The following is a 72,089-nucleotide window of genomic DNA, read 5'->3' as shown; positions in this document are numbered from 1 at the left end:
ATCAGATATGTAATGGCATCTCATTGTGGTATTAATTTGCTCTCATCTCATTGCAAATGATGTTGAATATTTTTCAGTTGTTCGTGAACCACTTGTATTTCCTTTTCTGTAGAATTACCAATTATTTCTTCAATCTATTTATCTATTGGTTTATATATTTTTCTTAATAATTCATACTAGTCTTTATATTTACAACCTTTGTTGGATTTGGGTATTGCAGATATATTTTGCGACATTTTCATTCCCCACCTTCACTCTCTTTATACATCTTTTAGTTAAGAAATTTTTTTTAATTTAATGGAGTTAACAGAGAGCTAAGTATAGAAATACAGTATGACTTGGCAATCCCACTGCTAGGTATATATCCAGAAAAATTGAAAGGAAAAACTGGAACAAATATTTGCACACCAATGTTCCTAGCAGCATTATTCACAATTGTCAAAACTGGAAGCAACCAAGTGTCCATCAACTGATGAATGGATAAATGAAATTTGGCATATGTGCAAATGGAATATTATTCAGCCATAAAAAAGAATGATGTCTGGATACCTGTGACAACATGGATGAATTGTAAAGACATCATGTTGCATGTAATAAGCCAGACACAAAAGGACAAATATTGTATGAACTCATTTATTTGAAGCAATTAGAATAAGCAAACACATGGAGTCCAAATCTAAAATAATGTCTACCAGAAGACAGGGTGGGGAAAGGGAAGTTATGGCTTAAAATGTGCAAGTTTCTTATTTTGAATGATGAAAATGTTTTGGTAATGGATGTTGGTGCTGGTAGCACAACATTGTGAATGCAATTAACAGTACTGAATTACATACTTGAATGTGATTAAAGGAGAAGTTAGATTGTATATACGGTAATAATAAAACATTTTAAAAATCCATGGAACTGTACCACACAGTGAACCCTAAGTTAAACCATGAACTTTAGTTATTAATACAACTATGAAAATATACCATCATCAATTAAAAAAAATGCTCCAACCAATGCAAGGTGTTGACGGTGGGATGATGTGCGGAAATCCTGAATTTTATGCATAATTGTTCTGTAAACCCACAACTTCTATAGTAAAGAAAAAATGAATGTATTAAGCTTTCCTTTTATGATTTATGACTTTTTGCATCTTGTCTAAAAGGTTCTTCTCTACTCCCAGGATCATAAAAGCATTTTGCCAGGTTGTTTCCTAAACGTTTTATAGCTTAACCTTTCACATTTAGAATTGCATTCACCTGGCATAGGTGATGCTGATGGTGTGATGTAGATGCAATTTGTTTTCTTTGGCTAGCAGATTATTCCAGCACAATAGAATATTTATTGATAATAATTCTTGATATGTGGTAAGGCGTCCCTCTCCCCCCCACCAACCTTATTCTTTGGGAATGTCTTAACTGTTCTCATTCCTTTGCATTTCTATAGAACTGAAAGAATCAGGTTGTTAAATTTTACAAACAAATATACAAAAATGATACAAACAAAAAAATCTTGTGATAATTATTAATAGAGTCTATAATTTAGAAATTAAATAATAACTACAATACTTAGAGTAAAAAACATGGGGTAGCTCCTCATTTAGCTATTGTTTAATAATTTTCATTGTTTTCATGATTTCCTTCAGAAGTCTCGTTTATGTTTATTTCATTTTTATAAAGTACTCTGTCCTTTATGGTGCTATTTTTAATGGTACCTTTTTTTTTTTTCTCATGGGCAGGTGCCGGGAATTGGACCTGGATCTCTGGCACGGCAGGCAAGAACTCTGCCTGCTGAGCCACCATGGCCTACCCTTAATAGTATCTTTTCAATGCATTTTCTAAATCTTTGTGTTTATGCATCAGAATAGCTCCTCTTATATTGTAATGTATACAACAGTTTTGCTATTGATATTCTTTGCGTTTTCAATATAGGCAATTATAGCATCTACAAATAATGAATTTTCTTTCTATCTGTCCAATTTTTATACCTTTAATTTTGTGTGTACTTTCATCAAATGGCTGAATTGCTGAATTGAAGAGATGATATCATATGTATTATCTTGTTACATATTAAGAGACATACATTCAATCTTCGCAACATTCTGCTTATTGCAGGTTTTTGGAGAAAGATTCTTTTCATAAGGATAAATACATTCCCATCTGGTGCTTATTTGCTAAGTTTATTTTTAATCATAAATGGATGTTGAATTTGTCTGCATTCAGAAAATATGCTTTTTACCACTTATAATCTGTTATTTTGGTACATTATACTGAAATTTTTCTATTGTTAAATCAAATTTGTATCCCTAAAGTAAATCCACCTTGATCATGATATATTATAAAATTCTGCTATTATTTTCCCTTCACCTATGAGATATTTTAAAGTCTATTTCTAAATTTCTAAAAATGACTTGTGTCTACTTGCTTTCATTTATGTATTTTTGTCTTTTATTTTTTGTTTAATTGCTTTATGATTAGAGAATATAATTGCCATGTTAAGTGTTGATTTAGCTTACTCTATTTTCAACATCTAATACAGTATGCAGCTGAAGATAACGCATTCTACAGTGATTGAATAAAGAGTTCTATGATTCTTTAGAGCTAACGTGTTAATTGTGTAGATTAAAACTTAGATATTTTTACTGATATTTTTGTCAGCTTGATCTGTCTATTCTTGAGGAAGGTAATTCAGAAAACTTCCACTATGATTGTGCACTTGTATATTTTTCTTTCTAGTGCTCTTATTTTTTTCTTTCTTTCTTTTATGACTAATTGTTGCAGAGGAGATTAAACTTTTTAGCTCTCCAGTAAATTGATTTTATCATTATTTTTGTCCCTCTTGATCATTAGAAATTTTTTTGCCTTAAAGTCTGCTTGTTATTAACATGGATACCACTAGGTTTCTAGAAATCATGCACTCCCTCGCTTTTATTTGAATAATTTGATCAGAAACTGAAAATGATAATTTAACTTATCAAGGTCTAAAGTAAATCAGTATATTTACTTTTCTATGAACAATTAGACATCTTAGAATATTTTTTACTGAAGCTATGCTCCTCATTACGTATATGTTGGATTCTTTTAGCTTAATTACTTTAACTTGCAAGTATTATTATTTTTTTAAAAAGACTAAATTTCATTAGGTTTACTCAAATTTTATGAGATTTTTCCTCTTTATTACCTATTACATCTCATAGTATCACCTGGAAAATTTTTCTTATATCTTAAATATATCTTTTAGAATTTCCTTTGGTAGGCTATTGCCCATTGTAAACTCTCTCTTCTTTATTCAAAAATACCTTCATGTAGTCTTCATCCTTGAAAAAAAAATTTTCTTTACCGTAAATTCAAAGTTCACAGTTATTTTGTCTCATCACATTAAAGATATCAATATTCTCTGACTTCCTTGTTACTACTGTAACCCTCAGCGTAATTTTATCTCTCCAAGTTAATGCAGATTTTATATTCACGATTTAAGAAACCGAGAGGCAAAGGAAGACAAAGCCCTCTGAAATTACTCTACCTAATTTAAAGAGCACAAACCCATTATAGGTATGGTATAGATAGTCCAGTTATTTCCATTTTTACTCTAATCCAATGTCTCTCAACCCTGGAACTATTGGTAATTTAGACTGGATAATCCTTTTTATGTTGTTGGGGTTATCGTGTAGATTGTAGGATGTTTAGCAAGAACTGTCTTTTATTCACTAGATGCCATTGGCACACCTACCCATATCTCACCCCAAGTTGTGACACCAAATAACATCTTTAGACATTTTCAAATGGGGGGGCCGGATTAAGCGAAGCAAAATTGACCTTGGTTGCGAATCATTGCTCTAATCCAAAGGACCTTATTGTCAGAAACAATTTCTTCTAAATGTTCACTAAGTTTGTTATCCATTCTAGTTTACAAACTGCAATTTTTCAATTTTTTTCTAGGTACTTTAGAGAAAAACATGGAGTGATTGTGCCAAGACAAATAACTGAGAGGCTATTTTAAATCAAAATACCAAAAAAATTTTATGTGCTTTTTAAATTAAAAAAGTGACTCATAACGTTGTCATTGAATTTTATATCTGCACAATAGAAGATATTTTAAGACTGAGCTAAACAGCAGAAAAATAAGATGTAGCAAAATGGATTAATATCTCTTATTTTTGTTTTGTTTTTCCTGTGAGCTGTTGGTCACTACAACAATATAGAAGTTCTCTTAGTATTCCAGACCGTTATGACAAATACCACACAACGGATTGGCTTAAACAATAAGAATTTATTGGCTTATGGTTTCAGAAGCTAGATGTCCCCAGATCAAGACTGGTTTTCCTCACAATCTGTAGCATTCTGGGAAATTTTGCCACAGTTTTGGGTTCCTTGGCTTGCATCCCTGCTTCCTGTAATATGGCAGGGTTCCTGACCTCCTCTTCCTGTTCACTCTCTCAGTTCTTGCTGACCTCATTTCTGGCTCCTTGGGTTGTAGATGAAGTTTTTTCTCTTGTAAAGGCCTCCAGTCATAGAGATTAAGGGCCACCTTCATTCAGATTGGCCACACTAAACAGGATCTTATAAGGTTCTATTCACAAATGAATCCATGCCTCACCTGAGAGTACATCTCCAAAAGAGTACTATTTACAAGTGAGTTGACACGCTCAGGAACCTGGATTAAGACCAAGAACATATCTAAGTGGAAGCACATAACTCATCTAACAGAGTAGTTATAAATTTCTTTGTATATAAGTAATATAAGTGCTCTACCTTCCTTTAGAATACTGTAATACTGAACAAATGGTGTCTCTAAGGACACTTATCCATTCATTCAGCAACCAAATAGAAAAACAAAGTTGAAAATAATCAACAAAATTTTCTGAAAGATATTTTGTTAATTGCAGAAATTGTTCAAGGAGAAATCTAATGCAAACTATAAAGGGACCTGCTAAGGAAATCACAGGGTTTTTTTTAAATATTTTAATTTTTTTAATTTCCACTTTCTCCCTATTCCCTTTCCTCTGGTAGCCTATAATCTACTCCCCCAATCTCTGCTAATTTGATGATCTTTTCTAACATATCATACAATATGTCCTTATGTGCCTTGCTTATTTCACAGAGCCTGGTATTTAAAGGGTTCTTTCCTGTTGCAGCATATCTCATAATACATTCTTTCTTATGACCAAATAATATTCCATTGTGTTTATATTGTACATTTTGTTTATATTTTTCATTTGTTGATTGACACTTGGGCTGTTTTCACTATTTGGCTATTGTGAATAATATTGCCATAATCATTCATGTTCATGTATCTATTTGAGACCCTGTTTTCATTTTCTTTGAGTATATACCTAGAAGGGTAAATGTCAGATCACATGGTAATTCTATATGTAACTTTTTGAGGAGCCACCATATTGATTTCCATGGGGCTGCACAACAATGCACTAGAGACCCATCTCTCTGCATCATCTCTTGCTATTTTCCATTTTTTAAATAGTAGTCATCCTTGTGGGTATGAAGTATTGCCTATTGTGGTTTTAATTTGCATTTCCCTAATAGCTAATGACATTAAGCACTTTTTCATGTGCTCATTATCCATTTGTATACCTTCTTTGGAGAAATGCCTATTCAAGTCTTTTGCCTATTTTTGCAATTTTACATGTTGTTTCTTTCTTTTATTGCTTGTGCATTTGGTGTCATGTCTAAGAATCCATACCTGAATCCCAGGCCATAAATATTTTCCCCTATGTTATCATCTAAGAATTTTATAGTTTAGCTCTTACACATGTCATTGATCCATTTTGACTTTGTATACGGTGTGAGGTAGAAATTTTATTTCATTCTTTTGCATGTGGATATCCATTTTTCCAAGAACTATTTGTTGAAGAGACTATTTTTCTCTATTGCATGTACTTAGCATGCTTGTTGAAAATCAAGTTTTTGGATATATTTCTGAACTTTCAGCTCTGTTCCATTAGCTTATTTGTCTGTCTTTATGCCATTATAACACTGTTATGATTTCTGTCACACTGTAATATAATATAGCAATGTAATGTAATTCAAACAATGTGATTTCTCCAACTTTGTCTTCTCTCCAAAATTACTTTGACTATTCAGGCTTCCTGGTAGTTCCATATGAATATGAGGATCAGTTCTTCCATTTCTGCAAAAAAAGCTTCTGTGATAGGGATCACACTGAATCTGTAGATCACTTTGAGAAATATTGACATTTTAACAATGGTGACTCTTCCAATCCAAAAACCTGAGATGTCTTGCCATTTGTTTAGGTCTTCTTTAAATTCATTCAGCAGTATTTTGTAATTTTTAGTGTAACAGTGATTTTATATCCTTGGTTAAGTTTATTCCTAAATATTTTAGTTTTCTGTTTGCTATTACAAATGGAATTCCTTTCACAATTTCTTCTTTTGATTTTTCATTGCTAGTGTATAGAAACATGATTGAGTTTTGTGTATTGATCTTGTATCCTGCCATTTTGCTAAACTCAAAGCTCTAATAATGTTATGTAGATGTCTTTCTATATAAGATCATGTCATCTGCCACTGTAGTTTGACTTCTTCCTTTTGTATTTTTTATTTGTCTTGCCTAATTTAAAATTTCTCGCCTACTTCTTGTACAATATTGAATAGCAGTACTGAAAACAAGCATTCATTCCTTGTTCCTAATCTTAGGAGAAATGTTGAGGATTTTACCATTGAATATGACGTTAGCTGTGGGTTTTCCATGAATGTCCTTTATCATGTTGACAAATTTCCATTCTATTCTTAGTGTTCTTGTGCTTTTATATAAAGAGTACTAGTACATAATGCTGAGTGAAATAAGCTATGAAATAAGTCAATCACAAAAGGACAGATGTTGTATGATTTCATTACTATGCCTCTGGTAAAGTTAATCTCAAAGGTTACACCATAGAGTATAGCAGACCTAGAGGTATACAAAAACTAGAGCTAAAGGAAGAGCTACGCAAAGAAGTTGATTCTAAATGCAAGGGAATGGACAGAAGTGGTGACAACCAATTAGTAGGTTTATATGTAACATTGCCATATTGAAGGTGAATATGATTGAAAGGCTATGTATAGTGCCATGTATTCCAATGATTGAAATCTATGATTATAAATAAATTCTAACATTAACTATTTCAATGGGTCAATAGTGGAAAAAAAGTCAATAGTAGAGAGATAAAGGGAGAAAACAAAAAATATCTGCTATGGCCAATAGTTAACAGGAAGACATCAGCTGCACCACAGCACTACCAGGGGCACTAACTCAGAACAGGAAGGACAAGTGATAAGGGGAGGGTTTGATTTAATACTTGGTGATGTTATATTTGACAATTCTTTGACAGTATGGACCAATGGCAATTGTCTAAAACTGAGAGTGCTGCTGATTGTACAACCTAACAAAAATATTGTAAGACATGGTTTATTTATTTTGAATATTATCCACAATGCCCCTTGCTAGAGGGAGACAAAAGATTCAATGACTGAGAAGCACGGTGATGAATGGTGATGCATTTATATGATGGAATTTAGTGCAGCTACATAAAGGAGGAACATTGAGGGCACACGATGAACTGAATAAACCTTGGGGATAGTGGGCTGTTCAGAATGGGCCAGAAACAAATGAACACATATGCTGAGGTGTTTGTCAGGAAATACTTATAAAAAAAATGAGAGACTGGATTGTGGGCCCTGATAGCAGCCACATTTGGTCTGAAATTGTGGATGTATTCTGGACTCTGAGACATTGAGCTATATGTGTATCAGCTGGTATTTCCCTGGAACTTTGAGTAGCTCTGTGGCACCTAGGTCCCAGAAATGGAGTGTTGCAGACCTGAAAGTTAGCATAGTTACATATAATAACAGTTGAAGTAAACAAGAAAGAGATCAGGCCTCAATTAGAGTTAAAACAAAGCCAATCTGGCTGGGTCTAAGGTAAATTAGAATGCAGGGGAAAAGATGGTGTTCTAGTTTGCTAACTGCCAGAATGCAACACACCTGAGACGGGTTGGCTTTTAATAAAAGTGGATTTATTTTGTTAGATCTTCAGAGGAAAGGCAGGTAACTTTCAACTGAGGTTCTTTCTTACGTGGGAAGGTGCAGGATGGTCTCTGGTGGACTTCTCTCCAGGCCTCTGGGTTCCAACAACTTTCCCTGGGGTGACTTCTTTCTGTATCTCCAAAGGCCTAGGCTGAGATGCGAGTGCTGAGATGAAGTATGCTGAGCTGCTTGGGCTGTGCTACATTGTACTCTCTCATTTAAGCACCAGCCAATTAAGTCAAATGTCATTCATTGCAGCAGGCACACTTCCTAGCCTACTGCAGATGTAATGAGCAACAGATGAGATTCACGTACCATTGGCTCATGTCCATAGCAACAGAGCTAGGTGCCTTCACCTGGCCAAGTTGACAGATGAATCTAACTACCACAGATGGCAATGTACGTACTTGAGACCTTCAAGCTTCTGTATGAGATCAAAGGTAGATAGGTTTATTATGTCCAGAGCCTATTTTTTTTGTAACTCATAGTCTGAATCAACTTTTCTGGATAACTCATTTAGACAGCCCAGAATCCTGGAGTCCAAGATAGGAATGAGGTCTTGTAATTCTCTATGGCTTGGTGTAATGCCAGGATACATCTTAGACTATGGTGGGAACTGATAATTTAAGAGTATTGGTAGAGTCACTTGAGGATCTGAAGGGGAAAAAATTATGTGTATGTATTAAACTCCCATATCTGGGAAACAATTGGAGACTCCCCCCAAAATAGGCGAAGCCCTGTATTTTGTGGCTTGCCTTTATGAAACTTATTTCTGCAGAGAAGCTAAAACTACCATATTGAGGCCTATGAGTTGCTTCCAGGAAACATCTTTGTTGGTCAGATGTGGCCTATCTCTCTCTCTCTAAGCCCAACTCTACAAGGAAAATCATTTCCCCACCCCCTACATGGTACAAGGCATTCAGGGGTGAATAGCTCCATGACAACGTGGGGCATGACTCCTGGGGATGGGTCTGGCCCTGGCACCATGGGATCAACAATGCCTTCCTTACCAAAAGGAGGGAAATAAGTGCAATAAAATAAAACATCAGTGGCCAAGAGAGATCAAATGGAGTCAAGAGGCTGTCCTGGAGGCTGCTTTTATGCAAGGTTCAGTTAGATAGTGCTAATTATCATGGTTTACCAAGCCCCAATGAACATCACTCCTGTTGACTCTTAAGAAAACCTAGGGCTTGCACTGAGAATGTATAAAGCTTTCATGCACTAGGTTTGCCTTTCTGGAACGTATAATTTCCAAAGGGTTTGTAGGTCAGATAAATCCTGAATCCCAGAGAGACCAGTCTCGCCAAGATTTTCAATCAATTTCATCCCCCATCCTTTAGTGTGGATACCCACTCTCAACATGAAAAAGTTAAAAGAGTCATTCCCCCAAAATTTCTATAGCTTGGGAGAGAAATTAAAGGAGAAGGAGGAGGTGCAACAGAGAAAATGGGATTTAACAGATGAGTATGGCTGCTGAATCACTGTAATAGTATTCCTTCTAGGCTCCACTGCTTTGGAGCAGCTAAAAAGGAGGAATCTGATATGATGGAATGAGGGCCCATGACAAAGCTCTAAGATTTGTTCTGTAACTATTTGTTGAAGAATGCTTTGAAAAGAATTATGTTTTTCTTCCTTTGCTTTGTCTATATGTTATATTATACAATTTAAAAACTTTTTAGGGCAGGCCGCAGTGGCTCAGCAGGCAGAGTTCTTGCCTGCCATGCCAGAGACCCAGGTTTGATTCCCAGTGCCTACCCATGCCAAAAAAAAAAAAAAAAACGAAGTTTAAAAAAAAATAAATGGTGAAAAAAAGGAATGAAACTTATAATGCACAGGATTCCTATTTGTAATGATGGAATGTTTTGTTGATGATTGTGATAATAGGACAATATTGTGAATGTAATTAACAAGACTGAAATAGTTATCTGAATATGATTAAAGGGGGAAATGTTATATCCTTTATGGTGAAAAAATAAAATGTTTTTTTAAAAAATCTATGGAACTATATATTACACAGTGAAACTTAAGTTAACTCATGGACTTTAGTTAATAATAGACTTATAAAACTGTGCTTTCATCAATTGTAGCACAATTATAACACACCAGTATAGTGTATCGGTCGTGGGGATGGGGATGGGAATGCTGTATTTTATGCATGACTATTCTGTAAAGCTACAGCTTCTCTAAAAAAATAAAGATCATTAAATCAAATAAATAATTTTTTTTAAAGCTTAGAATTCTGAAAAAAAATAGAAAACTAGGCTAGCACCTGGTCAGGAAGATCAAGAATCTTCCCTATCAGGAAAGCCCACAAACAAAGGGAAAACAAAACAGTCAAATGAGATATACAGGCTCTTTACCACCCAGTGGAGCCTGTTGTGGGGCTGGGAGCTGCCAGAGGTCAGTATCTGCACTGGTCCCTCCAGGATGCCCAAGACCAACCTTAACCCTCAACTCCAACTCGCAGTATTTGAGGGTTCCTCTGCCTTCCCTGGCCCCAGCCAGCTATCCTGGAGTCCACAGCCACTGTTGTTTCCATGGCCACTGCCATGGGGCTGACTGGTAGGGGCTGATCACCAGTACATGCTTTCACTTACAAAGCCTGAACTCTCAGCACTCTTTTGGCATTCCTATGGTTGTTCTAGATGTCCAATATGGTGCCAGGGTTACAGCTTAGTTAATTCTGATCTCTTTTTTCCCAGTTTATTCATTTTTCTAGTGGAGAGATCTATCTGTAATACTTCCAACTCTGACATTTACACATATGTTTCTTTTTTCCTTATTAACATTGAAAGAGAAACAGAATTTAATAGATTGCATCCTCTTCTTTGAATCACAGTTAGATAAATAAACTCCCCATATAGAATGTTAGGATAGAGATCATGGTTATCTTAATCCATTCTTTTTTCATATAAATGTAAGCCTAAAATCCTGTCTCTCTAACATCCACTGGGTGAATTTATGGTATGTGCTGGTTTATATCTGTTATGTACCCCAGAAAAGCCTATGCTCTTTTAATCCACTCTTGTGGGGCAGACTTATGGTTGCATGGGACCTTTTGATTAAGATATTTCCATGGAGCTCTGACCCTACCCCCTCAAGTTGGGTCTTAATCAGCTTGCTGGAATCCTTTAAGAGAGTTTAGCAGAGCTAGGAAAGAAATACCCCAGGAGAAGCCAGATGGACCAACAGGAACTGAGAGGGCCATTTTGAAACCAACCCAGGAGAAAAGAGCCAGCATGCACCTTCCCATGTGATAGAGGAACTCTGGATGCCATCAGCCTTTCTTCAATGAATGTAACCTATTGTTGATGCTTTAGTTTGGACTTTTATACCCTTAAACTCTAAATTTGTAACCTAATATATTCCCATTGAAAAAGTCAACACATTTCTGTTATATTGAATTCCAGCAGCTTTAGTAGCAAACAGAAACAGATTTTGGTACCAGAGATGTGGGGTGCTGCAATTTGCAAAATACACAAAATGCTGGAATGGCTTTTTAAATGGATGAGGAGAAGGTTCTAGGAGAATTGTGAACAGTTTGATAGATAGGTCCTGGATTGCCTTGAGGAGATAGTTGGTAGAAGTTTGGATGCTAAAGTTACTTCCAGTGAGAACATAGACAGAAATCATGTTATTGCAAACTGAAACAAAGGCAATCCATACTTTAAAGTGGTAAATAATTTGGAAAAAATGAGTACTGGTGTTGGATGAAAGGTGGAATTTGAAAGCAATGAGCTGAAATGTCTAGCAAAGAAAATTTCCAAACTAAATGTAGACAATGCAGCCTGGCTTTTTCTTACAGCTTATAGTAAAATGTGAGAGGAAAGGAATAAGTTAGGAACTGAACACTTGGGTACAAAGAAACCAGAAATTGATGGTCTGGAAAATTCTGAGCTTTTGAAACATGAGTCCCCAGAGAAGAATGTTCCACATGAGGACTTCACCAAACATGGAAACATTCAGTCATGTCAGGACAAGCCAAGCTTGATGGAGTTATCTAGGGAGGATTTTCAGAAAATCCTATTGTTCAATGGTTTTGCCAAGACAACAAATATTTTGTGAGATATGTATGAATGGAACCACAACCAGTCTGGACTTGAAAAATACAGAAAAAGGGTCAGATTGATGGAAAAATTACTTCAAAGGAAGAACCATGGAAGTTAATTTCTAGAGCCAAGAACCTAGGGCCAGGAGAGTGGATCCATCCATGCATGTGAAGAGGGTGATTTTTCCCCAGAGGCAGAGGGTAAGCCTTCCACCTCATTGTTCAAGAAGAGGTTTAGTACCCCAGGCCTAAGAAAGGGTGGAGCACCCTGTAGATTGAGGAGAGCCTGGCTACCAACCCACTGTTCTGAAGGGGTTGAATGTGTGCCTAAGAGATGGCAAAGAGTCCAGATGGCACCTAGATGCTTGAGAAGGGTGGAAATGCAAATTGGTCTCCCCAGTGTTCCCTTGGAGAAGGTGGGACTACCACTCTCTCAAGCCTTGAGGATAAAATTTCATTCCCTAAATTTCTGTAAGCTCTCAAAATCTAATGAAGTATGCCCTGCAGGTTTTCAGAACTGTTAGGTCTGGTGACTCATTTTCCTTTCAATTTCTCCCTATAAAAAATGGGAACATTTATTCTATGACTGTCCCTCCTTTGAATATTGGAAGCAAATAACTTGTTCTGAGTTTCTCAGTTCCATAGCCAGAAGAGAATTTTATCTTAGGACATACCATGCCTGTAGCTGATTTTAATGTGAGTTGGTATTGTTTTTTACTTCTGTATTTCTAATATTGCTGAAATGGTTTATGGATTTTGTGATATTATGATTGAATGTATGTGTATTGTATATGGAAAGAACATGTCTTTTGGGGGTCCAGAGGGTGGAATGTGATGGTTTGAATCTATGTACCCCAGAAAAGCCTATATTGTTTAATCCAATCTTTTGGGAGCCTACCTCTTGTTGGGTAGGTCCTTTTAATCAGGTTGTTTCCATGAATATGTGACCCCACTCATTCAAGATGGGTCTAAATCAGCTTACTGGAGTTCTTTAAGAGAGCACACAGAGAACCAAGAAAGTTTAGAGAGGCTAAGAAAGAAAAAGCCCCAGGAGAAGTCAGAAGGATCAACAGGAACTAAGAGAGCCATTTTGAAACCAACCCACAATAGAGGAGTCAGCAAACATCACTGTGCCTTCCCACATGACAGAGGAACGCCAGACACCATTGGCCTTTCTTCAGTGAAGATATCCTCTTATTGATTTTTTAGTTTAGACAGTTTTATTGCCTTAGAACTGTAAATTTGTAACCTCTTTGAAAAAGCCAATCCATTTCTGTTATATTGCAGCCCAGCAGGTTTAGCAAACCCAAAATATGTTTTTACTCAACTCTTTGGTGATTTTATGCATCAGTAAGTGCCACCTTTGCTTTAAGGGAAAACCATAAAATGGCACTAACATGAACTTGCTGAGGGAAGGTCCAGCCTGCAAAATGGCAATTGTGAATTACAATTAATTTCTTAAACAAATGCAGTGATTTTACTTTGAAGAACTATTAAAAGGATATGGATTAACAAGGTATTTCCTGGCTGATTCCCTTAGCTTTTGTCAGATGAAGAAGAGACAAAAACAACTTCTAAGTGTCATCCTTATACTATACTCAAACAAATTTGGATTGAGATAAGGTATGTGAGCACATGTATGTGTGTGTGCATTGTACATAATCATTTTACAAACAAGGGAAATATAGTTCTCTATTTGTTGGCAGAAATTATACTAGAACATATGTTCTTAATTCATCATTAATTTTCTACCTCACCATGCCTTTTGGTATGACTAATTCATTAGCAAAAGATTTTGCATAAATATAAGAAAAATACAAAGATCAGTGTCCATTTGTCCACTTTAATTTAAATTCCTATTGTTGTCCACATTTTTAAACATTAATTTTAATGTAGTATATATGTCAATAAAGCAAAAGGTCTATAAAAAATATGTGCAGTAACAAACAAAATCATATAATAATATTAATAACAATTATTGAATAGTCTATATTTTTCTAAAAAAATCATACCTTCTGAATCATGTCCCAGTTAGGTAAATCTTTCTATTTAAATTCTTTGATGACTTCTGTTTCAGTTGCTAAAGCTACTGGAATGCAATATGCCAGAAATCGGTTGGCTTTTTTAAAGGGAATTTATTAGGTTATAAATCCACAGTTCTAAAGCCATACAAATGTCCAAACTAAGGCATCAAAAAGAGAATACCTTCACTAAAGAAAGGTTGACGGTATTCAGGGTTCCTCTGTCACCTGGGAAGGCACACGGCAATCAATGTCTGCTGGCCCTTCTCTCTTGGTTTGAATTCAAAACGGCTCCCTTAGCTCCAGTGGGTCCTCTGGCTTCTTGAGCATTTTCCTTTTGAGCTCCCTCTCTCTGTGACCTCTCTTAAAGGACTCCAGTAAGATTAAGACCCACCTTGAACTGAAACAACTACTTGAAACAACCTAATCGAAAGGTCCCATCCACAACAGGTCTGCCTCCATACGACTGGATTAAAGGAGGATGGTTTTTTCTGGGGTACATGACATAGTCAAAACTGCATGACTTGTTATCATCTAAAATAAAACCTAAAAGTTTTTTTCAGCTAACTTTTAAGGTTCACCATGATATATCTCCAACCACCTCTGATCTTTTGTCCCAGTGCTCAGCTCAGACATTATAATAAAACAAAATAATTAGCTATCTCTTGAATGCATCCCTTGCCTTTACTTAGGTTGTTTTCCACAATTGAGATGTATTTTCCTGTCTGAATTTTTTTTTAATTTTTTTTATTAATCAAAAAAAGAAAAGAAATTAACACAACATTTAGAAATCATTCCATTCTACACATGCACTCAGTAATTCTTAGTATCATCACATAGATGTATGATCATCATTTCTTAGTACATTTGCATCGATTTAGGAAAAGAACTAGCAAAACAGCAGAAAAAGATATAGAGTGTTAATATAGAGAAGAGAATTAAAATAATAATACTAATAAAATATATATATATATAAAAAGGAAAAAGAAAAAAACAAAAACAAAAGATACAAACACACAAACAAACAAACAAAAAACCATATTTTAGGTGCAGCTTCATTCAGTGTTCCAACCTAGTTACATTACACTTAGGTATTATTGTGCTGTCCATTTTTGAGTTTTTGTATCTAGTCCTGTTGCACAGTCTGTATCCCTTCAGCTCCAATTACCCATTATCTTACCCTGTTTCTAACTCCTGCTGGTCTCTGTTACCAATGATATATTCCAAGCTGATTCTCGAATGTCGGTTCACATCAGTGGGACCATACAGTATTTGTCCTTTAGTTTTGGGCTAGACTCACTCAGCATAATGTTCTCTAGGTCCATCCATGTTATTACATGCTTCATAAGTTTAGTCTGTCTTAAAGCTGCATAATATTCCATTGCAGGTATACACCACAGTTTGTTTAGCCACTCGTCTGTTGATGGACATTTTGGCTGTTTCCATCTCTTTGCAATTGTAGATAATGCTGCTATAAACACTGGTGTGCAAATGTCCGTCTGTGTCTTTGCCCTTAAGTCCTTTGAGTAGATACCTAGCAGTGGTATTACTGGGTCGTAATCCATTATGCCATTCTATGTCTTTTGATTGGGAAATTCAGTCCATTAACTTTTAGTGTTATTACTGTTTGGATAATATTTTCCTCTACCATTTTGGCTTTTGTATTATATATATCATATCTGATTTTCCTTCTTTCTACACTTTACTCCATACCTCTCTCTTCTGTCTTTTCGTATCTGACTCTAGTGCTCCCTTTAGTATTTCTTGCAGAGCTGGTCTCTTGGTCACAAATTCTCTCAGTGACTTTTTGTCTATAAATGTTTTAATTTCTCCTTCATTTTTGAAGGACAATTTTGCTGGATATAGGAGTCTTGGTTGGCAGTTTTTCTCTTTTAGTAATTTAAATATATCATCCCACTGTCTTCTAGCTTCCATGGTTTCTGCTGAGAAATCTACACATAGTCTTATTGGGTTTCCCTTGTATGTGACAGATTGTTTTTCTCTTGCTGCTTTCAAGATCCTCTCTTTCTCTTTGACCTCTGACATTCTAACTAGTAAGTGTCTTGGAGAATGCCTATTTGGGTCTAATCTCTTTGGGGTGCGCTGCACTTCTTGGATCTGTAATTTTAGGTCTTTCATAAGAGTTGGGAAATTTTCAGTGATAATTTCTTCCATTAGTTTTTCTCCTCCTTTCCCCTTCTCTTCTCCTTCTGGGACACCCACAACACGTATATTTGTGCGCTTCATATTGTCATTCAGTTCCCTGATTCCCTGCTCAAGTTTTTCCATTCTTTTCCCTATAGTTTCTGTTTCTTTTTGGAATTCAGATGTTCCATCCTTCAGTTCACTAATTGTAGCTTCTGTCTCTTTAGATCTACCATTGTAGGTATCCATTGTTTTTTCCATTTTTTCTTCTTTGTCCTTCACTCCCACAAGTTCTGTGATTTGTTTTTTCAGATTTTCTATTTCTTCTTTTTGTTCAGCCCATGTCTTCTTCATGTCCTCCCTCAATTTATTGATTTGGTTTTTGAAGAGTTTTTCCATTTCTGTTCATATATTCAGCATTAGTTGTCTCAGCTCCTGTATCTCATTTGAACTATTGGTTTGTTCCTTTGACTGGGCCATATCTTCAATTTTCCGAGCGTCATCCACTTTTTTCTGCTGGTGTCTGGGCATTTGATCAGATTTCCCTGGGTGTGCGACCCAGCTGGTTGAAAGATTTTTCTGTGGAATCTCTGGGCTCTGTTTTTCTTTTCCTGCCCAGTAGGTGGCGCTCATGGCGGTCGTTTGTCTGCGGGGCAGTCGGCCTGGGAAACCGTGCATGGAGGCGGGGGTCACTGGCCGTGGCTTGGGGGAGTGCCGGTCCAAATTGCCCAGCTGGCCCGAGACGCCAAGCGTGACGGGAGGGCCCCGCTATCCAATGTTCCCAGTCAGACCGGGGAGCCACGTGCGTGGAGGGGACCCCAGTCGCCAGCCGCCCCGGCCGGGAAAATGTGCGCCCCTCGGGTATCTCACCGCAGCGGATTCTCCCTGCCTGTTCAGCCGTTCCAGAATGGGGTACGCTGTCTTTTTGGTCTCTGTCGTGACTCCGGGAGCTGTTTCGTATTGTTTCTGTTTCTTTAGTTGCTTTTCTGGAGGAAGAACTAAGACCCGCGCGTCTTACTAAGCCGCCATCTTCTCCGGTCCTGTCTGAATTTTTTAATTATAGTTATCATTTAAGGCTAACCTCAAACGCCATGTCAATCTTAAACCTTTTCCTGATCTTCAAAATAGGAAAAATTTTCACCCTCCTCTGAACTTTCCCATAACATTTTTTTAACATCTCATTTACATGGTTATTTACAGATTTTTTTTCCTGACTTGCAAGATTACATAGAGTTGAAAGATAGGAGCAGTAGTTAATTACACTTTTATCATCAAAAGGTAAAATAGTAAATACTTAATAAATACTTTATGATGAAATAAGAACAGAGAAATGGATGGGTAAATAAATAGTTCACATAATGATAACATGATACAAACAAAAATACAACTAGAGATATCATAGAGATACAAAATACAGTTTTACTGAACAGAAATCTTTCAGATTCTTAGAAGACATAACTACAGATTCAGTAATTTACAAAATGTAGGACTTTCAAATTACAGCTGTTGATTGAAGTTACATAAAGTGAGTTTCCCAGTTAGTGGCACTCTTTAAATTCATAGTAAGTGCACCCTTACTAGCTGTTATGCATGATTCTGCCACCATTTCTAACAAAATATCTTCCACTAGTTCTCTGCTCCTCAGATGTGTCACTCCAAAACAATGTTTGCTCCTCATTAAAAATTTGCAAAGCCAACTGAGACTCAATCCACCACACCAGCAGTCCAAACCAAACCGAGAAGAGACTGGAAATCTGATTCTGGCTACTCACCCCACTTAAGGGTTTTGGTGCTGCATTCCACACAATCTGCTAGCACTGGAGAAGATTTGCTGAGAGACCTGTTAGGAGGCAATATGGCAATCCAACCATGTGGGCATGAGGTCCTGTGTTGCTGTTACAGGGTTGTTGTAAACAAAAAACCTATAAAACCAATCAATTTCAGTTTGTTCAGTCATGCAGCTGAAGAGGTACTTGTGCCACCTGACCAGTGTAATTAGGACCTGTGGTTCTGGTCTATCTTCAAGGAATAAAAAAGGTTTTTATAACCAGATGGGACTCTAAACAAAGAAATTGGCCATGGATGCTGGGTTATTGGCCATCACAGTTGTCTGCTGTGACATGGAATGACCGGTACAAGAAGTTAAAACAATCCAGATTGTTTGGGAAGTGAGGATGATTCAGTATTATAAGAGCCCCAGGCAAAAATATAACAGAAATCTGGTTATAACCAAGGCCGTTTTACACTCAAAGCTCTGAGCTAGCTGCTGTTTGAATTTTAAAAATCAGCAATTTAAAGTACATTCCATTTTAAAATGCCTCCACATAAAGGATACTTTTCCTTAACAATAGAATTCAACTTAAAATTTTCAGCTCTATTTAGTAATTGCCAGTTCCATTAAGTTTCAACACCAGAGTTTCAAAAGTACTGCACTTACTCCTTTAATATATCATGACAGAGTTGATTTTCTTCGTTGAAAATGCGAGAGAATAAACCAGAATTTTTTGCTTTTATGGGAAATATGCACATATTTGCGAAGCCCTTCCATGTAGTCTAATGGCAAAGACATCAAAAAGTCAATTTCAGGCAGCTATTTTATGAAATCAGGAAGTTGTGCTAAAGGAAAAACAATGCATTAAGCCAAGAAAATATGTAAACTTTTATTTTAACAGTAACTTAAACATTTACATTACATTTCTAATTAGAACTGTGTTTGGGAACATTCACCAGAACCTGGTATATGCACAATGTTACCCAGGGACAATTCACAGCCACCCAAAAATGCTCAGACTGTTAAGTATCAAGATCATTTTATCTGGTTGATCAATAGGCACTGGCTTTGCCAGATTAACCAGCAGTGTGAAAATAAAAATGGAAAATAGGAAAAAGTTGATAAGTGTTTGTGCTGGTTTGAAAGGACTTGTGTACCCTGGAAAGCCATGTTTTAATCCTAATCAATCTGTGGGAACAACCATTCCATCCAATCCGTATTCAGTGCTATAGGTTGGAAACTTGATTAGGTTATTTCCATGGAGATGCGACTCAATCAATTGTGGGTATTAAATTTGATTTGATAGAGATGTGTCTCCACCCATTCTATTTAGGTCTTGATTAGTTTACCGGGATCCAATAAAAGAGGAGGCATTTTGAGAATGAGGAGAGAGACGCAGAACCACAACAGAAGGATGAGAGAACCACAGAGTCCACCAGCCTTCTTCACCTTTGGAGGTGAAGAAGAACGCTGCTGGGGAGCTTCATGAAACAAGAAGCCTGGAGAGGAAGCTAGCAGACATGGCCAATATTTACCACATGCCTGTCCAGTTGAGCAAGAGACCCTGAATTTCATTGGCTTTCTGGAACCAAGGTATCATTCCCTTAGATTGGACATTTCTATAGCTTTAATTGGGACATTTTTATAAAGTTGCTTTAATTTGGAGATTTTCACAGGCTTAGAACTATAAACTTGTAACTTATTCAATTCCCCTTTTTAAAAACCATTCTGTTTCTGGTATATTGCATTCTAGCAGTTAGCAGACTAGAACAGTGCTGGATAAATCTGGACCATTAGCTCCCCAGGAATCACTCAGGGCTATTGTTTTAGTTTGCTAAAGTGGACAGAATGCAATATACCAGAACTGGATGGCTTTTATAAAGGAGATTTATTAAGTTACAGCTTTACAGTTCTAAAGCCATGGAAATGTTCAAGTTAAGGAATCCACAAGAAGTTACCTTCACTCAGAAAAGGTTGATGCTGTCTAGAACACCTCTGTCAGTTAGAAAGACACTTGGATGGCATCTATGGGTTGGGTCTCTTGTTTCTGGTTCTGTTGCTTCCAGCTTCTGATTCTAAGCATCTGTGGACTTTTATTTAGCTTCTCTGGGGCAAAACTGGGTTCTGGCTTGGTTAGCATCTCTTGGGAAGGCAAATGGTGATGTCTGTTGAGCTCTGTATCCCCAAATGTCTGTGTCTAGGAATCTGCTTTCTCAGTCAGCACTTCAAGCATCTCCTATTGCTACATTTATGTCAGCTCTGGAGCACCTCCAAAATGTCTCTCCTTTTAAAGGACTCCAGTAACCTAATCAAGACCCACCTTGAATAGGTAGAGTCAGATTTCCACCTAATCAAAAGGTCACACCCACAATTAAGTGGATTACATCTCTGTGGAAACAATCTAATCAAAGTTCCACCCACAATTGGGTGTGTCACATCTCTGTGAAACAATCCAATCAAAAATGTCCTACCTAATCAATAGGTCTGACCCCCACAAGCTTGGATCAGGAAAAGAATATGGCTTTTCTGGGGTACATAACAGTTTCAAACTAGCACAATCATCAAACTATTATTTGAGGAAAACTCTTCATATTCCCACTGTGCTGTATGGAGTTTGGAGAAAATACCAGCTTACCTGGGCAGAAAGTAAGAAGAAGAAAACAAAAAGGTGTAGACTTGTAACAAAATATGTCCAGAAATAAAGGAAAGAACAAAGAGGGGGAATATAAGTGAAATATATATACCTCGATTATGATATATTCTAGCATGGGACTCAGGTAATATTTTGTGGTCATTTGTGCTTCCTAAGAGAATATCTTTACTTCTTGGAGAACATAAAGAATATGAAAAGTTTTGATGTACATGAAAAATATGTTAAAACCACTGAACCCTCCCACTTGTTTATGAAGGCCACATTCTTCTCTTACTAAACTATTTCCCTAACTTGGCTTAAGAAAAACTACTCCAAGAGCCCTATCTGGAAAACTCCTGTCCCAGAGGTCAGAGGTTATACAAAAAAGAAAACCTTTAACCTAAAGTAACCTTATTACATCCTACCCCTCAAATATCCCCCCACTCATCTGCTAAGGACACAGTTTTTTGATCATGCAACATATGAATTAGCATGTTAATCAACTGCACATGGCACCCCAGCTCCTCCCAAGGCCCATATCATCTCACCCCACTGCCTGCTTCATATCACTCCATTCTCCAAAAACACCTCTATACAAACCCCATTTTAAACCTGTACTTCTTCAGCATGGAGAAACTGATTTGAACTTGCTCCTGTCTCTTTATTTGGTGGGCTTGCAGTAAACTCTCTCTTTTCTCAAAATCTTGATGTCACAGCATTAATTTCTGTGTGCATTGGACAAAGAACCCTCTGCTCAGCCACAATTCAGTGACCTTGAAGAACAGTAAAGATCCCTACTGCTTGTCTGATGTCCTGCTGCCCCTACAGGTCGGGAGCTTCTGGTTGCTGACCCTAAGCAGCCACCTAGACCTGTTCGTCCAGAGTCTGGTCAATCAGAATTACCTCCTCCTCTTACAGTATTGCAGAGCCTTCGATGCAATTCCATACTGGGAGAAGAAATGGTTCCAGGAACAGACAGCTTCTGGGTGAGTAACTTTGTATAAGCACCTATCCTCTACTCAAGGCTGGACTGTTAAGATCTTGGGCTCTTATCCCACTCTAGCTCTTGGTCTGGTCTGCCTTAATGGGGATTAATTCCCCATCTGGAATTGGGAACAAGCTTCAAGATATATGAATATCTAGTCACAATAAGTATTCACAATTTCTGATTCTAGTTCTGGGTAAATTTATAAGGTTTAGAAATTAGGAGATCTAATCCAGCAAGATCTTTTTGTCTGTGTCAAATAATTATAACCATGGTAAATGTTAATAAAATATCTGACTGTACTACTTTAAAATGCATTTGAATAATTGGACTGCTTTACGAAGAATCAATGAAAAAGAAGAAAATTACACTCTTTTGTGCTGGTTTGAAAGGATATATGTGTCCTTGTGAAAAGCCATGTTTTAATCAAAATCCCATTTGTAAAGGCAGAATAATCCCTAGTCAATACTGTATGTAATTAGATCATCTCTCTGGAGATGTAACCCAATCAAGAGTGGTTGTTAAGCTGAATTAGGGGATATGTGTCTCCACCCACTTAGGTGGGTCTTGATTGGTTTACTGAAGGCCAAAAAAGAAGAAACATTCTGGAGAATGAACAATTTATAGAGAGCAGAGCAGAACGATAGCCATGAGAAGTGGAGTCCACCAGCCAGTGACCTTTGGAGATGAAGAAGGAAAACGCCTCCTGGGGAGCTTCATGAAACCGGAAGCCAGGACAGAAAGCTAGCAGATGATGCCATATTCGCCATGTGCCTTTCCAGCTGAGAGAGAAACCCTGAACCTCATTGGCCTTCTTGAACCAAGGTATCGTTCCCTGGATGCCTTTGATAGGACATTTCTATAGACTTGTTTTAACTGGGACATTTTCTCAGCCTTAGAACTGTAAACTAGCAACTTATTAAATTCCCCTTTTTAAAAGCCGTTCCGTTTTTGGTATATTCCATTCCTGCAGCATACAAGCTAGAACGTCTTCAGAATTGTTTTGCCACAATATGAATTAGATTTTGGGAACAATGGCCAGAAAATGGGTCTCTTAATCATAATATATATTACAATTAGACTTGTACTGTTAAAGGGAAGAAAAATTATTCTATATACGCAATCCTGTAGGTCTGTATACTGAAAGAAGAATATGAAAAAGAGATGTAAAATCACAATGCAGAGGGAGGAAGCCCAATCAAGGAAGAGTAAAGCTGGAGAGTCAAAATCAACTGAAGCCCTGGCTAAGTCTGTATTATCAGAGTCCAATCCCGAGGATGATCTTTTCCATTTGCACCTAATATTTCTCTCTGTTCCTCCACTCCCTTATGTGGGAAAACAGAGGGAAGGTGATTCATTCCCCTCCCTAGGATGACTCAGCTATAAACTGTCCTTTACCATCTAGAGAGGAAGGAATGGTCTCTCTATCCATGCTCCTTAAAATATTCAATTCTGTCATGGAAATACCCAATACCAAACAGGAAAATGTCTGCTCAAACAATTCCCTGCCAGACTAAATGATCAGAAGTTTCAAAGAAGATTCATTTATCTACATTCTACTTTCTCCACCTCGGTTTTTTTTATATCTGGAAAAATAGCATGCCTTCATATAGAGACGATCTTAAGGGAACAGAGAATCCATTTATTTATCTATTTGTTTGTTTGTTTATTTGCTACTCATTATCCTACCTGGGTAGATATCCTGGCCCTTTTAAACACCATTCTAACACCTAAGGAACCCAAAAGGGTCCTTGTAAAAGCTGATAAAATGCATGAGTTGTGGCCTAATAACCCAATTCATACAGCAGCTGCTCTAGCTAACCCCATGGCAGAGCAAAAAGGAGACCCAAGTGAAAATGTATGTATTATAGTAGGAATGCAGGAGGGAGCTCCAATGCCTGAAAGTTTAAAGAATGCAGGAGGTACAAGGGCCAAAAGAAAATCCATGTACCTTCCCTGAAAGTGTTTGAGGCTTATAGGCAATACATTTACTTAGATCCAAAACACCCAGAAAACATGAAACTAGTTAAAATTACCTTTATTAGTCAAAAATGCTCCAAATATAAGAAAGAAATTGCAAAAACTAGGAGGGATGCTAGGAATGCCTATGTCTCAGCTGGATGAGAGCCTTCAAGGTCTACAAAAATGGAGGCCAGTTCCAGGAGAAGCAAATGAAATGCCAAGCTGCCCTACTGGGAGCCGCCATTAGCCATGACCTGTCTGCACCGAGAAGAACAGGAACCCCCAAGAGTGCAGGTGGACACCAGTGGGTAAGACCACCAAAAGAGCCCCCACCCTCTAGGGCCACAGCAGAGTGTCTACGTAAAGAGGAAGATCCCTGGGAGAATGAATGTCCAAATCATCTAAAAGAGGGATATTCTACAGTGATTCAAATGCCCCAACTTGCAGAAAGCAAGAGTGATCAGGATTGACAGGGCCCTGGGGCACCTTTCAATCCAACTTCACACATCCACATCCCTGCAAGAACCCCCAGGTACCTGTGTTGGTGGAAAAGAAGTTTATAAACTTTCTAAATGACACTTGAGCAACTTATTGTGCTTTGAATGAGAAACAGGGCTGTCCGTCTCCAAAACCTGTGGCTATTACTGGACTTTCTGGAGCCCTAACTCACAAGTCTTTCCTGCAGCACTCCAGTGCCAGCTAGAGGACACCCATCTAAAATACAGCTTTCTATATGCCGGCATGTCCAACACCATTGCCAGAGTGGGACTTGCTAAGTAAAATGAATGCCCAGGAAAGCTTTATCTTGGAAACAGTCAACATTGAAGTTCCTCCTGATCAAGAGTGTAACTCCAAACTGCCTTGTGGCTTTCAGGAAAGGAACTTAGCTGCGAGCCCCAGACGACATCCCCAAAAGTGAAGCCCTGAAGCATAGGCTGTCGCTTTGCCTGCGAGGGCCAAAGTACCTCTACTCATCAAGGTAAAAATTCGGCCTAATGTGAAAATTCCTCATCAGAAATAATACCCTTTACAGAGGAAGGTGAGGGAAGGTATAGAGCCAGTAATTAATTATTTTCTCCAGCATCTGCTAATTCAATCTTGCTGGACCCCATACAAAACCCTCTTTCTACCTGTTCACAAGCTGGTACTAACAAGTATCAATTTGTACACGACTTAGGGCAATTAATCTAATAGTAAGAGGCATTTATCCCACAGTATCTAACCCTTACACTTTACTTACCACCTTAACTGGGGACCACTGCTCATTCACTGTGCTGGACCTCAAAATGCCTTTTATTGTATGCCACTAAGTTCAGCATCCCAGGAGCAATTTGCTTTTGAATGGGAAGATCCCAAAATTGATATAAAGCAACAGTATGACTGGACAGTGCTCCCTCAAGGATTTAAAAACGCCCTACACTGTTTGGGGAAACCTTGGTTTCTGAGGGATCTCCAGCTTCAATACAAGGCTTTTATGCAATATGCAGATGACATCTTAATGCCAGCACATCTGAGAAAGCTTCAGATGTGAACACTGCCCTACCCTAAACTTTCTGGTAGACCGTGGATACACGGTATCTAACAAAAAGTTCCAAATGTCACAACTTACCACAAAATATCTAAGATTTGAGTTATCAAAAGAACAGAAGAACTTGTTACTGGACAAGAGAAAAGCTTTGGCCAGAATAGCTGAAGCAAGAGATAGCTCTGAGGGTTTCTTGGAATGGCAGGATTCTGTTGGATTTAGAGTCCAAATTTTGGACTCTTAGCCAAACTGTACGAGGCCCTAAAAGTAGGAGAGAATGAAATCTAGACTGGACTGCTGAATACCCACAGAGCATTCTATGCCATAAAAAAACACCTGTAACAGTTCCAGCCCTACAGCTCCCAGACATCAAAAACTTTTGACCTGTTTATTCCTGAATGACAAGGGATAAGCTTGAGGGTTCTAACTCTGAATCTTAGCAGCACCTGGTAGCTGGTTGCCTTATTTTTCCAAACAGCTGGATGCAGGGCAGGTCACGGAGGCTCAGCAAGCAGAGTTCTCGCCTACCATGCCAGAGACCCGGGCTCGATTCCTGGTGCCTGCCCATGGAAAAGAAAACAAACAAACAAAAAAGATACCAAGCGGCTGGACCCAGTAACACAAGAATGGCCAGTATGACTCCAGGCAGTCATACTACCTCTGATTTGCAACAAAACTCTGAAAAGTTCACTTTGGGGCACCCCACTACTGTTCATACTCTTTACTGTGTGTTACTCCTCCTAGAACAGAAGAGGAGTGTGGGTTTACCCTTGGGAGACGAGGCAAATATCAAGCCAGGCTATTATATAATCCAAATGTAAAGCTAAAGGCAGTCTTTTCCTTAAACCTGGCCACATTGCTTCCCAGTGCTCAGGAAGAACCTATCCATGACTATATACAAATAATTGAAGAGGTTTATTCTAGCTATCCTGACCTCATGGGCCAACCCCTAAAGAATCCAGACCTGGTAATGTTTACCAAAGGGAGTAGCTTCATGAGTCAAGGACTCCCAAATGCTGAGTATGCCATAGTAACTCTACAAGCAGCTCTCGAGGCTAAAGTCCTTTTTCTAGGTATGTCCACTCAGTAAGCAGAATTTATAGCCCTAACCAGAGCCTTACACTTAGGAGACAAAAAAAAGCCACCATATACAGTGACTCCAAGTATGCCTTTTCACTGGTCCATGCACATGGGGCCGTCTGTAAGGAAAGGGGCCTATTGACATCAGGGATAAAGCAAATAAAACACCCATTATGCTGCCACAGAACTTCACAGTTATTCACTGTCCAGGACATTAGGATACTGACAGTCTATTAGCAAAGGGAAACAAGCTTGTTGACCAAGGAGTTAAATGGGCAGCGAAAACTCAAAACCCAGAGGTTATTGCAGTCCTGATACCCAGTCTAGACTTAGAACACTTTAAGCCACATTGCTCCTCAGAAGACTTATGCAGGGCTGAAGAATCAGGATTCCCAGGTGGGTTCTCTAACCCCCAGGAATGGCAAGACAAACCATTTTGGGTAACCCAAGAAAGTTGGCTTTATAATGAGGAAAGAATATTAATAGTGCCAGCACATTTAATGAAGACTATTATTGCTCACCTGAATCAAGGAACTCACTATGAAAAGGACGCAATGTTTCAACGGTTGTGAAAGTTTTTAGTGGGCCCAAACATGCAGAAAACTATTCAGAAGGTGACACAAGAATGTCTCATTTTTTGCCAAACAAAACCCAAGGACAGATCCTCCTCCTCCCTAAAGGAAATCTAAGCAAGTGGAATGAAACCAGGAGAAGACTGACAAATAGATTTTGTCATGCCAAAAGCCTGAGGAAATTATAAGTACTAGCTTGTATTTGTAGATACCTTCTCTGGATAGGTTGAAGATTTTCCTTGCAGAACTTTAGCCCCCAGAAGAAGTTAAAGTATTATTAAAAGAAATTATTCCTTGATTTGATCTGCCATACTACATTTAAAGTGACATTTATTGCTAAAATAACTGAGGAAGTTTTTGGCACCTTAGGAATTTGTTGGAAATTGTATGTATCATGGAAATTACAGTATTCAGGAAAAATTGAAAAAATGAACCAGAAATGATATATGAATGCATTATATGAAGTAGAAATATTAGGAAGACCATCCATTGAAAGCTCACACCACCCAGATCAAAACTTCTCACCTCCAAGTTATAGCTGTGAACCTATCACAGATATAAAACTACTTCTTAAGAAGAAATCCTTCTGCCTGATGGGTGGGACCACTTCACTTGCAGCTTACAATATTATAGCCGTACTTCAGTTCCTTGTTCCTTCAATAACCCCATTCATTATGATCTACTGCTTTTGCTCTTCACTATCTTCATTATCTTCATATATGACTAAATGGGCTCCTAATGGTAATGCTTTTCTTCGATGGGCATGCTCCTATGCCATCTTATGATTAAATCCAATTGCTGTGTATGTGGTCAACTCCCACTTTCCAGTGTTCTGGTCTACCCTACCTATCTCTTCTGGCACTAAACTAAGGCCCAGGTTTCCCCAGGGTGGCTGAGACAATGTACCTTGGGCTACTGTGGACTCAAGAGACTACTTGTAGCATTCTTCCCCCTTCTACTGATTTACCTTATTAAAAGCTAGATGTCTCTCACCCCTTCAGGGAAAGGACTGGGCAGCCATAAAAAATTTAAAGAAAAACAAGACCAATCAATGATCCTTAGAACTACAGACCTAACTAATGTTGACCCAAATGATTGGCCCATTGATATGAATGCCCTGGACATAGGGTCGATTCTTTCTATAACATAACTGACAAAATGACCAGACAATGTGCAAAACAATCACTTAAGGATGAAACTTAACTGTTAGGGACAAAGAAGGATACATGGAACTCTGGGATGGCAAGATATGGATAACCCCCGTGTATGGCCACTTAAACCAAATGGCCCTCCTTTTTTTGAAACATATAGACTATTCCAAGGAGCAGTATCCTTATAATACCTTCAAAATGGGCTGATTGTCTCCAGAACAGTGTCATAAAACTACTATATGGTGAGAAAGTGACCAGCTTGAAATTGATTGGTCAAGATGTCCTGGTACTTATTGGATAGCTCCAAATGGAATCCAGTGGAAATGCGGCACTAATCTATAACCCAGGTTTCTCCAGGGTGGCTGGGATGATGTACCTTGGGCTACCGTGGACCCAAGGGACTAGTTGTAATATTCCTCCCCCTTCTACTGATTTACCCTTATTGAAAGCCAGATGGGCATGAGCAGGCTTCCATTGGTGTGACAATCTTGCAGGCCTAATTTATTCCATCAATAAGCACTGAAGATGTCATCAGTCACATCGAAGCCCTTAATAAATTTACTAACAAGTCCTAATTGATAGTTTCTATTGTATTTCCCTGTTAAACACAGAGGTCACCCTCATGTGTAAAGCTGCACTCCAAAACCAAATCGCCCTAGCTATACTCACTGCCACCCAGAGTGGTACTTGTGCTATAATCAAAACTGAATGTTTTGCTTTCATTCCTGAGGAGTCTGCTAATGTTACAATCATATTATTTCCTATAAAAATCAGATTAATGCTATGGAAATAAGCTCTCCTCCATTTCATTTGTTTAGTTGACTCCCCTTGGGAATCAGGTCTTTGTTCAGAACCATATTACAATCAGGATTATCAGTCCTTATTCTAATTATTATCAGTATTCTCCTCTTTAAACTGTTTTCATATTTTACCCCAACTCTGCTAGAACAGGATGACCAACAAAGTAATGATGATGGCTTAGCCGAATGATCCCAGAAACAGAGATGCCTTGCAACTCCAAGCTAAGCAGTTACAATCTTCAACCCATTACCTACATCCTGAAACAGCAGGAAGCAGTTTAAGCAGCTGTCACCCTTATTCCTCATGTTTGAGGAATGTAATGTATTATAATTATATGCCACCAGGTATATAATTGCTTAATTTCAAATACTGAAAACTGTGAAGTCAGATAGCCAAAATGGATTTCATTTATTCTAATCCATTTATATAGCTAACATATTTATAATTTTAAAACATATCTGCAAATGATTATTTGTGAGACGATCAATTTTCAAATGTTATTGACATATTTCTGTTTATATTACTTTTAAATGTCCATAATTAACATGAAAGTAAAATTTTAATTTTCCCTTTGTAATATAATAATACTCATAGAAAATTATGAATTAGCTCTGGGGCTTTTCTTTTATTTGTGAGTGTTCTAAATGTAATATAAATATATATATATGCACAGACATACACACACATATATGTATACATACAAATGACAGAATTATTTAAACCATTTACTTGACAATAGTATGAATTGTCTAATTTCAGAAATAATTATAATTGAATGACCTAACTGCATCAATACATGCATTTTATACCAAGTGCTATTTTTAAAGCCAGATGATCAAGTCTCAAGTTATATAACCATCCACAGCCATCATCTTACTTATGCTGTTCTTACAAGATAGAATATTCCCAAATTTTCCTTAATAACCATGCTAACAGGCTTTAAAATAATCTCTTCCCAAATATTTTCTTTTCTTTTTTTGTCTCATGTGGGCAGGCACCTGGAAATGAACCCGGGTCTCCGACATGGCAGGCGTGAACTCTGCCACTGAGCCACTGTGGCCCCGCCCTAAAATATATTTTCTACAAATGACTGAATGTATTAACATGATTTAGAAATTATGTTCATATGTTTTTATCAGAGATATTAATTCTTTAATATAGAAGGTAAAGCAAACAAAACCACAGTTACTAACATGAAGCGCACTATTTAATAACCAAAGTGAAAATAAAAATATTTTGAATGCAATCCATGTTTAAAATGTTATTTTAGCCATCTCATTGTTAACAGGATAATATAGCTTTAAAATTGAACTGAGATAAATGTTCTTGTCAATTAAAAAGACCTTTAGAGATTTTTCAACCAATGGGGGGAAAAAAGGAGGGAAGAAGGAGTCACTGCCCCTCTCAAACAAAAATGAATTATGTAAACATAGATTACAGACTGTGGGGGAAATATAGGAAAGATATCTCTGACTTTTCTCAGCTTGCCAGGTCTGTGTCTCTCCTATCATCAGCTGCATGCTCAAAGCACCTTACAAATCATAATAAGATAACAGACTAAATGTCATTTATGATTCATAATTATGTGTCCTATTATTTATTTGATATCCTTTCTCAGTCAGATATATATGTATATATAGACAGGCATGTACACTGTAAATATATATTATGTGTATATATTATATTATATAGGAAAGAAAAATAGTTGTATCAGTTACCATGCTAATATTAAGGAACATTGCCAAAAGTGTCAGGGAAAAATGTGCATGCATGTCTGTGTGTGTGTGTGTATATTCATGTTCGGAGTGCGGTAAATAACAGAACATAAGCTTTTCATTTGATCTTCCTGGTGAAAGGCTTTGTAGGGTAATTCTTCACGTGAAAACTAGCCACAACTTAAGCATTTTAATGCTCACTAACAACAGATATAAGATTTGCACTACTGTTTAAATCATTCATATATATATATATATATGCATACAAACACATTTGATAAATTAAGGAAGAAAGAAGTTAACATTAGTTTGAACTAGTTCCACTATCTGCAAGTCACTAGTGAGGAGCAGAGTGTTTTCATCAGTCATTATGGGTCAGCTCTCAATGATTAAAAACTCCAGAGCTTCTCAAGGGTATAATTTCCTGGTTCTCCACCTGCACACTTCCCTGCGGACTTCATCACCCTTGACTCTAACCAAATTCTGGAAAGGCAAGTTAATTCTAATTGAGAAGCAGAATTTAATGCATGCAAATGGAAGCTGGTTATGTGGATAACCAGATAAAATTAGCATAAGATTTTATCAAAAATATAAGTGAAAAATGTTTGCTGCACTGTCTCATATTATGTAATATTAACTGATTCCAAAATAATTATGTTTGTTGAGAAACAATAGAAATATGTCCCTAAGTTTTTACACTGGGTATCGTCACTAAACCAATACCTCAATTTGATGTTTGAATGCTTTGGGGTCAATAAAACCCCAAATGATTTGAATCAACCACCCATCCCCTACTTATTTAAACCTTGAATTTTTCAAAGGAAATTTAATTTGTGTAGTCTGATACATTTACACAACTCATCAAAACAGTAGGGTAGAAGTTATTTGATGTTAATTAATGAAAGGCTCCTTTATAAAAATGCTTGAAATCTGTACTTTTCAGAAAGAGTGTCTTCGAGATTAATCAACTCCATCTTTCTCTGAATTTTTAGTTAATTCAAAACCCAGAATATTTGTAGTTTCTAAGGGTACTGAATTTTCATTGACATGTTCTTTCTTTCTCAATCACAGCCAGATCATAGAGCTTTCCTCTCTTGGTGCTTGTAATTCCACCGAGATGTCTCCATAATTGCAAACAGTGCACTGCAGTTGTTCTGAGACAAAACAGTCCTTTATGATTAAGGAACTTACAGAACAATAGGTTGAAATGATCTTCATAGACTTTTTATTTCCTGCTCAATGAATGGTGCTAACATTAGAAATAAATGGAATAGAATGTAGTTACACTAGAAACTTTAAAAACAAGTGTGGAAAAATAACTAAAACTTTTGCTTGAAACCAATCTGGAAATGAGAAATATTAGCAGATTATTTTTGTTCTAGATTCCATCACAGAGTTTTGTTTGGCTGCTGTGGTTAAATTAGGCAGGATTCAGTATTCTTACTATGTTGTCTGTACATACATAACATAAAATGACAAACATAAAACTAGTTTCTTTGAAAAAACATTTAAAACAACATCTGCTTGCAAAAATTATATCTCATTTAATGATAATTTGGGAGTGCTAATTTCTGCATAGTTGAAGTTATAATCTTGGGGAATAAATGGATCATTGTTTGGGCCATATGTGGAATAAAAATAATGATATCAATGAGATAAATTTTGGGGAGTTTTGGTATGATCCAAATCTGGTCTGATTGAAATCCTTTAGGATTAGACTTCTTAAATTTTGGCACACTGAAGGAAATGTTAATAAAATCATGTTCACAATCATTGCTCCAGAAAAAGTATAATGGAGACTTTTAAGATGACAAACTGATGTTAGACTAGGTTGGTTTAAACCCCTGCTCTTCTGCTGAATACTCATCATCTTGGGCAAGTCATTTAACTCTTTTTTTAACACAGCTTTTAATCTAATCACAGAGGTGTGCATTCCTCACCACAATCAATTTGAGAATATTCTCATTACTCAAAAAGAAAATCTCATACCCCTTATACTCTCCTACTGACACTTACGATTGTTATAGTACCTTTGTTACAATTGATGCAAGGATATTACAATATTACTGTTAATTATAGCCTATAATTTGCATTAGTTGCATTTTCCCCATATACAACCCTATTATTAACACCTGCTATTAGTGACATACATTTGTTCTAGTTCATGGAAGAATATTGTTATGTTTGCACCATTAACCACAGTCATCATCCGTGACAAGGTTCACTGTTACACAATCCCATGTTTTATCCTCTAGCATTCCTTCTAATGACGTACATGACCCTAAACTTTCTCTTTCAACCATACTCACACACGTAATTCAGCATTGTTTGTTACCCTTACAGTAATGTGCTACCATCACCTCTATTCATTTCCAAACATTCACACACAAACTTATAAAAAACTCTGTCCTCTTTTTATCTCCTGGTAACTTAAACTCCAGATTTTAGTTCCAAAACTTTCTCATTATAATTAATTCATTTTAATGAAGCAGTACAATATTTGCCCTTTTGTGACCAGCTTATTTCACTCAACCTAACATCCTCAAGGTTCATCCGTGTTGTCACATGCATCAGGACTTCATTTTCTCTTACAGCTGAATAATATTTCATTGAACCTACACACCACATTTTGTATATCTGTTCGTCAGTTGATGGACACTTGGGCTGTTTACATCTTTTGGCAACTGTGACTAGCTGCTATGAGTATTGGTGTGCAAATGCCTGTGCATGCCCTGGCTTTCAGTTCTTCTGAGTATACACTCATAGGCGGATGGTCAGATCATACGGCAATTCTATACGTAGCTTCCTGAGGAACCACCAAGTTGTCTTCCACAGAGGCTGCACCATTCTACAGTCTCACCAGCAGTGAATAAAGTGTTCCTATTTTTCCATATCCTCTCCAAAACCTGTAGTTTTGTTTTGATTTTTTTGATACTTGCCATTCTAGTAAATGTGAAATGCTATTGCATTGTGGTTTTGTATTGGTTCACCTATACGATCTCAATGAACTTCAATTTTCTGTTTCATTTCCTATTTGTAGTCATAACGGAGACTTGAAAAAAAGCATACAAGTTACAATCATTAAAATTAAACAACACATTTAGCCATCTAAGTAGCTATTCTGAGATCAGGAGGAATTCATGTGATCATTAAAGGGAAAATCCAATTAGAATGGCTGATTTCAACAGAAAACTAATGTCTTGAAATCCCATTTATGTTCAGAATCTTCTATAGTCTATACTCACATGTTATATAAGTGTGATAAAGTTATTAAATCCTGGGTTACTTTAGTATATATATTAGGTTAATGAATGTAAAGAATAATCAAAGTATTTTTAAAACAAAGTAAATTGACGAATATTTAACCTTTGGGCTAAAATATAGTATTTGAATTCTTGACATTTCAAGTTTCCCTAAATCTGGCCTTACCTTGTCCTTCTAAATTCATCTACCATCACAACCTAAACAGTTGCAGTCACCTCATTGCCCCTTGAGCTAAAGCCTACTATTTCCCCCAACTGTAACATTGTTTCTGTGGACAATCTATCCAAATTCAGATTTACAGTTCTGTTCTATCACCCTTTAGCATCTTCCCTATTTATCTTCACCATTATTTAATTTCTAGAGAACATATTAAAGAAGGTACCATTTAAGAATTAACTGCATGCCTGCTTTGTTAATGTTTCAAACATACCTCTTTAACCTATACCTCAATTTTAAGCTTGTAACATTTAGGGACCATATACTAACTTTGCTTTTTAGTAAGCAATTTTCTCTCTGGAGTGGGCAAACATATCATTAATACTGATAACTCCTTTTGAGTAATAAAAGGATGGACATTTTTGCATATTTTAATAACTTCCATGAAGGCATTTAACATTACATATGAGAATGATTAGGAATTTATAATCCATGAAATTGCTCATTATTCTTGCTGATCATGTATGTGCCATATGCAATTTTAAACATATTTTATAATAATGAAAATAATAATAATGGTAATGATAATAACAACCAACATGTACACATGTATTTATTGCTTAGTATATGCCAGGCACTGTTCTAACCACATTACTTTATGTATTAACTAATGTAATCCTCATTTCACCTTTTAAAATAGTTATTATAATTTTCTCAGTTTTGCAGATGAGAAAACTAAAGCTACAGGAGCCTAACTAATTCATTCTAAATCCCAAAGAATTAGAGATCAACAATTCAATCACAACACACCTTACTGAACATCTGCTATCTAACAGAAATTCTGTTAAGTGGCTTATTTTACTTTTTAAATATCACATTCACTAGTTTAAGTATCACTACATTTCATTCATAGCCAAGAGATAACTTGCATGATTTGTAAAATATCATACCACTAAAATCTTCTGATTCAAGATAAAAAGTTCTATTCTTAGTGGTATTTTTTATGAATAATAATCTATGATATTATTCAGTATTATTCTTTCACCTGGTTTGTTTGGTAATCAAATTGTGCTTATAGTTATTGGGGTATTTAACTTTATAATCTATTGAAACTTAAATCTTCTGCAGGAGGCAAGGCGAGATAATCCAGTAGGCAATTTTTAGCAAATGCTTAGGACTACAAGGAAATCAAGGGCTTTTGAAAATATTTTGATGTGTTATCCCAATATAGCCATGCACCAGTTATAAGTGAACCTTTTTAATTGGGCATCCTTACAATTAGTTTATTTTTAGTATTTGTATACTGGTATCAATTGCCTTGGTTCTTCACTCCTCCTTATATCTACACTCTTTGCTTTTTGACTTTTCAGATTCTTCTACTGAAGGGGAAGAGTATATATTCCTTTTTCTTGGCTTACAATTTAACAATGAGGCTTACTTTGGTTAAGAAAATAAGGCATACCATTAGTATGCCAGCTCTGAGCCTAGGCCTTAGGAGCCCTTGCATGTTTCACCACTCCTTGTACCCTTGCCATCTCTTTAAAAAGAATATGCCCGGGCTAGCCTGCTGGTCCCAGGAGTAGCAGCAGAGGCAGATGGAGCCAAACCAAAGTTTTCACACAGAGCCTGGTCTAGATCATCTGAGCTCCAGCTGACCCCCAAAGTACTTGAGAAAGGCCAGCTGAGATTAACAGAGCCAGACAGCTGTGCCAAACTTAGATCAGCTGACTCTCAGCTGTCTGTATAAACACATAAATAAATATTTAATGTAGTAAATTGCTGAAATTTTGTGGGAGCTTGTTAAACAGCATTATGAGGGTCAATGGTACTGTTTTTATTGAAAATCATAGAATAGGATATAGATGTACTGCCATAACCTTTTCATTGTTTATAGGTATGAGGAATCTTATCTGATGCTTTAGGATGATAAAGAGGATTGTGAAATTTGAAGGTCTTTATGGGTGTGTTTGCTTTGTGTGTGTGTGTGTGCTTGGTTTGGTTTGGTTTCATTTTCTTCAGGAAAAGAAAAATTTTTTTTGACACTGTTGAGAAAATAAGAAGGTAAACATAAAGGACAGTGTATCGAGGTAAGGATGGCATGAGGTGAGAGGTGTCATTTTCAGTAACATCTGTCTTTCTATTCAACCTTCAACTTAGTTCCCCTCTTCCTGTGAAGGCCTCCCTGCCATCTGAAATCTGGGTTAATTTTCCCTCTGTTGTAATTTTATCGTACTTTTTCTCCTGCAGCAGAGTCTCTGTGCTTCTTTATTTGTCTGTACACTGTTCTAGACTGCGATGTCTTTGAGGGAAAGTAGCACCATTGTCTTGTTCACCACAGTTTCTCCAACACTAAATCCAATTCCTGTCATACAGATGGTCCTCAATAAACATTTTTTAATGTGACATAAGATGGATGAGAATTTAAAAAATATTTATTCTGTAATTTTCCCTTTGGTAAGAAAAAAGCTCTATTTTAGATACCTTTGTTTCATGGCATGAAAAAGATTTTCTTCTTTCCAAAGAGGTTATCTTTCATTATTATTATAAGAGTAAAAGAGACATAAAGTAACAAAGTTTCAAAAATGTAGCTGAAAAAAATGAAAAGTAAAAGTTTCTCTTCCATACCTGCAGTCCTTTTTCTGGACAAAACCATGTTGAACCATTTCTAGTTTTTCCTTCATTGTAATCACTTCAATAATTCTGAGTAGTATGCTTATATCATCCTTTTTAAAAAATCAATTTAGATGTTATCAATAGTTTCACCAAAATAAAAAGGATGTATTTTATTACCTTTCACAGCTCCCTCCCCTCTCTTACAAAATGTATGCAGATACTTTCTAACTTTTTGTCTTTTTACTATTTATAACCTTAAATAATGCCTACAGAGGTCTATTTCTTGATCGATTACTTCAGATAATATTTCTGGCTCCCTAGTAAGTAGGATATAATGACAGATTGCAGCACTTCTAGAAAGTAAAAGTTACATTGATATTAAAGGTGAAAGTCAGACTTTTTGAAATGTAGAGCCTCAGAAGAAAGTGGATTCCAATTAGCAACTGGTAAAGTTAAGGAGATCATGCGTTCATGATGATGCAGTAAAACTACATAACACTTTGTGTAAACAAGAGAAAATGAAGACAATTAGAAATTCCAGGGAAAAAAAAGTATATAGTAAACACATGGACCAGATATGAGCTAAACTAAGATGTCACATAATTTAAGCAATCAACAGATTACATTTCTATTAAATGTGCATCACCAAATAAACATACACCTGTTATAAATATTTTATAATTATAATAATCTGAACTTCGTTTTTTTATCTCCAATGTTCAGAATCATTTCATAGATTTGTGTGGTGGTTTGGCGCTGTGTACCCCAGAAAATAGATTCTTAAACTTAATCCACTTCTGGGTTCATGAACCCATTGTGAATAGGACCTTTCCACAGTATTCCTTCAGTCAGAGTACAGGCAACCTGACTCAGGATGCGTCTTAATCCTTTTACTGAAGACCTCTAGGGAAGGCTACGTACAGAGAGAGAGAGGGGGCAGAAGTAGCAGCCAGAAGCTGAAATTCAGTGCAACCTGGAAGAGTAAGGAGAAGCTAGGAGAGGTTGCTGTGTACACGGCCATGCTACAGAAAAACCAAGGACTCGGGCTCGCTACCAGCCAGCCCCAGGGGGCCACAATCTTCTGGAGAAATCATTGCCTTATGATGCCTTGATTTTTGGACTTCTTATAGTCTCACACTGTAAACCAATAATTTTCCATTGTTTAAGACAACCCATTGTATGGTGCTTGTTTTGGTACCTAGGAAGTGAAAATAATCCATGAAGCATAGAAAGGGACTCCAGTTACAAGAGAAGGGCTAATTATAATAAAGATAAAGGTAGTGCTCCCACAAAAACAGGTAGGAAAGAGAAGAGTCAATGATAAAAATAACTACTTTTAGAAAAAGAGATATTCTAGAGTAAAGATTTGGACTTAAAATAAAATTGAATGTAGCAGCCACATATTTTAATACTTCTGATTTTTAAAAAATTTCTTCAAAAGTTATTTAAGGAGATTATAATCAGGTATGACTTCCATGCTCCTAAATTATTTCCATTTGTGACAGTTAGTAATTTTGGGCTAATTCATCAGAATAATTTTCATGGTTTCATGCCATTGTCAAACAAATGAATTTTTTCCAGGAAAATTAGACCTCCCTATTTTTAATTAGGAATCCAAATTAAAAATATCCTACATGCTATTTTACGATACCAGTATCACCAGTATCCACTCATATATATATATTTCAAATATATATATTTATGTTTATATGGTGGTTATTTCAATCATATTAAATAGTATGCTTATATCTTATATATCTATATATATAATTTATAAATGTTACTATGTAGTCTGAATATCAATGTATATATAGCTACAAAATAAACAACTACAATCAGAAATATATTAAAATATTGCCAGATAACGATCATTTTGAAAATAGAGTAGGAGAGACTTGATTTTCAGCTTTGTAAAATTTTAATGATAGCAAGTAGTTGGTTTTTGGTTACCTGTCTTGTGAGATCGATGCAAATAATCAAAGAGTTCATTAAGCTATCATTGATGGGTGGGTAATGGTGGTGCAATGGCAGAGGTCTCGCCTGCCATTCTGGAGACCTGAGTTCAATTCCTGGTGTCTGCCCATGCCAAAAAAAAAAAAACAAAACAAAAAATCCTATCATTGATGTATTAGGAAAGTGCACTAATATTCATATTCATCCTGCATATTATGATGTTAGATGACTAGGACCACCCAACGAATACATAAACATACAACGTGTGAGAAGGGAACAGGTGCCTGTAGACCTGATATAGTTTCAGCATCCAAAACTTCATAAACATTTTGAAAACTTACATTCTTTTAATAATACTCTTTGCAAGGGAATGCATTCCTTTTATGAGGATTAAAACTTGAAAATTAGTCCATGTCATGGATTATTCCATTAAAATTAATTCTAAATCTGGATCTTAAACAGCATAGTATAGTGGAGAGTTTAATGGCTGAAGTGAGAGCCCCAAGTTTCTGTACACAACAATTCCTAGACCTTAATAATCTCATCTCCAAAACCAAAGCATTGATTAGCTACTCCCTGAGATCTCTTTAAAAAATCAAACATTCCATTGTTTTTAAAGAATGAGAAGACAGATGAGTGATGTCATCTGGCCTCAGTTTTTCCCTTTGAAGGTCCAAGGGAGATATTTCCTCTTTCAGTACTTTCTTTGTTCCTTGTGACCTCAAAGTCTTTGAGGAATTAAAAAACTAACTTCTCTGTAGAAAAGAAATTGAACATCCAAATATTAAATGAACTTCAAATGTTATTTCAAGTTATAAATCATGTGATTTGGAGTAACAGCAGAAGAAACTAAATAATTTTAGAAAACCATTCTATAAGATATAGAGTTGATATACTCTATTTTGTTGCTTAGTAATCATTAAGAAATTAAGTATATATTCTGCTTTGTGTTTTAGCATTTTGAAGTTTAGCATTGGCTTGATCTTATTTATGAGTATTTCTCATTATTCTTTTAGGCAGGTACATCTAAAGAAATATAAACCCAAACTACAAAATTTTGAAAACCAAGGAATGTTTTATAAATAAAGCCTCCATTTTTACTGTTGAAAGAGATAAAAAAAGAAAATGCCCAAAAGATTATATGCTTTTCAGAGTCACACAGCACGTAACTAGAATTGTTCTCCTCTGACCCCAATTTTAGTACATGCAATTTTAGGAGCATAAACATGTAAATTCCACAATCCCAAGAGGAAATATTTTCAGAAACCATTACTCTTCCTTTTAAATTGAAAAATATAAGATATAAGTCTGAGAAAGCCCAAACTTTAAATGCCCCAGTGCAACTGAAATTTTTTGCAGAAATTTTTCATTTGTAAACATTTCATTTTATATAAACTGATTCCTGCAGCAGGAATAGATGTGAAACAGAGAGAAAGGACATTGAATTTTTTGTAACAGATTTATTGAAATATAATTCACATACCTTAAAAGTCGCCCTTTTAAAGTATACAATTCTGTAGTCTTTTTTAATTAAACAGTAACTGGTAAACTACAAAATTGCACCCTGATTTTAAAATACTGCAAATACAGACAGAAAAGAGAAAGAAAATAGAACTTTGGATAAACTTTTGCATTAAGGAGATTCCCAGATACTGATACAAGTTTTATGTTCTTTAGAGAAATTGGGCAATTCCAGATAAAAGAGTTGACTATCTCAAAGCCATAATATAAATGAGAAGACACTCATGATGCAACAATAATATATAAAACTCTATATAAAGAAGTATTCCAATTTTGTGAATTAAAAATCTATATAAAGAAATATTCCAATTTTGTGAATTCAGAAACTGAAAGATTTGTGCTAGAAAATTAATAAAACCAAACTCTGAGTTTTAAGAGCTTAATTACTTTTAATTTTTTATTTCTGATTTTCTATATATTCTACCTCTATTTAGTTTTCTTAAATAATCAGAAAAAAAAAAACGGTAAACATACACAGGTCTTTTCAATATTGCCAAACAAAATAAAACAGAAACATGTTTTCTTGGCTTTCTTTATCCTTCTGTTCTCCACTGCCAAGTTTTTCAATAACTGAGTTGCATAGTACAGAATAAATTTTGCCTTGCTCAAAAAGCTGCAATGGCTACTGTTAGATTACAGATTGTAGAAAAAATTGAAGGGTCATCGTCCTCATAATCTAATGTCAATTTCATTTTTCCAAATTTATTTCCCAATTGTTCCTCTAGTGATTCAGTTCTTGGCTCTAGCCAATTTCGTCTTTGTCCTCTGAACAAATCAAATGAACTCTTCAAGTAAATATTTGTTCAGATTACCCTCCAGCCTACTCTTTGCAACCAATTTATCTAAGTTCTATTCTTCACTTTTGCTTCAAGATCAAACCTCATCTCTTCCATCCTTATCTGAATATGTCCATGTAGGATTCTCTCTTTCCTCATCCTCTATACTATTTGTTTCTGTAAACTTCTCTTTTGGCACTAAACCATGTATAATTTTGCGCCGTTGCCTGTTGCGTGTTTAGTGAATATGCCCTTTCTTCCATTAGACTATTTGTAATTAAAGTTTGAATTCATTCTGTTCAGTGCTACCAGTTTTTTTCCATATAGAGATGCTCAATAAGAACTTAATAATTTTAATTTAAAGATGCTTAATAAGAACTAGTGAATTCATAAAAGAAAGTATAAGTTAATTTCAAAGGTATCATAACTAGTACTCGGGGAGAAAAAGAAAATACCATACTGGGGAAGGAAAAAAACAAACAAACCTATGCTTCCAGGCAGATGACAAGCATTAAAAAAGCCTTCTGCAGAAAGGTGGTTACATCTAATTAGATGATATTTACCAGTGAAAAATACCAGTGAGCACCCTAGAACTGAATTTAAAGCCAGAGTTAGTTGAAGGAAAGAAAAATGATTTGGGAAGAGAGGTAGGAGTTACAGGTGGGGAGAACTATTAACTCTGCTAATCAATTAGTAGAGCTCTGCTAATCAATTAGCAAGAACAATTTGGCAATTAATGGAGGTGCTAGGAGAAGGCTGTTAGTGTGAGGGAGGCTCAGTAATAACTTCCAGATCCCTGGGATGCTGAGTAAGAAATCCAATATCCCCCTAAACTGGGGACAAAATTTATTTTGAAGTTTGAGTGAAGCTCAGCCCGTATTTGGGAACAAGTAAAGACAGTTGTCCTTTCAGCAGTGTACAGATATGAAGTATATTTGAGGAAACTTCCGTCTGTCAAGTTTTAGATGGACATCTCTATCTTGTCTCTGCATTCTGTAGAGAACATGTTTTGTTTTGCCTCACTCCCTGATATTTGTACCTTCAGTGGAAAGATACAGGAACTGAAAACAGTCGAAAGTGATTCATTCTTAGAGAAACATCCTAAAAAGTTATGCCTATAATCTTTTCCTAGATCATGATATTTTTCCAGATCCCTATTGTTCCTAATATAGACTATTTAGCTTTTCCTCTGATTCTATAAAATGTTCACATCCTTCCAATGCACCCCTTTCTGTGAAGGTGACTAGAGTTACACTGATTTCCTGAAACAATGTCATTAACTCATGTGTAATCCTAATACACAATGTCCAATAATGCCCATTAATATCAGCATTCAGAATTGTACCCACTAAAACACATATAACTAGAAAAGACCACTAAGTTTGTCAAAGGCCACTTTGTAATTTTGAATGCAGCAAAAAAAGCAAACATTGACTTAAAGTACCAGATATCCTTGGACAACCATATATTGCTTTCATCACATAAGTTTCTTTTATATTCATCTCCCTCTTGCTTAAAAGCTTTGCATATAGTGACGCTTCAATGACTCTTTATTGACTGGGTATGTATTTTCCAGGACTACTTCACTTTTCATTGAACCCAACCGCAATTTAGGCTTCTGAGAATGTAAGTTATGTAGGGACCTTCACGTTAAAAAGTGTCCTCCTTCCACAGAAGGCCTACAGATATATTCTCAAAACGAAATGTCAACTCCATTTTTTTTTTAAAAAAGGAAAATTATAAGTAAAGTGCTAAAAACAATTTAAAAATTGATTGTCAAAAAGATTAGCCAGCCAGGTAAAGACTTTGGTCCCAAAGTCAATATATTTATGCTTGTTCACCTGAAAAGTGATAGGAAATGCCAGTGATACGGGTCTCACACACTCCAGTGGGCATCTCCTCCACACGCGCACGCACTCTCCTGCCTTCAGTTCTGCAGTTTAAGAACAGGGAACGGTTAGTAGCAACACTCTGGCTGCTATTAATTGCCATGCCCAGGGAAAGAGGCAATTTATCAGATAACTGGGTCCCAAGCCATACAGGGCCTTAGAGATTAAAATGATCACCTTGAATTGCACTCAGAAGCTAAAAGGCAATCAGCACAGACGGCAGAGCACAGGTGTAACATGCTTCATGCAGCCAATCTATTTAAGCAAGCGGACCACAGTATTTTCAGGGTCTGAAGCTTCCGAGTGGTCTCTTAAGTGTTGTTCCACACGAAGCTTGGAGCTGGAATTGAATACAAATTTTTCACGAGTTTGAGGATTTCTCCTAGAAGAAATGATTTTTAAAGAGAAAACAAATGAAAAATCCTATGAAATAGACTCCAGAGAATTTACTAAAATCAAAGAGCGTCAGAAAAATATAATGTGTGCTATTAAACCGATGATCAAGGGAGAGTTTTGAAATACTATGTCCAATGTGTCTGTAAGTTTTCATAATATTCACACTCCCTTTTCAAACTGGAGAAATCACAGGAGACATTAAGTGTACTATGTCCACCTGCAGTTCATCCTCGCTTTTTTAAGGTAGGAAATACTATTTACTATCACAATTGAAGTCAGAGCTAAACAAACTCATTTAATAATGGAAGCTTGTGGGAAGGCTTCCGCGAGGGCATAGGGTCATTCTAATATGCAGAGGTCAGTGTAAGAATCACATTGGATAAACACAAAAGAATGGCTCACGGTTTAAGTAGCAGGTTCGACATTTTGAGGCTCCTTTGGACATTTGGTTTAAATCCCCTGGTGGTCAGTATAGTCTTTTGGTGCTAGAAAAACTCAATTTGTGCAATGAATTGTGTTTTTCCCTTTATAATCTGCTGTTATGTGCCTCCCTTTATGCTTTGATGGTATAAGAAAGTTCCCCATATCCCTATATCTGTAGGTTAATAACAACAATACAAGGAAATGCTGAAGTCATGATCTATCTACAAGGTGAAACACAAAGAGATGAGAAAGTTTGTCACAGGACAGGTTTTCGAGAAAATACAAATAGAAAGTTTGTTTTAAATACTGAAAACTGTTTACCAACGCAATGTGATCAAACTATCACTCATTTTCCCAATACTGTATCATTTTAAAATGCACATAGCTATTAAGGAGAAGCCCCTAATCATTTTTAGAAATTTCAATCTGAAATTCAGTATGTAACTAATGACAGTAAGAACAAAGTAAGAACATAGTACCTACTGTTAGAAGGAACTTCTTTTAAATAATAATTAAATTATGGAAAAGGTCAGTATGTTGCAAACTACATGCGCAAAACATAAAATATGCTGGCTAACACAGAAAATGCTTGTGGCCAAAGCATGTAAATCTTGGCCAAGAAAAATGCTGAAAGTAGTCATTAACACTTTTGAAGGAAAATATCATTTTCCTTCAAAAACATTAGACTTAACAGAGTCTCAGGTGTTTGTCAAATTATCATCATATATGATTTCTACGTTCTCCAGAAATGATTACCGAAGAATCATTATTTGAATCATCATTCTCAGTAATACACGTTTACATTTTTCTTCATTGTATTCAACTTGTGCAGTGTGATTAATTTAAACTAATAACGGGAATCCCTCAAATATAGTTCAGATTAAAACAAGACAGTCTAATACATGTTCACTTTCTTTCATCGCTCTATCAGGTTGGTCTTTGATTTCTTACCAGCTTTAGAGCCAAGTGTACTCGTTTCTTAACTTATATTTATCTAGAAGATTTATCTATTTGTCTAGAAGACCTGAACTATTTTATAATGCTTTCTTGACAAATAACTGAACTTAGAAAAAAACAGTTTCATAGGTTGTGTCTCATTATAGGTTTTGTCTCATTACAAAGGCCAACAGAGAGAAAGGAAAATACTAAGGTTGCTAACTTATTCCATAATCTTCATTAAGATTAAAAAAATTGCCTTCATTGAGTACTTACATTTTCAGTGGTTTGTTTTGTTTTGGTAGCTATTCAGTCATTTGAATGCTAAATGTTGCTAAATATTGAATACCATGTGGGTTAATACACAGACACTGGTAAGAATTTAAGTGTTTTAATGCACTGAGCTTCAGTGCATGGATGTTTGTGTTAAGATTATGGTAAAGGTAACTGGTTCTATTGACCCTATATATCTTCCTAGAATGGCCTAGCCACATTATTTGCTCCATTTCTCTTGAGAGTTTCAGAAAGATTAAATCCAGCCACTTCTTCCTCATTTTCCTATTTCCAGGATAGAATAGGTTGGCAATATAAGGACACTCTAGAGCAGCACTGTACAATAGAACTTTCTGCAGTGATAAAAAGACTGTATAATCTGTGCCGACCAATATGGTAGACTCAAATCACATGTATTTGTTGAAGACTTGAAATATGGTTACTGGGACTGAGGAACTGACCTTTTCATTTTATCTAATTTTAATTAATTTAAATTTAAAAATCCTCATCTAATTTGCAGCGTGTTTATGTCAATACATTTTTATTGGAACACAGTCATGCCCATTTGTTTATGTCTGCAGCTGCACTTGCACTAAATGGCAGAGCAGAATAATTGCAACAAAGATTGTGCTGCCCACAGAAACAAAAATATTTATTATCTGGCCCTTTACAGAAAATATTTTTCTACCTTGATCTAGAGGATTCTTTTGAATTGGGGGCTGGGAAGTGGTTTCTTGCTACCTGGATAGTGTTTTATGAGCTTTCTGAAATGGCGACCTCTAGCTCATTCTTCCTTGACTTCACAATTTGGTTATAATTGCTGAAAGTGGGTGATATCCCTCGGATTTCATAGCAGCATGTTCAGAGCCTATTTTGTCCCTGGTAACCTGTGACACTTACTGTCTTATTTTGCCAGAGCTGCTATAATAAAGACCATGACTTGGTTTTGGCTTAACAGCAGGAATTTATTGGTTCATGGTTTTAAGGCTTAGGAAATCTAAAATCAAGATATCCACAAGCCCTACTTTCTCCTGGAATCTGTAGCATTCTAGTGCTAGTTGATGGCAATCCTTAGGTCCACTGGCTTGTATCTCTGCTCCCCGTTACACAGCAATGTCCTTTCTTTTCTTGGACTGTCTGGTTTCCACCAATTTCCTGCTTTTTCCTATGTGTCCTTCTCTAATATCTGGCTTCTAGTTTCTTCTCTTTTATGAGGTCTCAGTAATATACATTAGGAGCCCCGTTGCTGAGTTGGGCTACACATCAACTAAAGATGATATCATCTTCTACAGGTCATATTAACAGTGGGTTCAGACACACAAGAATGAGAATTAAAACTAAGAGCAAGTCTATGTTGGAGAACATAATTCAATCTACCACATTCACCAAACCTGAGGTTTTCCATGGGGAAAGGAAAGGCTTGAGTCATTATAGACTGTGAGCTTGCTGAGAAAAGAAGACACTCTTATTCACCGATGCATTTATATTGAGTATCTCCACTGAAATAGAGACAGGGGATACTCTGTAACAATTCCTTGAATGAAGGAAGAATTTAATGAAGTGCATGGATGAGTAAATGAACTTCATTACCCTAAAAAATATTAATATCTCTATACTTGTACTTTCCCCTACTGCCAGAATATTTTTTTGTAATACTACTGAGAGGACAGATGTTATGAGAAGAATTATGAGTGAGACTGTCAAATGCAGATTCAGATCAGTTTCTTCTCTCATAATTTGTAACCAGAAAATTTAATACTCTCCTGAAAGAAAAGTTTATATGGTGAACATCTATAAACAAATGCTATAAAAAAATTATTTTCGTGGTTAAACAAATTTGGGTGGTGGGTAGCACTATCGGTTTTCTGAACAATTTCTTTTCATCTTTTTTTTACTGAGATTTGATGGGTTTTTCCTCCCTTGATCAGTTCACAGTCATTTCATACAATTTATTTTTGTTTTTTCCAAGATAAGTTTAAAAATATCACACTTGATATATTATTTTAAATCACAACATGAATTTAAGGAAAAAAGGTGATACCTAATTAGAATTGAGAGGCATTAATAGTTTTCTTAAAAATAAATTTGCTTTTTAGATATGCATACACAAAGCCTAGCAATAGGATTTGTTGGTAAATCCTAACAATAGGATTTGTTGGTAAAAATTGCAAAACAAATGTATTACTTGACAAGGGATCTCTATCAATTCAGCATCTGGTTATTATCATCTAACAAGAAAGTATCATTTAAATGGATGTTAGCTTTTGGTTCCCTTCACAATATGCAGTGCCTCATGCTTCTGAGACTTGACTCATTATGTCCCATGTGTCAGGACTACTCTTTCCTGAGTATTTCCGTTTTCTTCATCTGACAAATTTCTAGGCATCCTTTAAAATTAAATCAGGTATCACTATTTTTAAGAAATCTTTAGGTTGAATAGAGCATACACCCCCAGATACTCTCACAGTACCCTGTCCGTCACTGCACTTACTTTATTGTATTGAAATAATCTCTTGATGTGTCTGTTTTTCCAAGTAGATTTCAAGGCCCTTTTAAGCTTCTTGAAGGCAAGGTTCAATTCTAGTAGGTTCTTATTAAATATCTGTTCAACACAGTTAACTTAGAGACAGAAATTGATTAAAAACACTGAGTGATTATTTAAATCTGTTTTCATTGGGCAGGTCTCCAAATTTGCCTCCACAATAACTAGAATTATGATAAAGAATGATAACAGAAAGGCAGTTGTAACATATTTCTAAAATTTACGTTTTTAATGTGTTTCTTATAAGAGACTCTAGAGCCATAATCCAATGTTTAGAAGCACATATTTCCTGCCTCAACCTACTTCTTGAAAAATCTATGATAGATAGGTAACTTTGTAACACTGTGTTTCTTAGTTTGATAAATTATTATTTAAAATTTCTTTAAATGCAGCTGCCAAGAATAAAAAGTGTTCTTATATCAAAGTAGTCCTAGGCAAAATGCATCCCATACTTTCAGAGTTCTGGACTACCTTTCAGAAAAATGTATCAGAATAACTCCAATTTGTCATAGATTCATAGATATATTTAAAGCTTCAGCAGCCTTGCTCAGGTTTGAGAGGAGGAATATCTAACTTTGTTGACTTTGAAGTTGCCAAAGCATTCCCTGGCCTCTCTATAGTCTAGGAGAAGCTTGACATTTGTCCAAGCAACTTTGCACATATCTATTGTTGGGGATTATCTATAGGGAGCAGCCTTAGGATTTTTTTGATAAATACTTCAATTAAAAATTCAGAGACATTTTCTAATGGAAAAAATTCTGTTTGGAAAGGAACTCTAGAGATTAACCACTGCATCAGCAGTACTAAGGTGGTAATAGAAAAAGAATGGAAACATATCCAACCATCATATAGAAATTTGGAATTTGAGTTGTAAGTTTGCATTTCCTTTATAGAGGTACAAGAATTGGATTCAGACAGACATGGGTACAAACTCTGACTTAGCCACTTACTTGCCAGATAAACTTAGACAATTTACTTAAATTCCTGAGCTACAGTTTCCTCATCTATAAAATTAAGATAATAATATCCAATATTAGGGTGTAATGTGTTCATATATGTAAAATACATACCATAATCTGTTGCTAACCATTCCTTCAACAAATGGAAGATATTAATCAATTTTTTCATTCTTTTTAAAATACTGCAAGTCACTTAGCTACAAATTATCTTTGAATTAATGTGGTGAATATTGCATTTCTGGAGTAATTTGCAATTATCTAAAATGAAATGCACCATATAACTTCAAAGTGATATTATTCCACCGCATTTAGAAAATATTAAATCCAGTCCTGACAAACATATTACAACCAGCTCTATGATTAAAATTATTACAATAATATTATGAGTACAATTACTGCTATACTATATCAATATGATAACATAATTTTACTAAAAATGTCTAAAAGGAAAACACTATCCTAAATAGAGGACATCGATGTAAAAGACAAGCTCTTACGTCTATATGGAGCACATTTAGCACTGACCCAACTTTATGGAAGCAGCTACTTTTTGCAGAGCATTTTATCAGAAGAAAACACCCTGTGCTTCAATCCATTTAAAATCTAGCTGGAGATTTAAAACCCAGAACACACACACACACAGAGAAGGAAAAAAAAAACACAGAAATCTCCCTGATTTATGACGTATGTGTAGAGGAAAACTGAGCAGATGTTTATAAAGGTTTCTGTTAGGAATAATTTATTTTGTGAAAATTTGATAATTCATTTAAAAGGACAGAGGAGAGAGTGGAAACAAATAAAAAGGCCATGTAGGGAGATCATGTCAAGATTTTCTCAGAGAACATCAACATTTGGGGATCATAGAGATTGCAGCCTGAGCTAAATGCAAACTTATCAACTCCTACGATGTACTTTTCTTTTAGGAATCTGTGCTAAACAAGGTGTATCAAATCAGGCTTGAAGAATTTCAAAGAAAAATGTTTTTTATACTCCAACTTTTCCCGTTTTTCATGGTAATACATTGTCTGTACAGGGATATGATGAGAGCACACAAAAGAGATGAATGATTTAGACTTTCATAAATTTTAGGATGCAGTTTAGTGTGAAAAACATGTAAAAAAGGACATAATGCTTGAAGAAAATCTACAAATGAATTCAAGAAAGGAGGGGAGATTGAAAAAAAGAGAGAAAGAGAGAGACAAAGACAGAGAACATAGTTAATGAATGATTAGGTGAAGAGTGCTTGCTATCATTCCTAAATTAAATACCTAAATGTTTATACAGATGTTTTAATTATATTCCTAAAAAAAAAAAATTATGTAAGGCCAATATGAGCAACCACTGATTGTTTCAATATTAGAATACTATGGTATGGGTCATTATTTACAAGTAAAAACTTACTACTGAAATAAATAGAAAATGTCAGCGCCTCTCATATAATGCTAAGAAAGACAGTGTATATTTCAAGCTATAACAAGTTTAGTTAAATTCTAAACAGCAGTGCAAGAAATAAAAAAATGATTGGGACTAAAAATATATAAATCAAACATTTTCCTGTTCTTTTTATGAGAAAATAAAGCACTAAAACAATTTGTATGAAGTTGGACGGCAATTTCATTTAAGCAAAATCGGGAATAAAGGAAACATGTATGTAAACTAGCCAGATGTTTATGATTAGCTCCTAATTAACATCACCCAGCTGGCCAAGGATGATTTTTATGGCGGGAAAGCATTATAGAATGCCACATGTTTATATAAATCATGAGTATGGCACTCATGATCCTGGGGCAAGAGAGCTACACAACTCATTTTAGGTAACCTCTTCAAATCACACCATATAACATTGGAACAACTATTCTTCCCAACACAGTATCTGTTTCCAGTTTCCTCCTACATTTTGATGGGTGTCATTATGTCTCAGCCTGAATTCTGTTTTCTAATGTAGTAACACATTGTAGGGTTTTCATACCAGGTGAAATCCATTATGACATTTTGTATTAGATTCACTGGGTTAAGAAAACATCTGTGACGGTTATTTTGCATTAAATATTTTCTTTGGAAATAGTTGTTGATATATTTTAACAGATTGATAATTCAATTTCAATTATAAAATTATCCCTAACTAAATTTGATTTAAATAGAACTTTGCTTTTTCATCTCATTTAAAAGATGAAAATGTACATTTGTACACCATATGAATTCCATTTTGCTCTACCAATAATAGGCAAATTAATCAGTGCTGTCAGACTCAACCTCATTGGTGAGCTAATCATGATTTCCTTCAAAGAAAGATGGAGAGAGATGAAGAACTGAAATCTAAACACACGTTTAAGTTAAGCTACATTGAAATCTAGGGATTTCATTACACATCCTTAATTTTTCACCCTCTATTTAGAATTAATATTGTACCACATCATGTAAAATGTTGAAAACTTGCAACCCTCTAAATCTATTTTCCTCCCATGCTTTATAGCACAATTCACACATGTATTATATACACATAGATTATAAAACCTATAAGGCACTGTTAGAATTTTTGCTTAAAACCAAACTTTGGATTTTAATGAAATAAAAAGGTAATTGTATTTATCTCAATATTTAGCATTCTCATTTCATTTACTCTTGGAGATCCACAATATTATTAAAAATGTACTGAATTTCAGTTTTAGATTTCATTACACTGAATATATTTAGACACACTAAAACATTTCCATATATTGATAATTTTGCATCTTGCTTTTTAAAATTTTATTTCTTTTATGTTTAATCTTTATTGAAGCGATTAGAAATTCAAGTAAAAATGGTGCCATTGGGTAGCATTGTTTGTTTAATCCCTGTTTTTGTTACCTACTGCTGTATAACAAATCATCCCAAAACACATTGGCTTGAAATGACTTATAAATTGTCCTAATCCTTGCAGTTGACTGACAGTTCTGTTTCATATGGTATCTGCTAGGGCTCTAGATTGCTAGAAGTTCCAACTTGGTTTCATCCACGTGGCTGACAGTTCACCAGCAGGGAGCTTACCTTTGGCTGTTGGTTGAGGGTCTTAGTTAGCTTTGATTTGACCCTATACAGTACTGTTTGGGCTTTCTCGTGGCACCATAACTAGAATTCAAGAAGGTGCATTTCAAGAGGCAGGAAGTGAAAGCTATCAGTCCTCTTAATCACTGGACTCATCACCAGCTGCTTCAAAGTCAATCACAAAGACAGCCTAGTTTCAGGGGAAGGAGAATTAAAGTTTAGCAAACTGTGAAGGGACCCTTCTGTGTTAGAGGGAGGGTAGGAATTGTTGGGACTGATCACTGAAGACTAAGTACTACACCCTCTTAATATTGCACCACTAACATGATGTTGTTTTATTCCAGTGTTTTAAAGATTACAGTGACTTTTATCACCTTTCTTTATAAAATCAATTTTGATGTAAAACATTCTGATAGATTCTATAGTTTGAAAACAGCCTTGGATTTCTTGGATGAACTTTACTTTCCTTATTATTTTGCTATAATGGTGTTTTAGTTTTCTAATGCTTCCAGAATGCAATATACCAGAAATAGGTTGACTTTTATCAAGGGGATTTATTAAGTTACAAGTTTACAGTTCTAAGGCTATAAAACTAAGAACTGTTTCCAAAAACTTAGTTTCCAAACTAAGGCACCCAGAGAAAGATACCTTGACTCACAAAACACCAATGGCATCTGGAACACCTCTGTCAGCTGGGAAGGCCAGTGCCTGACATTTGCTGATTTTCTGACATCTTCAGAGGTATTTTCTTTCTGCATCTCCAAGTTTCTCTGTCTGTGATGGCTCTGAGCTTTTTCCAAAATGGTTCTCTCTTAAAGAACTCCAGTAAGCAGATTAGGACCTGCGTTGAATAAGTGGAGGCACATCTCAGTGGAAACCACCTATTCAAACGTTTCCACCCACAACTGGGTGGTTCACATCACCATGGAAGCAACGTAAGCAGAAAGATCCCACCCAAACAGTAGGTCTGTCCCCACAAGATTAGATTAGGATAAAGAACATGGCTTTTCTGGGGTACACAGCAGCATTAAACCACACAAATGTCAAAATAAATTAGTTAATTTTTGTTTTGTGTGTATTTACTTAAAGTCATCATGTGGTTAACTGGATTGATAACATTGCTATCTGGTTTAGGAATCAGCAGTAGAATAGCTACCTTATAAGGTTTAGATAGTTTTGCTATCATCTATATTCTGGCATAGTTTATATAGCTAGAAAATAATCTAGCTATATAAACTAAATAATCTAGCTATATGGAAAGTTTTTTTTTAAAAAATCACTACTTAGAATGAATAGACCCAAAGCAGTTTGAACTGCTTTTTAAATGTTTTTTGTTTTCTTCCACAGGAATTTTTCTTTCAATCACTGTGTATTTTGAAATAATTTTGTCATTTTTTGAAGAAAACTTGCAAATGTAATGAAATTTCAGAATTGACTTTTATAGATTTGGATACATTATCTTTAATTATTTTGTGTCTTACGTTTCAATGTTACATTTATGTTATAGAATACAGAATTATAGAGAAAGAATTAAGTTTTCATAAACCTGATTATATCAAATGCAACATGTAGTAATAAAGATCACAAATGGCATTAAATAAAGATACAGCATTACGTAATGTAGAAAAAGCACACATAGAATATGGAAAACAAAGGGATATGCAAAACTCAAAAATAAGGATGGAAAAAACATGAAGCCAAAGAAAGCTTGGGCAGCAGTTTTAATATCTGACAATATAGAGGTCTGGGGAAAAATTGTAAGGGACAAAGATGTTCTAAAAGGAACATCAGGGAACATAACCAATATGACCAAATATGTACTTAACAAAAAGAGCACCAAAATATATAAAGAAAGAACTATGCAGAAGAATAGAGAAGTCAAAAATTATGATTAGGGATTTTTAAATTTTGGAAAATTATAGCTCAAACAAACAATAAATAAGCTGAGATCTTCTGAACACAGCAATATGATTAATAAGCCTCAGGGTTTAGATATGTATGGGATATAATATTCATAAAAACAGAGAAGATTCTTACAAAGAAAATTTACAAAAAAAATTGAAAATGGACTGGGTTACATAGAAATTTTCAATGGATGTATTTTAAAAAGATAATTTGTTTTTCTGACCATAATGTGTTAGAACTAGGAAATAGTTACAAAATGGATAATTTATTAAATCTTATCACTCCAGACACTAATATCTTATTAAATATTTTTATGCTAAAAAGATATTTTAAAATATGACATTATTTTAAAAATCAATCAATAGAAATAGACTCAGAAATGACACACTGATGGAATGAATAGGCAAGAACATTAAAATAGTTATTATAATCATATTGCATATATTCAAGAAGGCAGAGAAACACATGAGCATATTAAAGAAAGACATGAAATATAAAACATAAAAGACTCAAATCAAACTTTTAGAGAGGAATTAATGGGATAGAATGAGACAGAGAGAATGAGAAAGAAGTTAATCAAAACTAGTGGCTCATTCTTTCAAACTAGTAAAAGATGAAGGTAAGATAAAAAACAATCAAGGAAAAAAGGAAGAAATGAAGAAATGTAAAGAGGAAATAGAGATTTTTAAAATAAAAATTAAGTTCTGAAAACTATCACCTCTAAATTTGTAAACCTAGGTGAAGCGAGTGATTTTCTGAAAAATAAAGCATCCTAAACTTGATGATATATGTATGTGTTTATACATATATCATCAATATACATCATCATATATCATCATATATCAATATTATCATATACACATATGATGTATACACATCCATGCATATTTATATGTAATCTGACCAAAGCACTAATTGAAACTGCAATAAGTTCTGACAAATGTTCAACGGACAATGAATTACCATTTCATACAAACTGTTAGAGAAATATAAATAAGACATGCTGCCCACCATTTGTGAAATGATAAACTTAATTCAAAATATCTTTTGTACATGGCAAATAATTCCTATTAATAGAACTCCAGGATCAATCTTGAAGGCAAGAAATCTGACATTTGATCCAAACAAATTAAGATTTCTTCTCAACAAATAATGGCATAGATAAAATTAATATGCAAAATTACAGATTGAGGGCGAAGAAATGAGCAATATTTACAATTGACAGAACACTCATTTCAAATTAATAAATCAACAAGAATAAAATAGAAACTCCTTTAGTAACATGGGAAAGGAAATGAAAGGTCAGTTTCCAAAAAAGAAACTGAAAAGTTTAAAGGCATCAAAAGAGATGCAAATGGAATGCAGTGTGATGCAGCCATTCTGGAGTGCAATTTAGTGGCGGATGTTTAGTTGAATTAAGAATCTACACATACACTGTGAGGTGCCAGAGTAGATCAGTGGTAGAATTCTCGCCTGCCATGGGAAGACCTGGGTTCGATTCCCGGCCCATGCTCTTCCCCAAAAAACAAACAAACAAGCAAGCAAACAAACAAAAAATAGCAAACAAAAAAGTTCAACAAATGGTGCTGCAATAATGGGATACTTCTATGGAAAAAGAATGAAATGTGACCCGTGCCATACACACGCAAAAAAAGAATCTGTATATGCACAACCCATATCCTGCTCATGGGTGGATATCCTTACAGAAATTGTCACACAGGTCCACAAGAGGGCTATGTAAGGAGCTCGTCTAAACAGAAAGAGTGCTGTAGTACGAAGATGGAAGCCAATTAGATGTTTATCAATTGAGGTATGGATAAACCAAATTTAGTGACTCACTGTGCTCTGCAGCTGTTAAATTCAAGGAATGGAATATATACACAGAAGCATTAACAGATCTATAGTGCATATCATTTATGTGCCTTAAAGTATATGAAATAAATGTAACATACTAATAAAAGGATGCACTTCAAACATGTTAGAATGGTGCTGATAGGGGAGTGCAGGAAAATGACAAATGGGAACAAAAATAAATAAATCAAAGGAGAAAGAGACTTTAGACAAAAATGATGATAGCATGACATAAATTTCAGTTTATGGTCATCTCAACCCACTACACCACTTCAGCTTAGTTTTAATGAGCCAGTGTAATATAGAATTGACATTACAATTGTTTATAATATAGAACTATCTTAATTCTGTTCTGAACACATAATACATCTTCACTATAAGGGTTAATGCATTTAATTCTGGAATTTTTCTGCTATTATTATTATTTCAAATACCACTGTAACACTGCTCCCTCTATTTTCTATGGCTGAAATACCTCTCAATGTTTTCTCCATAACGCAACTTTTTTTTTCTATAATTAAAAATTTTTCCTTCTCTTATGCTGTGTTCTAAGTAAATTTTCCAGTATTTTTATTTTTAAGCTATCTTTCAATTTTGTATTCCAGCTTTGGGTTTTGCTGTGATTTTTTCCCCTGTGAGAAAGAATTTCATCTGGAATTTTTACATTTACTCTTTTTCTCCCATAACTTCTTCTTTTAAAATATTTAACTTTAATTTTTATTCTATGAATAATTCATATTTATCTCTTTATAATTATTTTAAAGTATTACATTATTTCCAATTGTTTGTTCTGTTGGCTGTCATTTTTAGCATTAGCTCTTCTAGAATTTTTGGTCTTAAGGCCTGGAATGAGTGGGATATTTATTTGTTTGGATGTTGCTTGGTCTTTCTTTTTCCTTTCTGTTCATCTCTATCCATTTACCAATTTAGTTCACCCTAGGCAGGTCATCAAATTATTTAAGGACATTTTCTTTTCCTTGGTTCAAAATGAAAATGGGCTAACACAGGTGCAGCTAACAAAGGTGGAAAATGAAAGAGGCTTTGGCAGGTCTATTATGTTGCAAAGCCTCCTTCTATCATCTTTCTCCCTACATGACTTCTGTAACCTTATTTCATGAACCCCTCCAAGTATTGCATCTATAGCCTTCGGAGGACAAATGGGGAATGAGGATATGCCAAGCTACTGATATCCTCAGGCAGTTGTGAACATTTATTCTGACTGATGGTCCATGAGAAGGATTTCGGCTGATACCATATTGGCCAGAAGTATAGCTCATGGCACCATACTTCAGAAGAGACTGAGAATTTAGATTTTCATTTTCCAATCTCTATTGCAGAGTAAGACAATAAAGGGCCCCATCGTTATTGTTTGTGGTAGGACTCAACCTACAGTACTTGTTACAATAGCTATTGAATTAGTTAGTATATTTTTAATTGAAATTTAAAAGGAAAAACAAAGGAAGACTCAAACTAAAGCATCTTGAAGGTGTAAACAGTATATCTGTCATAAGATAATGGAATTTAATTTGAAAAAAATTATTAAGAAAGTACTTTGATTGAATGTCTTATTCCAAATTTCAAACCACTTAATCATCAAATAATAGACATTCATAAGATCCAGGTCTAGTGATTATCATTTTATTAATATAAGGAAAAAATTGATAAATATATTTTTTCTGTAAGAAAGGAGAAGAAAAAATGTAAAATAATCAAAACAAGTTCTACCATTGATCCTCTACATATAAAGTATTTTCTTAACGTTTTGTTTTCCTATGTTGTAAGTTCCTGTAAAAAAGAAATGAGTATTTTTATATTTGGCATAATGTTGCACACAATGAGATTTTATAAACCAAACCAAAATATGTTATACAATATGAGAGCTGGAAGGACTAAAAATCTTCTTGCTAGTATAAAACCAGAGTTATTATCTAATTACACATGCATAAGAAGAAAAATGAAATATAAAAATGAACTTCCAAGACGAGTAGATTGGATCATGATGTAAACACAGAATTAACAGAGTTTCTATGGCCTTTGCCTTCTTAATGTTCGAATTCAATCACAATGTAATTATTTTTCTGGGATCATTTTGTAGACTCCATCCATGTATGTTGGTGGAAGATATGTGTTACATTCTGTGCAACAATATGTAGACTTGTCCATATGGTATAAAGAGAAGTAAAATGCTATAAAATTGGTGCTTACCTTCCTTTTTAATGTTTGGATAGCAAAAAGCTAGGGTATAGTTACTAACATACATAACTTAATTTTCCAGGGAGAAACAAAAGTCAACATCAGATCATACTTTTATTAGATTAGCATCTGGTTGTTACATAAGTAGTGTTGATCATTTAAGTCTTGCTCTTTTGTGATGTTTTTAATGCAATCAGATATCTGATATAGTAAGTGCCACTAAAGTAAAAAGTGTAGAAAATATTTTGTTCCTTAAAGAGCACATTTGATGGAGATACTAGGAAAAATCAACTGTCAGTACAAAATATCCAGTAATGTAATTATACTATTTATATCATAAAGTATAATGCAAATAGCCATCAGGCTGAAGTGACTTCATCCATAGTGGATTTAATCATTTTTAATACCCTCTGTAATTTAAAGTACATTGAGGAAAAATTTAGAGAGGCATTTCCAAATTAAACTCTTCCTTTTTTTTATTGTTGTAACTCTGTAAGTAAGAATTATATAAAATTCTGGTTCTGTAAAAAAAGGTTTCTTTAAAATCATTTGGAAAGAATATCCTATGAAAGAGAAAAATAGAATTGGTATATTCTTTATATTTAACAGAATCTCAATGATTTCATATTGTCTTATTTTGACATCACTTATTGGAAGCTAACACTCATAACTTTATTGAGTAAATCATCTACAATGAAATATGTATTATCCAAAGACATTTGCCCAGTTTAGCATCTCTTATCTTTAAGTAGGACAAAGACTCAGTTCTGAAATTAATATTCTGTATTGAAAGAAATATAATCTGGCTTGAGTCATTAGCAATGACGGCTTCATTTTTGTAATATTTGTTTTCTCAAAAGTTACACCAAAGGAACATTTACTAAGTATGTAAAGATACTAGGAGGCGTGTCTGCTGCAATGAGTGACGTTTAACTTAATTGGCTTGTGCTTAAATGAGATAACGCAATGTAGCACAGCCTAGCAGCTCGGCATTCCTCATCTCAGCACTTGCAGCTCAGCCCAAACCTTTGGAGATACAGAAAGTCACCCCGGGGGAAGTTGTTGGAACCCAGGGGCCTGGAGAGAAGACCAGCAGAGACCATCCTGTGCCTTCCATGTAAGAATGAACCTCAGTGGAAAATTAGCTGCCTTTCCTCTGAAGAACCAACAAAATAAATCCCCTTTTATTAAAAGCCAATCCGTCTCTGGTGTGTTGCATTCTGGCAGCTAGCAAACCAGAACACTGCATTACCAGAATTTCTCAAATTTTAAATGGAAAAATTGCCATAAACATTATTATTTTAAAACAAATAAATATTTGAAACATATAATATTTAATTTTATCCTTTGAGAAAAGAACAGTGGGCTATGTTATATTCATAAACTTACAACTAGTATAGATTTTAAAAGGTGCAGAGTGGTTGTTTGATTTTTCTGTCTGTTAACAAAATAAGAGTATGTTCATAAAAAATTGTTAGCAACCAATTCCTTCTATTTTTTCCAACTGAATTAAATGAATTTCTTTTTTTCCACGATACTAACAAGAATTGTTTTGGGGTGAGAGGAACTTTTATGGGAGGAATTCTTGAATATGTGATTTTTCTGATATCAGGGTTATATTTCTGTTTTATGGGAGCATTCCTTAAAGATTTGGTGTATTAATCAGTGAAATGTCATCCTATTTTCTGCTTCATATGAGGAATGAATTTTTTAATTGTGACAGCAGTTGATAGTTAAACCAAAGAGACGAAGAGCTGGTTTGGATTTCTTTTTTTAGAAATGACCCTAAACTTCTGATGATGAGGATGTACCTAAAATCTCAGTAATGGTGCAAGAGATATGACAATTCTATACATATAGATTCCCAAAAGTAGGTCAAAAACTACTATGGGCAATGGTGGCTCAGTGGCAGAGTTCTTGCCTGGCATGCCGGAGACTGGATTCGATTCCTGGTGCCTGTCCATGCCAAAAAATAAAACAAAAACAAAACAAAACTACTATCTCATGAATAAACCAGTAAGTGATGGATGCAAATACATCTTTTGGAGAAATGTGTTTTGCTGGGAATGGGACAATATCTTAAATACATGTGATGTTTTGGGGGATTTTGAGCCAGAAAAAAAAGACAAAATGGCTCCTCAAGAGTTACTGTAAAATGAATGATACAGCAAACGCACTCAAAAAGTAAAATGTGAAGACAGTATAATAAAGAAAATGAGAGAAAATTCCTAAACATTGGCACTGAAAAGAGGTGTTAAATGCCAACAAGTCTAGCTCACATTCAGAGTAATTTCACAGTTTTCCCAAGAAGGAGCCCTAATATCCCTATAACGGCTAACAAAGATCTGTAGTACTCATTGTATTCCTCTTTAGTGGCCTCCGACTGAAAGAAAAGAGCTTGCAAAATCACAAAGTTGTGGTTCCCCCACCATAAATGAGCTTGTGGAAAATACCCATAACTTACTAAACTAGTGACAATGCACTGGTTTAAATAAATTTCTGCCAGCACTCCCTGACATGACTGTTGTTTAACTTCATTTTCTACTGCATGAGCACCATTTACATTCCATTGCACAACCTCAGCGTCTTTCTCCAAACCTAATTATATATCAAAATCAGAAGCAGGCTTAATAGTCAATAGAAACTCCTTGTCACATTTTCTGGAAGAATTGAAGGGCTAATTTCACATTAAGTAATTTCCTTTTTTGAATTCTAGAAGGAAGAATTCTCTCTAGTGGAGAATAGTAAAATTATAGGCACAGCATTGACTTAAATTTTAAACATTATTTCTATCAAACTGTAATTTGTTAAAGGTTAGTACATTTTTGTACTGTGATAAATCAAAAGGGATTAGTAAAAACTTGATCTAGAAAAGAAAAAAATTATTTGTTGAAGCTTTCAGAATTAGAGTACAAATAGTCAAAATCTATTGCTCAGTGTACAAACAAATTACAAGATAAGCTAAGTAACAGAAATGTTTGGCAATCCAAAAGAAGAGGATAAAAACACAGAAAACATCCATGAAGAAGGCCAGATTGTGGACACAGTATACAAAGACTTAAAAAAATAATGATTTTCAATATGATCAAGGAGATGGAAGAAAACACAGAGATGGAACTAAAGGAAATCAGAGAAACACTGAAAGTACAATATGTGAATGTCAATAAAAAGATAGAAATTGTAAAATGAAACAGAGCTACTGGAGTTACAAACCAGAATAAGTCAACTGAAAAATTTCCAGGAGGGTTTAAGAGCTGATTGAAGCTGGCGCAGAAAGGAATCAATGCTCTGAAAAACGGGATACGTAAAATGAGTCAGGCTGAGGAGCTGAAAGGAAAAAGAATTACAGAAAATGAAAATAGCCTAACAGACCCCTGGGATAGCATCATCCATGACAATATGCACATTATGGGGACTCCAAATGGAGAAGGAAGAGATAAAGGGGCAGAAGGAATATTTAAAGAAATGGTGACAGAAAACTTCCCAAACTAACAAACTATGTGAATATGCACATCCAAGAAGCCCAAGTAATACCAAACAGGAGAAACCAAACAGGAGAAACTTGAAGAAAAATACAACCTAGTACATATTAATCAAATTTTTAAATGCAAAGGACAATGAGGATTCTGAAAGCTGCAAGGAAAAAACGGGCTGTGTACAAGGGAATTATAGTTAGCTTGTGCCAATGTCTCATCAGAAACTGTGGAGGAAAGAAGGCACTGGGTTGAAATACTCAAAGTGCTGAAAGAAAACAACTGTCAAACAAAAATTTTATATTCAGTGAGACAATGTTTCAAAAATGAGTGAGCAAATAAGACATTTCCAGATAAGCAAAAGCTCAGAGAGTTCATCATCATTAGAATTGCCCTACAAGGAATGTTAAAGGAAGTTATTCAGACTGAAAGGAAAGGACACTAGGTAATGGTTCAAGGTGGCGTAAAGAAATAAAAACCTGTGGTAAAGGTAACCATTTGGTAATTATAAATGCCAGTAATATTGTATTGTATTTTTTGGTATGCTATTTTTATGTTTACTACTTACTTCCTACAGGTGCTAAAATGCAAAAGCATGAAAAGTAATGATAAAACTATGGTTTTGGATGTAAAATATACAAAGATATGATTTGTAACAAGTATAAAAAAGATAACGGAATGGACAGATATAAGAACAGAGTATATATATATATATATATATACTATTGAAGACAAGCTGGTAACAAAATGATTGTCATACATTTAGACTGTTAAGTTAAACCAATGGCAACCACAATGAAAATATATGAAAAATATATCCAGAGAGATATTAGAAAGGACCCAATATGGCACAACACAAAAAATCAAATAAATATGAAAGTAAGCACGAAAGGAAGAATTGCAAAACAAAACAGATATAGGACTTACAATGACTAGTTAGCAAAATGGTAGAAGAAAATCCTGCATTTCCTTAGTGACTTTAAAAGTAAATGGATTAGACTCTAGTCAAAAGGCAAGATTGGCGGTATGGATAAGAAAGCATGACTCAACTATATACTGTCTAGAAGAAACTAGAATTTCTAGAAGAAATTCAAAGGCATAAATAGGTTAAAAGTGAAATGATGGAAAAAATATACCATACAAGCAGTAACTAAAAAAGAGCTGAGGTAGCTATGGAAATACAGATAAAACAGACTTTAAGTCAAAAACAGTTAAGAGTGACAAAGATGGTTACTATTTACTGACTGTACTAGTTTGAAACTGATATGTACCCAGAAAAGCCATGTTCTTTTAATCCTGATACAATATTGTAGGATGTGAAAACAACCTTTTGATTAGGTTGTTTCCATGGAAATGTGACACACCTATTTGTGGGTGTGGCATTATGAATAGATGGAGATATGACTCCTCCCATTCAAGGTGGGTCTTGGTTAGTTTACTCGAGTCTTTAAGAGAGCTCACAGAGAAACAGTTCAGAGCTGACATAGACACAGACATGCTAAGCAAGGACTCACAGAAATAGCCAGAACCTGAAGAGAAGAAATCCAGGAGATACTAAGCTAAGAGATGAAACCCAGAGTTTTGCCTTGGAACAGCTAAGTGAAGGCCCACAGATACTTAGAGAAGAACTCGCTGGAATTAGAAGCGCAAAGCAATGAACTGGGAACAGGGACTTCAGATGCCAGCCATGTGCCTTCCCAGCTAAAAGAGAAACCCCAAATGCCATTTGGCCTGGCTTCAGAGTCACAGTATCTTTTTATGAATGCCTTAGTTTGGACATTTTTAAGTTCTTGGAATTGTAAACTTGTAACTTGGTAAATTTCCTGTTTCATTTGTGGTATGTTATATTCCAGCAGCATTAGCCAACTAAAATATTGATTAAAAAGGAAAATTCAATAATAAGATACAACAATTATAAATATATATGATATATATTATATTATTATATATATAATTACAAATATATATAATATATTATTACAATTATAATATATTATTACATTATAAATATATATTATATATATCTTACATAAATATATATTATATTCTGGGTCACTAACTGCAGTGACCAGAATACATGAAAAATACTGACAGATATGAAAGGGGAAACTGACAGGTCTACATTAATAGTTCGAGACTTGAATACACCATTTACAATAATGGATAGAATATCTAGACAGAAGCTCGATAAGGAAAGAGAATACTGGAATGATACTCTTATCCAATTTGACTTAGCAAACATATATAGAACACATCACCCAAAAGCAACAGAATACACATTCTTCTTGAGTGCACATGAATTATTCTCAAGGATAGAATATATCTTAGATCAGAAAACGTCTTAATAAATTAAAAAAATATTTAAATCAAACAATTTGTCTACTCCAGCCACAACAGAATGAAGCTAGAAATCAATAACAGTGGGAGAAATGGAAAATGCACAAACGTGTGGAAATTAAACATACTCTCTAACAACCAATGGGTTAAAGAGGGAGTCACAAGGGAAATTAGGAAAATCTTGAGGTAAATAAAAAATGTACATACAGCATACCAAAACGTATGGGATGCAGCTAGAGAGTACTGAGAGGGAAATTTATAGCTCTAAATGCTTACATGAAAAAAAGAAGAAACATTTCAAATCAGAAGCCTAATCTCAACTGGAGGAACTACAAAATAAGGAGAAAACTAATCCAAAACTGATCAGGAGGAAGGAAATAACAAAAACTAGAATGGAGATAAATGAAATAGTGAATAAAAAACAATGAAGAGTTTCAACAAAAATAAAAGTTAGTTCCTTCAAATGACTAGTGAAGTTAATAGAGAAAAAAGAGAGAAAACACAAATAACTAAAATCAGAAATGAGAAGGAGGACATTACTACCAATACCAGTGAAATAAAAAAAGGACAATAAAAGGATATATGAGCAACTGTACACCAACAAATTATAAAATCTAGATGAAACATGAATTCCTAGAAACACACAAACTACTCAAGAAAAAATAGAAGATCTCAACAAACCAACAACTAATAAAGAAATTAAATCAGTAATTGAAACCTCTCAAGAAAGGAAAATCCAGGACCAGATAGCTAAACAGAGGAATCTTACCAAACATTCCAAGAAGAATTAAGGCCAAACCTGCTCAAACTCTTTCAAAAAACTGAAGATGGTTGAACACTCCCTAATTCATACAATGAGACCAACATCACCCTCATACCAGAGCCACATAAAAATACAAAAAAGGGGCAGTGTGACGGTGGCTCAGTGGCAGAGTTTTCGCTTGCCATGCCAGAGACCCAGGTTTGATTTTCAGTGACTGCCCATGCAAAAAAAAAAAAAAAAATACAAAAAAGGATGGGGTGCAAGGATAATTCAGTGGTAGAGTTCTTGCCTGCCATGCAGGAGACCCGGGTTCAATTCCTGGTCCATGCACTTTCTCCCCAAAATCAACAAATGGTACTGCAATAACAGGATAGTCACAAGGGAAAAAAGAATGAAATGTGATCCCCACCACATAGCATACAAAAAAAAAAAAAAAAAAAAAGGAAAATTACGGATCAATATCTCTTATGAATACAAATGCAAAAATCTCCCACAAAATACTAACAAAAGGAATACACAGTAAACATTACACACCATGATCAAGTGGGATTTTTCCTAGGTAGGCAAGGGTGGTTCAATATAAGAAAATCAATCAGTGTAATAAACCAAATTGAAAGAATGAAGGAAAAAAATGCATCATTTTCTCATTTGTTGCAAAAAAGACATTTGACAAAATGTGCCCTACTTCTTAATAATAACACTTAGACTACCAGGAAAAGAAGGAAACTTTCTTAATATGATAAAAGGCATCTAGGCAAAGTCCACAGATGAAATTATACTCAATGGTGAGAGACTGAAAGCTTACCCTCTAACATAAGAAACAAGATAAGGATGTCCCCGTCACAACTTTATTCAACACTGTAAGTTTGAATGCAATAAGGCAAGAAGAAGAAGTAAGCATCCAAATTGGAAAGCAAAGCTTTCATTATTTGCAAATGAAATGATCTTCTATATAGGAAATCCCCAAAAATCTACACACGGCTACTAGGACTAATAAATAAATTCAGCAGTGTGGTTAGGTAGAAGATCAACAACCAAAAAATCAGTAGTAATTCTCTACACTAACAATGAACAATTTGAAGAAGAAATCAAGAAAAAAATTCCATTTAGAAAAGCAACTAAAAGAATCAAACATCTAGGAATAAATCTAACCAAAGATGTTAAGGAGCTGTATAAGAATACTTTACAAAACATTGCTAAAATAAATAAAATAAAAACTAAATTAATGTAAGGACATTCCATTGTCATGAAGTAGAAAACTAAATATCAAGAAGTCAGTTCTACCCAAAGTAATTTACAGATTCAAGGCAATCCAAACTAAAATCCCAACTACCTTCTTTTCAGAAATGGAAAATCCCATCAAAACGATATGGAAGGGTAAGGGGCCCCAAACTGACAAAATCATCTCGAAAAAGACGAAGTTGGAGTACTTGCACTTTCAAGTCCTAAAACTTATTCAATGACAAGGGTAACCAAAATGTCATGGTGAGAGTCCGAGGAGACCCGGGCACAGAGAAGAGCTGGGACCCGGGTGATGCCTCACTCTTCTTCAGCTGCTGGCCACCCTCTGTCCCAAGCCAGAACGGAAGTATGTGATCCCAAAGGTCCGGTGCCATTGCTGTGTGGGATAAACAGTAATTGCAGAGACTGCAGCTCTGGGAACAGCCACAACATCAGAAGCAGGAGCGGCAGTGTGGCAGTGACAGCAGTCTCCCCGAGCCCTATCCTCAGTCACTTCTCCATCCCTGGGGGCAGTAGGAAGAGGAGGCAGCAGCACCAGCAGTAGCAGTGGCTGGACTAAACAGATCATCTGTAGGTATTTTATGCATGGAGTTTGTAAGGAAGGAGACAACTGTAAGGAATAATGAATTCACATGATCTCTCTGACCGTCTATATGGTATAGTGTGAAAGTATTTTCAGCAAGGGCTCTGTATTTATGGATACCACTGCAGATAGGAACATAGTAAGCCCCTGAAACAGTAAGAACCAGCTGCTCCAGATGTAACTGCAAAATCATCCCTTGCTGCTTCCTCAAGTTTCTCATCAGTAGTTGGACCGCGTGCTGAAATGAGTGCAGAGGGAACTGAGTCAAGAAATTCAAATTTTGCAACTATAGAAGGAGGCACAGATGACTGGGTGAACGCCACTGAGTTTGCTCTTGGGCATCCTTACTGTGGCCATAGCACTGTCACACCCCCACGGGGCTCAGTGAGAAAGGAAGAATTAGAGAAAGAGAAAACTGCAGTGGAAACAAACAAACAAAAACTTTGCCCCTATGCTGCAGTGAAGAGTGTGGATATGAGAGAACTGTATGTATCTCCATGGAGATTCATGTTATATGTGGACTGTATGTCCTACGTCCAATGGATACTGCCCAGTGATCACACCATATAAAATCTTACATTGAGGCCTGTGAGAAGGACATGGAGCTCTCATTTGCTGTCCAGCAAAGTAAGGACATGTTTTGTGGGGTCTGCATGGAGATTGTCTATGAGAAAGCCAGCCCCAGTGAGTGCCGCTTTGGAATTCTCTCCAACTGCAACTGCCACCACAGCTAGTGTCACAAGTGTATTCCCAAGTGGAGGGGTGCTAAGTAATTTGAGAGGAAGACCATAAAGTGAGACTCCTCCCCAACTTTTATACTTTCTATTTTGGGGAAGCATGTATTATCTTATGCCAACTTTCAACCAGATGGACCACATTTAAATGCATACATTTTATTTTGAAACTGGGATAGCCTCATTGGGATTTTTTCATTGAATTTCAGCAAGCTTCTAGATTAGTTGCTGTATCTACTTTCATTTGAATGAGGAAAATCTGTAGAATAGAATGTTTGTACATTTTCTGAGGAGATTGTGTTTAGTGAACAAACTCACTTCGCTCTGAATGTATGTTTCCTGATGTTTTACATTTTTCACTTTCTTATTCCATCCATTAAGCCAATGATCCATCATCCTTTAAAGATTGGTCTTACTACCGAACAAAACTACATAATCTAAACAGAGCGAAGCTCCAAGAAATAAATTTATTTCACTGAAGAAAGCCATCCTGGTGCTGACACAGGGACAACCATATAGACCACTGGAATAGAATGGGGAGCTTAGAAATCAACACTCTCATTTATGGCCAGCTCAGATTTTTGATGAGGGGGAAGAGACCACTCATTTCGGAATGAATAGTCTCTTCAACAAATAGTGCTAGAAAACTGAATCTGTATTTGCAAGAGTGCAATTGGACCCCCACCTCACACCATCTACAAAAATGAACTCAAAATGGATCAAGGGCATAAATATTAGAGCCAGAGCTATAAAATTTCTACAACAAAACATAGGGAAGCACCTTCAGAGACTTGTGTTAGACAATCGTTTTTTAAACTTTACATCCAAGCACAAACATCAAAAGAAAAATAAACAGGACCTCAGCAAAATTAAAAACTTCTATGCTTCAAAGGACTTTACCATGAAAGTTAACCAAAAACTTATATATTGGGAGAAAAATTTTGGAAATCACATATCTGATAAGGGTTTAATATCTAGAATATATAAAGAAATCATTCAATTAACAACAATGATACAAATGACCCATTTTTTAAAAAGGGGGAAATCTTTAATAGACATCTCTAAAGAAGATATACAAATAGCCAAAAAAGCACATGTAAAGATGCTCAGCATCATCAGCCACTGAGGAAGTGCAGATCAAAATCACCATGAGATACCATTTCACACCCACTAGAAAGACTAATTAAAAAAAAAAAAACAGAAAACTACAAGAGTTGAAGAGAATGTGGAGAAATAGGAATGCTTGTTCATTCTTGGTGGGAATATAAAATGGTGCAGCCTCTGTGGACAATAGTTTGGCAGTTCCTCAGAAATTTAAGTATAGAATTACCAATAGCCTGTCAATCCCACTTCTAAGAATATATACAAAAGAATTGTAAGTAGGTACTCAAACAGTTATTTGCATACCAGTGTTCATAGTGATTTGCCAAATAGCAAATTGCCAAAAGATGGAAGCAATCCAAGTTTTCATCAACCAATGATTAAACAAACTGTGTACACACACAATGGAATATTATTCAGCATTAAAAGGAATTGAAGTCCTCGTACATGCAACAACATGTATGAACTGTGAAGACAATGTTGAGTGAAATAAGCCAGACACCAAAGGACAAATATTGCATGAATTCTCTCATATGAAATAATTAGAAAAAGCAAACTCATTGAGTCAGAATCTAGAACATAGTTTGCCAGAGGATGAGTTGGGAATAGGGAATAGGCAGGTAAAGCATAAAATATACAGGATATCAACTTGAGAGATGGAAAAGTCTTGGTAATAGATGACAGTGGTGGTGGCATAGCAATATGAATGCAACTAACAGCATTGAATTATATATTTGAATGTAAGTAAAAAAGGGAAATTTGGGGTTGTATATATGTTACTAGAATAAATTTTTAAACATCCCTGAATCTGCACAATGCAAACAGTTAACCCTAGTTAAACCATGGTTATAGGTTTTAGTACAATTATAAAAATAAGCTTTCATCAATTTTAATAAATGTAGCACATCAATGCAAGTTGTTAGAATGAGGAGAATATATGGTAACTTTTTATTTTACTTTTATTTATGATTGTTCTGTAAATCTGCAACTTCTCTAATAAAAAAATAATAAATTCTCTAATTTATGATTGTTCTAGTTTGCTAGCTTCCAGAATGCAATACACTGGAGATGGACTAGCCTTTAGTAAAAGGGGATTTATTTCATTAGTCCTTCAGAGGAAAGGCAGCTAACTTTTAATTGAGGTTCTTTCTTACATGGAAAGGCACAGGGCAATCTCTGCTGGCCTTCTCTCCAGGCCTCTGGTTTCCAACAACTTTCCCTGGGGTGATTTCTTTCTGCATCTCCAAAGGCCTGGGCTGAGCTGTGAGTGCTGAGATGAGGTATGTTGAGCTGCTTGGGCTGTGCTACATTGAGCTCTGTCATTTAAGCACCAGCCAATTAAATCAAACATCATTCATTGCAGCAGGCACGCCTCCTAACCGACTGCAGATGTAATGAGCAACAGATGAGGTTCACATACAACTGGCTCATGTCCACAGCAACAGAACTAGGCACCTTCATCTGGCCAGGTTGACAACTGAATCTAACTACCACAATGATCATTTAAAATTTGCATTAAAATGAATTTTGTGGTTATTTACAATAAATCTAAGCACGCTGTTATGTTTATCCCTATGTTCTTTTCAGCAGTAATAATTACAAATAATTGCATTCATTATCTCATATTTGTCAAAATAATACCAAAGTTTGCCCTCTCTACTTTTTCCATGTTTTTTTGTTCATTCTTTCACCCTTCTATATCTGCATTAACCTATATTTCCATTAACCGAACACTGCTGGTTAAGAGTCAAATATTACATTTCTATGTACTGTTTTTATATTTTAATTTGAAAGTTCATCCATATGTTTTGATCCTCAATAATGGGTGTGGTATGTAGGATGAGCATTTTTCCCAACTGTGAGATGAGTTTTAAAAAATAATAAAATAAAAATATATTCATTTATAAAATAAAATAAAAAATTTATTCAACTGAATAAGCAACAAAGGTCAGCACCAAGATCAGAATCTTTGTTTCTTTATAGGTGATCAGTGATTTTTTTTGTTTCAGTATGTAAATTCGTTTATATAATCTTAATACTTTGATTTTAAAAGTTTCTTATATCAAATATCACCTGACATTAATTATTTTTATTTGTCATACATTTATTCAAAATTCTTACTATGTTGCAATCACAGTAACAGATTCTGAAAACCCAAAAAGTGAACTGCAGAGCCTCTGCAATAATCAGTAGGATACATACCACAATGGAAATAAGTGGAAATTCCCATGAGAGAAGACAAGAGGAAACTTCTTACTGGGTTAAGTGGTTTACAAAAGTTCCATTTGTGATTATGCAAACTTTTTTTGGTTTATGTGAGCAAAGCAAACCCACTTTATGTATTATTTAAGATTATCCTCAAACTATTGTCATGATCTTCCTCCTTGAAGAGTAGAAGCTTGGAAAGTTCAGGAAACCTGTGTTATTTGACTTAAAAATGAGAAGGGGATAGATAGGGCTGCTAAAGAGCACATGTTGCTTTAAAAACAGTTTCTCTCTAAGAATAAACCCCACCATGAAAATAGGGTATCAGATTTCCCATTAATTAACAGTCCCTGCATCATAGAGAGCCCATCATTACAGAATATGTCCCAAAACCTTTACACAATCATCTATTGGAGTAGAAATTTGTGGCTACTGCTCTTATAACAGTTGTATGTAAGCACGTGTGCATGTGTGTGTGTGTACCTCTAATTTGAGACATAATCCATTGACTTCTCGTTATATCATTTGAGGTTTTATAAGTCATATCCCACCGTCATCTCCCTCTTCCACCTTCCCTCTGTTTTCAAAATGTTTATTCCATATTTTTTCTAAATTTTGAAATAATTCTACTGTGCACTGGTGACCTAAGTACCATATATACTATGGATTACATTCCTTTCTCCTACAATTATTTTTCCTAGTTCATTTTTTCCTTCATTTATTTGATTTGCTGGGTATAGATAACTATTTTTCCCATATACGCCAACAACTTATCATACCTTATGGTATTTTTTCCAATGCTCCAGTATATCAGACAATGTATCAAATTGTATGTGTTCTTAATCTAGAAATGCATGCCATCCCACCCCAGACTCTCTTCCTGATCTGATCTAGATAGCTCCCTCTCCAGGTCTCCAGGCCAGATGCTTAGAGGCTTCTATGAAGAGTCCTCGGCCACTCTCCTGATTTTTTTTAGCATTTGGTCTCCTATTTGTGGGTTCTTCATTATTCTTTATAGCTTCCTGGTTTATTTTCTCCTCCTACCACAACTTTATTTCTTATCTAGTTGATTATTCTTTTTTGGTTCCCCAGAATGGCTCCAGCCTGTGAATCTGTAGATAATAGCTGTCTGTAATAGGGACAGACAACTGTTTCTCCTTATGTTGATGATGATTACAGAAATTGTGGGTCTACAGAACAATCATGCATAAAATGTAAGATTCCCATATGCCCTCCTATTATTTACACCATGCATTGATGTGCTGCATTTGTTACAATTTGTGAAAGTCCATACTTTACTTTTAACTATAGCCCACTGTTAACTTGGGATTCACTTTTTATGTTGTTCATTTCCATGAATTTAAAGAAAAATTATTCTAGTTAATTATTTTAATACGGATTTTTATTAATATTTTTGTTAGAAAAGTAGTAGGTTTACAGAAATATCATTTATAAAACATAATATACAGATTTTCCGTATATACTCTATGATTAACACCTTACATTACTGAGGCACATTTGATATAATTTATGAAAGAATAGTTTTTATAATTCCATTATTAACTGTAGTCCATCATTTATAATAGGGTACATTGTATTGTATAGATCTGTTTCAGTTTGCAAAAGCTGCCGGAGTGAACACACCAGAGATGGATCAACTTTTAATAAAGAGAGTTATTGAGTTAAAAATTTATAGTTCTTCAGAGTAAAGGCAGCTAGCTTTCATCTGAGTTTCTCTGTCCCATGGGAAGGCACACAGCGGCATCTGCTGGTCTTTTTTCCTGGCTTCTGGGTTCCAGTGGCTTTCCTGGGGTGATTCCTTTCCGCATCTCCCAATGTCTGGGCTGAGCTGCAGGTGCTAAGATGAGGTATGCTGAGCTGCTGAGCTCTCTTCTGACCTCTCTCTCTTTTAAGCCTCCAGCTAATTAAATTACACCTCACTCATGTGGAAGGCATGTCCCTTAGCCTAGCACAAATGTAATCAGCCATAGGTGAAATTCACATGCTGATGATTTAAGTCCACAGCAACAGAACAACTGGGCACCATCACCTGGCCAAGTTGACATTGAACCTAACTACCAAAAGTACTATGTAATTCCTTTGAATTTCTATTCTAGTAACATATATAAGACCTAAAATTTCCACTTTAATCACATTCACATATATTATTTAGTGCTGCTCATTGCATTAACAATCTTGTGAATTACATTACATTCACCCACCATCCATTTAAAATTTTAATTAAAAAAAAATTCTTCCTCTATTTTCTCTCTCACTTCCATTTTTTTCCCAGTTTCCTTCCACCCACCCACCCCCAATTTGTTCATTTTTTAAATCTTTGTCCTGGAGGCTGCCCTTAACTTTATGACGAGTTTGGCTACTGAAATTCTCCATAGGAGGGGAGAGGGGGTTGTTAACCAGTGCCCTCCTCTGCATAATGATTGGTGGTGAGCTTTATATTGGGGTGGTCCAAATGTCTCTGCATAGATATTGTCTCTGAGGTGTTCAATTCCTTTAGAGAAAAATCTTCTAATCTCTTGCCTCAG

General features: G+C 35.4%; 1 pseudogene; it reads left to right on the top strand.

The window, feature by feature from the left end:
- The first annotated feature begins 24,320 nt into the window (after positions 1 to 24,320).
- On the top strand, positions 24,321 to 66,300 carry LOC143668575 (E3 ubiquitin-protein ligase makorin-1 pseudogene; annotated as a pseudogene).
- The last annotated feature ends 5,789 nt before the right edge of the window (positions 66,301 to 72,089 follow it).

Source organism: Tamandua tetradactyla, chromosome 24 (assembly GCF_023851605.1).
Source record: "Tamandua tetradactyla isolate mTamTet1 chromosome 24, mTamTet1.pri, whole genome shotgun sequence".
In the NCBI taxonomy this organism is placed as follows: domain Eukaryota; kingdom Metazoa; phylum Chordata; class Mammalia; order Pilosa; family Myrmecophagidae; genus Tamandua; species Tamandua tetradactyla.
The sequence above is the reverse complement of the archived record's forward strand: the minus strand, read 5'-3'. Positions and strand labels throughout refer to the sequence as shown.